The 72,089-nt window shown below is 34.8% G+C and overlaps 2 protein-coding genes across 4 annotated transcripts; both read right to left on the reverse strand.

The window, feature by feature from the left end:
• Window positions 1-18,964: 18,964 nt before the first annotated feature.
• On the reverse strand, window positions 18,965-22,437 carry LOC124914379 (CRS2-associated factor 1, mitochondrial). 2 transcript variants are annotated; one of them, XR_007096812.1, is made up of 6 exons: window positions 21,797-22,437; window positions 21,488-21,615; window positions 20,953-21,178; window positions 20,743-20,870; window positions 19,618-19,816; window positions 18,965-19,105 (listed from the first exon to the last, which is right to left on the reverse strand). XR_007096812.1 is itself a non-coding variant. In XM_047454917.1 (5 exons), the coding sequence occupies exons 1-5, from the start codon at window positions 22,368-22,370 to the stop codon at window positions 19,679-19,681; spliced, it is 1,194 nt and encodes a 397-aa protein (XP_047310873.1). In that variant the 5' UTR covers window positions 22,371-22,437; the 3' UTR covers window positions 19,454-19,678. The 2 variants fall into 2 exon arrangements, 1 of the variants encoding a protein (XP_047310873.1); XM_047454917.1 differs by lacking the exon at window positions 18,965-19,105 and having other exon boundaries at window positions 19,454-19,816.
• Window positions 22,438-32,316: 9,879 nt separating this feature from the next.
• On the reverse strand, window positions 32,317-47,871 carry LOC124915589 (embryogenesis-associated protein EMB8-like). 2 transcript variants are annotated; one of them, XM_047456339.1, is made up of 15 exons: window positions 47,436-47,871; window positions 47,241-47,330; window positions 46,026-46,099; window positions 45,010-45,110; window positions 44,414-44,503; window positions 43,811-43,933; window positions 42,937-43,014; window positions 38,268-38,353; window positions 38,052-38,100; window positions 37,629-37,685; window positions 37,418-37,548; window positions 37,250-37,333; window positions 36,563-36,632; window positions 35,965-36,486; window positions 32,317-32,443 (listed from the first exon to the last, which is right to left on the reverse strand). In XM_047456339.1, the coding sequence occupies exons 1-14, from the start codon at window positions 47,696-47,698 to the stop codon at window positions 36,079-36,081; spliced, it is 1,704 nt and encodes a 567-aa protein (XP_047312295.1). In that variant the 5' UTR covers window positions 47,699-47,871; the 3' UTR covers window positions 32,317-32,443; window positions 35,965-36,078. The 2 variants fall into 2 exon arrangements, with proteins under 2 accessions (XP_047312295.1, XP_047312296.1); XM_047456340.1 differs by having other exon boundaries at window positions 46,038-46,099; window positions 47,436-47,870.
• Between the last annotated feature and the right edge of the window lie 24,218 nt (window positions 47,872-72,089).

The following is a 72,089-nucleotide window of genomic DNA, read 5'->3' on the forward strand; positions in this document are numbered from 1 at the left end:
GATGTACTATTAAGGAAATATATCCGTTGAAGAAGAAGAATATGACCGTTGTCATATTCCTATTCAAGAGAACTCAACTCAACCGGATAAAGAGCTTCTCTTAACCTGTTAACAACTTCCTTGAAACCTTCTAAACTAAGATCTTTGTAAGAACTTTCAAATCATCCTTGCTCACATATTGCTTAAGCGTTCAAGTCAGTGTGTGTTAGAATTTTACGTGTATTACAAGTTCATCTATTTTATGTGAGTAGTGAGTGTTGTAAGTTGACAGAATCTTCTTCTGTTCAATAGAGTGAAAGTATTGAGAGGTCAAAAATGTGCAGTCACTAAGTCTCGGGTTTTTGACATAAGTGTTGTAAACTGTTTGAATATTCTGAGTGAATATCATTCTCAACGTTTGAGAAGAAGGGGTGACGTAAGAGCTTCATCTCCGAACATCCATAAATTGTGTGTTGTGCTTCTCTTTTACTTTGTGTCATATTGTTGCTGCCTAAACCGTGCTTGTGTTGCTTCAAGTTGAAACGAACAGTTCCGCACTTGAACTAGGTTTAAGAGTTTGTGACAACTTGCATAGTATTGAAACCGATATTAACCTCTAACAGGGTTAGTATCAACCGACGTGTGTGTAAGCGTTCATCCTAACGAGAACCCCAGTTTCCTTCGGCGAACCCGATCCTAACAAGTTAGACAAGTGTTAAAACTTGTGATCTGAGTGGGTTTGTGTAGCGTCTATACAAATCAAAGTCTTCTAGTGGAATCCTTCTGGAAACAAAAGAAGGGGTGTTGTTGGAGTTTTTATCTCCGAACATCCATAAAATCTTGTGTTGTCTTTTCATTGCTTTATTCATTCTTATATCTGCCACTTCAAATCCTACAAGTATTTTCCGCACTTGAAACCATTCAATAGCTTTCTACGATTTGTCTAAGAATAGAAACATATTTTCAATCCTTAACATGATTAAAATCGCATTTAAGTAAAAAATATGACAACAATATTCAACCCCCTTCTATTGTTGTCTTCGATCCTAACAAGTGGTATCAGAGCAGGTTTTCTATTCTTAAGTTAATGTAGATATTTGAATTATGTCTTACCTAAACAAGATTCCAATGTTCTCAAAGGAAGATTATGATGACTGGAAGATCAGAATGCAAGCACATCTAGCAGAACAAGATAATGACATGTGGTATGTCATCACAAATGGTCCTATGAATATATTAAAGGTCAACACAGCCACAAATACAACGGAGGGTGCTCCTCAAATGACGGAGAAACCTAGATACAAGTGGACTAATGAAGAAAAAAAGGAAGGCCAACCTCGACAACATGGCCAAAGACATCCTTTACAAAACTTTGGATAAAAACATGTTCAACAAGATCAAATCATATTCCTCCGCGAAAGAGATCTGGGAGAAGTTGACTCAACTTTGTGAAGGCAACAACCAAACAAAAGAAAACAATGCATGTGTTCTATCAAACAATTCATTGTCAAAGGGTGGGTCAATCCCGTGCATTCTAGTTTTTCTTCTCGCAACATCACTCAGTTTGTAACAAGTTGTCATTCCTCATTGACAATCTTTGCACATAAGTGTAGAAGTACCACACAGTCGTGTACTTCTTTACAATTAAGAAGTAGGTGATGTACCCTTTACATATTAATGCTTTAAATATGATACATCACATACGACTTTTAAGGTGTTGTACCTTTTAAGACAAGCCTAGATTTTTCTTTTAGTTCGTAGTTTGGTGATACTCGGGAAAGAGCTTTTGTGATTCATTCTATGCACCCATTTTTAAAACGGTCACTACTTATAAAGTCGGCTTTTGAAAATCGGTTGGATAACGTTTGTGTTTTAACTGATTATTCTTCCGGTCCCAGTCATGCTTCTAGGTTTAGCATTATTAAAAATATTAAAACAACAATATTTAAACAATGGCACCTATTGCGGATGATAACTAGGGACGATTATACCTGAAGAACATCAGTCATTTTAAGGGTGTTAGGGTTTAGAAATACACACCAAATAGTCCTTAGTCAAAATATTTTTTTATAAAAGATCTCAAAATATTTTGAAATCATTTTCTAATTTTCTAGGATTTTAAAAAATAGTTCCAAAAATTAAAAAAAAATATTTTTGTATTCTGAAAAGTGTAACCAAATAGGCCTAGACTAGAGTCCTAAGCCTCAGACTCTTTTTTATAGGTCGGGGTCTAGAGACCCTTGGTCTAGGTGCTAAGGACTCTCGGTCCTTGACTGGGATTTATCGGTCTAAGTATATAAACCAATCGGTTCTAGGTTAACCTGGGACTAAGCTTATCGATTGAGGTGTATAAACCTCTCAGTCCAGGGTTAGCTATAGGGTTATGTTTCTTAGTTTAAGTGTATAACATCTGGGTCACTAGTTAGCTCTGGGATAAGTCTTTCGGTCTTGGGTTTGGGAGCTCTCGGTCCCAACTTTGGGATTCTCGGTCACAAGGTCAGACCTCTTGATCCTAGGGTTTAGAATTCTCGGTCCCAAGGTGAGACCTTTGGGAATCTTGATCCCAAGGTTGGACCTCTTGGTCTAGAGTTTGGCATTCTCGGTCCCAAGGTCGAACCTCTCGGTCCTAAGTGAGAATCCTCTGTCAGATTTCTCGGTCATAGCTCAAGAACATCGGTCAGACCTCTCGGTCCTAGCTCAAGAATATCGGTCGGACCTCTCGGTCTTATTAAAATTCTAGGTCCTAGGTTCGAATTTCTCGGTCATAGGTTTTGGTCTGGACAGAGGATCCTCAGTCCTCAAGAACAAAAAACTACAGGTTTTTAAACTCATTTTTTAGCTCCGATTCTTTGATCTAAGAGCTTAGGTAGCTTTATAAAGCTCCCAAGAACATGTTGATCATTATCTCAAGGTATCAATTGTTCAAAATAGTTTGTGATCTAAATTTGATTTTTAATATTAAAGTTGTTTTGAAGTGTAAGAAGTTATTCAATAGCTTCCTTATACTACATATACTTCATTAGCATCAAAACAAGAATACTAGCTGTTCGTTTTGACCAAATCAAGAACTCAAAATTTTCAATTTATTTTGAAAAAATTGATTATTATCTATCATGATTGGGATGGATCAAACATGATTCAAACAATTTCCCAACATTATTACAATGATGTTGGGAAGTTTTATGGGTTGTGATTCAACAGAATTAACCCAAGAACAGTAAACCCGTATTTTTTTTCGAAAATTGAAATTTGGGTTTTTGTTATTTAGATCGATTGATCTATTATATCCAATTCAGATAGTTTCTAAATGATCCTAGGATCAATATCCAACCATAAAACATCATAAACATAAAGCATTCAAGCTTATGCAAATTGAAATATAAAAATTTTAAATTCAAAATGTAAATATGAATTAGATGGTCATTGAAACCTTACCAAGGGTTGGAGACCATTCCTTGATCCTTAAGGAAAGTTTTGGGATGCTCAGTTCCAAACTATAAGGTTCAAACAAAATTTTGAAAAATCCATTTTGGACAGTGAATGGTCACATTTTAAATAAAGATTTTCCCTCCATTTATTTTGAATTAGATCTCTTAAAATAAATATTTTTTTAAAACGAATAACATGAAGACACGTGTCTTTCATGTGATGTAAAATTTGACCTACACACTTAATGATTCATTCCCACACGCATACTTAGTTAATTATGTCTTTTAATACACGTGTCGGTTCGATTATATAAAGGGGTTATGCACTCCTAAGACGTTTCATTATCCTTATTTGCATTTTTTGAAACCCTAACACTCTGCCTTCTCTCTAGAAAGTCAGTCGTCTTCTTCTTCATCCAAACCTTAACTTCTAAAGATGACTTTGTTTTCTTAAAATATGATGCAGGTGGATTTTGAATCCGTCTACGCTTCAGGGTTTCCGGTGATGATCGAAATATTCAAAACCCTAGAGGTTTCCGATTTAAGGAAGTTCCTTGGAGGTCCGTTCACCGTTCACGAACCAGATGTCCGTGAGTTCTTTACGACTACTAACTTGATCGGAGACACCATTTAGGCAACAACAAAGGGCACGAAAGTTTCCATCTCCGAGGAACTACTTGCCCAGTATTTTGGGCTTCCAATGGAAGGACTTTACGCCTTAGATCAAATTCTTGTTGAGGATGTAATGGAAATACAGACGGTCTTTTCAGACATCTTAGTTCCGGTTGAAACTCACGGGAAGAAAGTTTCTAAAATCGGAGTTTTGTCTCCTAAACAACATCATCTCCAAGTCTCTCCAAGCGAGGGTAGGGTCGTTCGAGGCCTACATCTAGAAAATGTTTGAAATCACGGTGGCCATAACTAAGGGGACGGCCATCAACTGGTCGTCTATTCTTTTCACTACCTTGACGTTGATGGTGACGATGCCAAAGATGCAGCATGTTGGCTTCTCTGTCCAACTAAGCATGTTGTTTGAGCACTTGTAGGTGAATATAGGCAACATTGCTAACATTCATACTAGAATGGTGATGACCAGAAGCACTATGTGCAACTATATTCTGAGGATGAAAGTCATTAAGGAGTCTAAGGCCAAATCATCCGTTCAATAGTCAAGTGGTCAGTTGACCACTATGTCTAGGCTCCCAGCCGCCTCTCATCGTCCAATCCAAGCAAAGAGGAGGAAGTTGAGGGTGGAGGAGTCGGTTGCAAGTTCAAACAGTCAGAAGCGTGCTTCTGTCGAAGAAACTACTGAAATTTTCTCCAAGGCAAATAAGGCAAGAGTGAAGGAAACTCATGTTGCTGAGGTGCCTCCTTTGGAAGCCTCCCAATATGCTCAGGTCGTAGTGCCTACCGAAGTCCCTATTGTGGGACTGGTCGATACACCAGCAACCGCTGTGACTGCTGGTCAAGGTGTTGAAACTCCTACTGTAGAGGAATCTCCCAAGGTTGCCCCTGAAGCTGTCAAGGCCGTAGTGCCTAATGTTGTCTCTACTATGGGACCGATTGAAGCACCAACATCTGTTGAAAGTGTTGGTCAGGGTGTTGATACAGCAGTTGTTTAGACAACGATTACACCTACAGTAGAGCCGTTTGCTACCCCTGATCCAGATCAACTTGATGCTATAATTCCAAAGGCAACAGTCCATACTCCAGTCGTCTCTCCAACGGCTATTATAAAACAGGTTCAAGCTGCAAGATGAATCACATTCAGGGAACATGTCCCTGCTGTTAAGCCTACCGAAGTTGCGGGAAAGGTTAAAGACCCCTCGGTCGATATCTCCGAGCCTCAATCTCTTGTGAAGAAATCAATTGACCTCATCCTGGAAGAGGTTGATGCAACTATTTCAGAGAGGCTCAAACTATTCGATAAATGGAGCAGTATAAGGATCCACAAGCAATTATGTCAGGTCCTCCAAGGTAACAATTTGTATGAACAATACAAGGCGTTGTTCAGCCTGGAGAAATCTATACTGACTTGGGATTGCACCAACGATGTTTACGTGGTTCTCAAGAGGAGAGAGCTAGTTGCGGTAGTAGCCAAAGGGGGTGCTTTGCTACCGATCCTTCGCCAAAGGAAAGAAAACTTTAACCCTCTAGAGAGAACATAATGGTTGGATGACAAGGTAAATATCCATTTGGAGAAGACCCTAGATTCCTTCTACTCATGTTCTTCAACCTTCGTTCATGATACGGAGTCTTCCAGCTTTTCTGAACTACAAAAAGAGATGTCCTTGGTTGGGTTGAACAGCTCAAATGCCGAAGAGCAATTGCTCTTCATAGAAAAGATGCCATGTGCTGCTATTGAGTAACAGCTCCCGTTAGTTAAAGAGCAGTAGCCCTTTCTTGCTGCAAAGTAGACACCTTCTCAAGCTATTGTTGAGCATCAACTCTCCTCTACTAAGAAGGAGTCATCTCAATCTGCCTCCCCTACTCATGAAAAGGAGATTTCCTCTGCTCCTAAGCAGCTCCTCTCCCCTTCTCTTGAGCATAAGTCTTCTACTTTAGAGAAGGAGCCTTATGCAACTATTGAGCTGCTTTCCACCCCTACTTCCAAGAAGGCATCCTCTACAGCTGTTGAACAACTTTTCTCATCTATGTCTGAGAAGCAGCTTTCTCAAATCGCTATGCAAGTTTCTTCAGGCAAGGAGTAGAAGACGTCTGAAGAGAGGCGATCCTCCCTCAAATCCAAACTGCCTACTCCTGCAACATCCAAGCAGCAATCCTCCCGGTTAAATCCATTCACTTTAAAGAAGTGACTCGATTTTTCAAGGTTCTATGTGAAGAGATTCAAGGAGAAGACGGTGAGTCTCGAGTGATGACCAAAGAGCCTATTCCTCGAGCCTCTTCTTCTGAAATAAATCTAAAGACGTCTGCGATTGAGGTAAGTAATTGAGCCTCCCCTCTTCGCACCCTTCAAGCTGGTTCCCATCTAGAATCTTCGACCCCTTCTTCCCTTAAGGAGTCCTCTCAAGGAACGGTAGATCTTTGCAACTTCATCATCGATGCTCTTGCGCATATGCAGTAGAGGATCGCAACAATCTTTAGTGAGTTGTAGCTTATGAAGGTGCAATCTGCTTCCATCTCGAAGGAAATAGATGAAGCCATTAGCCAAATAACGAGGACTTCTGTTGAGGTGTCGAACATCTGAAATTCGATGACCAGGATGAAGTCTATTCTACTCCAAACCGTCTTCGATTAGCATGGAGTTCTCGCCACAAAAATGGATACTTTTGGCTTTCAACTTCTCGAAATATTCAACCACCTCAAGAATGCTGCAGCAGAACGTGTTGAAGATGTTGGTGCAACAATAAAACGTATTGAAGTGGCTGATGCAACAACAAAACGTATTGAAGATGATGATGGTGCTGTTAAAAAGGGGAAAGGAAGTAGACGAGGGGGAAGGGAAGATAGCGGTCGGGGCAGTCGAACTAGAAGAAACCTAGGTCGAGGAGGAAGAAGAGGAGGTATGGAAAGACTCCTCTTCGGTGATAGCTAAAGCCTCAAAGGAAAAAGAAAAGGGGAGGATATTTTTATTTAATTTGAATATTGTATATTTGTGTAAATATCGTATTTACCTTTTAATTTCGTACTCTTAACTTAGTTTTAACATTATCAAAAAAAGGGGAAGTTGTTATATTTAGTTAAATAAGGAAAAATTAATTTAAAGAGAAATGATTAACTATGTTAAAATAAGAAAAATGTTTTAATTGATTAAAATGAACTAAGGTGAATAAAACTAAGTTTAATCAATACGACATAGTTTAATGATGAATTCATAAGTGAATAAAACTAAGTTGTGCAAATGTTTAATGCACAAGTACAACTCAAAAGGCGTTGTCAACAGCAGAGCTGAAGAAGCGCGAGCAGACATCTCACTTCAATAGTAGAGTTGAGGAAGCGCGAGCAAACGTCTAACTTCAACAATAGTGTTGAGGAAGCGTGAGCAGACGTCTCTCTTCAATAGTAGAGCTAAGGAAGCGCGAGCAGACGTCTCACTTTAATAGCAGAGCTGAGGAAGCGTGAGCAAACGTCTCTCTTCAATAGTAGAGCTAAGGAAGCGCGAGTAGACGTCTCACTTCAATATCATAGCTAAGGAAAGGCGAGCAGACGTCTCTCTTCAATAGTAGTCTAAAGAAGCGCGAGCAGACGCCTTGCTTCAAACAACAGTTTGAAGAAGTGCAAGCAGCAGCCTTACTTCAGCAGTCGTTTGAAGAAGCACTCGCTTATCTACATTGCTTATCACATAGCGAGTATCAGCGTTCGTTATTAGCAGACTTCTCAGTCAACTCAATACAACTACCACCAAGTGTTCAACCATTAGAAAATTGACATGTATCTACGTATCAGATTTGACCATTGTTAATCTCAACATCAAAGGACATCAAAGTACAACGTCGAATCCCTAGATTTGTGAACGGCGAATACCTAGATTTCTGGTACGGCATATCCTCTTAATCTATTCACTATCCAAGAATCAGAGTCGACCGTTGCTACTCTTCAATATAAAAGAGCTTCAAAGTACAATGACTAACTTGCTTTCGCTCTTACAATTACACAAGCTCTGAACAGTTAGAACAAGCTTTTGTAATTCTTGATTCTCTTACTCTCTATTTAATTGTAAAATCATACATTGTATAAGCTGAGAGTATTTTCAGTGTTGTAAGTTGAAAAGAAAGTTGTTTGTTCAATAAGGTGATAGCTAGGAGTTCAGAACAGATAGTTGTTAAGTCTTGAGTTCTGACTGGGTTTGTGTATGTGTTATACAAACCATAGCCTTCTAGTGGAATCTCCGATCATTCATAAAAATCTTGTGTTATTTCCTCTCTACATCTTTCCGTCTTACATCTTTCGCTTCAAATCTAGCAAGTATTTCTGCACTTGAAATCGTTCAGGAGTTTGCGACAATTTGTCGAAGAATAAAAAAAGATTTTAATCTCTAACAGGATTAAAATCGAATTGAAAGTAAAGTTTAGCACAACAATATTAATCCCTTCTATTATTGTCATTGATTCTTAAATATATATATATATATATATATATATATATATATAAAATAAACTTTAGTGAAATAATTAATAAAATTTAATTTAAATATATTAAAATTATAAATATTTATTAAATATTTTAAAAATATAAATATAATATATATATATATAAATAATAAAATAAAAAATATTTTTTAATGGTCAGTCTATAATTTATATATACATACATACAAAATTATAAATATAAATTAACAATCTCAAGGGAGATAGTGGTTGAATTTGGTGATTTCGTTTTCCGTATATTTAACTTAATTTAATTTATTTTGTAATATATATATATATATATATATATATATATATATATATATATATATATATATATATATATATTATTTCAAGATAAAATATTGAATAATTTATCAACGGAAGAAATCTAAATCCAAATATAAAAACATCTAATCATCATTGACCAATTTGAATACATTTTCTTATTTTGATATTTGAATTTGTTTCATTTTCAAATATTTAATCATTTAGAAACTGAAATAAGTGATACTCTAAACATTAAAAATTAAAAATATTTATAAGTATATAACTAAAATTGAATAAGGTTTCAGGATAGATTAGGGATAAGAGTTGACTTAAGAGACCTTATAGTCACGAGTTCAATTCCATCTGGAAGCTCTTTAAATTTAAGTGGGATTCATGGTTTTAGGTGTAATTCTAGTTCTTCTATAATTTCCAAAAAATAAATAAATTAAGTCTCATCATTATCATAAACTCGATCATAAGTTAATGGTATATAAATTATACCGAAGTCTTTTATTTAATTAGTATTTATATATTAAAAATTAATGAATGCATAATAAATTATTAAACTTAAAAAATAGTATACCAAAAATCATTTATCTTTTTAACTCTAAAACATATTTAAATAAAGAAAATTTGTTATGTCCACCATATATATAATTTTATTTAAATTAATTATTTTAAAATATATATATATAACAAATTATTTTAATAGTAGAGCTAAGGAAGCGCGAGTAGACGTCTCACTTCAATATCATAGCTAAGGAAAGGCGAGCAGACGTCTCTCTTCAATAGTAGTCTAAAGAAGCGCGAGCAGACGCCTTGTTTCAAACAACAGTTTGAAGAAGTGCAAGCAGCAGCCTTGCTTCAACAGTCGTCTGAAGAAGCACTCGCTTATCTACATTGCTTATCACATAGCGAGTATCAGCGTTCGTTATTAGCAGACTTCTCAGTCAGCTCAATACAACTACCACCAAGTGTTCAACCATTAGAAAATTGACATGTATCTACGTATCAGATTTGACCATTGTTAATCTCAACATCAAAGGACATCAAAGTACAACGTCGAATCCCTAGATTTGTGAACGGCGAATACCTAGATTTCTGGTACGGCGTATCCTCTTAATCTATTCACTATCCAAGAATCAGAGTCGATCGTTGCTACTCTTCAATATAAAAGAGCTTCAAAGTACAATGACTAACTTGCTTTCGCTCTTACAATTACACAAGCTCTGAACAGTTAGAACAAGCTTTTGTAATTCTTGATTCTCTTACTCTCTATTTAATTGTAAAATCATACATTGTATAAGCTGAGAGTATTTTCAGTGTTGTAAGTTGAAAAGAAAGTTGTTTGTTCAATAAGGTGATAGCTAGGAGTTCAGAACAGATAGTTGTTAAGTCTTGAGTTCTGACTGGGTTTGTGTATGTGTTATACAAACCATAGCCTTCTAGTGGAATCTCCGATCATTCATAAAAATCTTGTGTTATTTCCTCTCTACATCTTTCCGTCTTACATCTTTCGCTTCAAATCTAGCAAGTATTTCTGCACTTGAAATCGTTCAGGAGTTTGCGACAATTTGTCGAAGAATAAAAAAAGATTTTAATCTCTAACAGGATTAAAATCGAATTGAAAGTAAAGTTTAGCACAACAATATTAACTAGCATTTAGCCCGTGCATTTGCACGAGTAATAATAATATAAAAAACCGTGAAAAAAATTACGGATAACATTTTTAATTTTATTTTTAACCGTTTTAAATTTATGGGTGGGTCAACACATAATCCGACCCAAGTATCCATTTACTCAACATCATTATATATTAGTTAGTTAAAAAGTTGATCTTATATTAATGTTAAAACGTCTCGCGTTTATCAAATTTGGTGTTGAATTTAAAATATAAAGTCTTTGTAGCCTAGTTGGTTAAAGAGTTGTACTTGTTTTGTTAGGTTGCAAGTTCGAAACATATCTCTAGCATTTTTAATTTTATTTTTAACCGTTTTAAATTTAAAAACGGGTAAACCCACAATCCGACCCAAGTACCAAATTAACCACAGCTCTCGACCCGGCAATCCGGACACTTTAAAAATTAAGCATCATTATATATATATATAGATTAGTTAGTTAAAAAGTTGAACTTATATTAATGTTAAAACGTCTCGCGTTTATCAAATTTGGTGTTGAATTTAAAATAAAAAGTCTTTGTAGCCTAGTTGGTTAAAGAGTTGTACTTGTTTTGTTAAGTTACAAGTTCGAAACATACCTCTAGCATTTTTAATTTTATTTTTAACCGTTTTAAATTTAAAAACAGGTAAACCCACAATCCGACCCAAGTATCCAAATTAACCACAGCTCTCGACCCGGCAATCCGGACACTTTAAAAATTAAGCATCATTATATATATATATAGATTAGTTAGGTAAAAAGTTGAACTTATATTAATGTTAAAACGTCCCGCGTTTATCAAATTTGGTGTTGAATTTAAAATATAAAGTCTTTGTAGCCTAGTTGGTTAAAGAGTTGTACTTGTTTTGTTAGGTTGCAAGTTCGAAACATACCTCTAGCATTTTTAATTTTCTTTTTAACCGTTTTAAATTTAAAAACGGGTAAACCCACAATCCGACCCAAGTATCCAAATTAACCACAGCTCTCGACCTGGCAATCCGGACACTTTAAAAATTAAGCATCATTATATATATATAGATTAGTTAGTTAAAAAGTTGAACTTATATTAATGTTAAAACGTCTCGCGTTTATAAAATTTGGTGTTGAATTTAAAATATAGAGTCTTTGTAGCTTAGTTGGTTAAAGAGTTGTACTTGTTTTGTTAGGTTGCAAGTTCGAAACATACCTCTAGCATTTTTAATTTTATTTTTAACCGTTTTAAATTTAAAAACGGGTAAACCCACAATCCGACCCAAGTATCCAAATTAACCACAGCTCTCGACCCGGCAATCCGGACACTTTAAAAATTAAGCATCATTATATATATATAGATTAGTTAGTTAAAAAGTTGAACTTATATTAATGTTAAAACGTCTCGCGTTTATCAAATTTGGTGTTGAATTTAAAATATAAAGTCTTTGTAGCCTAGTTGGTTAAAGAGTTGTACTTGTTTTGTTAGGTTGCAAGTTCGAAACATACCTCTAACATTTTTAATTTTATTTTTAACCGTTTTAAATTTAAAAACGGGTAAACCCACAATCCGACCCAAGTATCCAAATTAACCACAACTCTCGACCCGGCAATCCGGACACTTTAAAAATCAAGCATCATTATATATATATAGATTAGTTAGGTAAAAAGTTGAACTTATATTAATGTTAAAACGTCCCGCGTTTATCAAATTTGGTGTTGAATTTAAAATATAAAGTCTTTGTAGCATAGTTGGTTAAAGAGTTGTACTTGTTTTGTTAGGTTGCAAGTTCGAAACATACCTCTAGCATTTTTAATTTTTTTTTTAACCGTTTTAAATTTAAAAACGGGTAAACCCACAATCCGACCCAAGTATCCAAATTAACCACAACTCTCGACCCGGCAATCCGGACAATTTAAAAATTAAGCATCATTATATATATATAGATTAGTTAGTTAAAAAGTTGAACTTATATTAATGTTAAGACGTCTCGCGTTTATCAAATTTGGTGTTGAATTTAAAATATAAAGTCTTTGTAGCCTAGTTGGTTAAACAGTTGTACTTATTTTGTTAGGTTGCAAGTTCGAAACATACCTCTAGCATTTTTAATTTTATTTTTAACCGTTTTAAATTTAAAAACGGGTAAACCCACAATCCGACCCAAGTATCCAAATTAACCACAGCTCTCGACATGGCAATCCAGACACTTTAAAAATTAAGCATCATTATATATATATAGATCCCTTCTATTATTGTCATTGATTCTTAAATATATATATATATATATATATATATATATATATATATATATATAAAATAAACATTAGTGAAATAATTAATAAAATTTAATTTAAATATATTAAAATTATAAATATTTATTAAATATTTTAAAAATATAAATATAATATATATATATATAAATAATAAAATAAAAAATATTTTTTAATGGTCAGTCTATAATTTATATATACATACATACAAAATTATAAATATAAATTAACAATCTCAAGGGAGATAGTGGTTGAATTTGGTGATTTCGTTTTCCGTATATTTAACTTAATTTAATTTATTTTGTAATATATATATATATATATATATATATATATATATATATATATTATTTCAAGATAAAATATTGAATAATTTATCAAACGGAAGAAATCTAAATCCAAATATAAAAACATCTAATCATCATTGACCAATTTGAATACATTTTCTTATTTTGATATTTGAATTTGTTTCATTTTCAAATATTTAATCATTTAGAAACTGAAATAAGTGATACTCTAAACATTAAAAATTAAAAATATTTATAAGTATATAACTAAAATTGAATAAGGTTTCAGGATAGATTAGGGATAAGAGTTGACTTAAGAGACCTTATAGTCACGAGTTCAATTCCATCTGGAAGCTCTTTAAATTTAAGTGGGATTCATGGTTTTAGGTGTAATTCTAGTTCTTCTATAATTTCCAAAAATTAAATAAATTAAGTCTCATCATTATCATAAACTCGATCATAAGTTAATGGTATATAAATTATACCGAAGTCTTTTATTTAATTAGTATTTATATATTAAAAATTAATGAATGCATAATAAATTATTAAACTTAAAAAATAGTATACCAAAAATTATTTATCTTTTTAACTCTAAAACATATTTAAATAAAGAAAATTTGTTATGTCCCCCATATATATAATTTTATTTAAATTAATTATTTTAAAATATATATATATATATAACAAATTATTTTAATAAAAAAATTATTAATTGTCACTTTTTGTTTATAATATACATAATAAATAAAATTAATAGTACAACATTTATTTGTAAAAAAATTAATAAAATTTAAAAATATTATATATATATATATATATAATTAATTGTCAATCTATAAATTATATATGCATACATAAAATTTATAAATAAAAATTAATAATATTAAGTGGTATAATAGTTGAATTGGGTGATTTCTTTCTTATTATATTTAATTTATTTGTAATATTATATATATATATATATATATATATATATATTATTTTAAGAAAAATATTTATTAACTTAAATAGAAAGAAATCTAAATCCAAATCTATAGAGAAACATATAATCATCATTGACCAATTTGAAACTATTTTCTTATTTTTATATTTGAATTTGTCTCTCTTTTAAATATTTAAACATTTAGAAACTAAATTCAGTCCTACACAGTCTAAACATTAAAAGTTTATAAGTATATATAAATATAGTATATATAACTAAAACGAAATAATTAGAAAAGAATGACGTGGCGCAATCTGATTGGCCGAAAAAATAACAAAATATATCTCTCTCCTCACCTTTTATCATTTTTCCAATCAGTGATACAATGACACATCAATTCATTCTACATTATCTCTCTTAAATTCCCTCTCCATATAACTCCTTATAACTAAAATTGAGTTGCATTCCAATATTTCTTAGTGGTAAGTGTGGGTTTAAAAGACCAAAAATTCAGAGTTCGATTTAATCTAGAAGCATTTTAAATTTAAACAAGGTCAATAATTATGGAGTGTCATCCTAGTTCTACTTTAATTCCCCAAAAAATATAATACTCATATTTTTATTGTAAACTCGATTATAACTTAATGGTATATAAGTTATACCAAAGTTTTTTATTTAATTATTATTTATATATTAAAAAATTAATGTATGCATAATAAATTACTAAACTTAAAACAGTATACGAAAAATAATTCATCTTTTTAACTCTATTATATATATAATAACCCATTTAAATATATAAAATTTATTATTTGTCACTTTTATTTATATATATATATATATATATATATATATATATATATATATATATATATATATATATAATTCTATCTGTATTGATTATTTTATAATATTATATATAACAAATTATTTAAGTTAAAAAATTATTAGTTATCACTTTTTTTATTTATAATATACATAATAAATAATATTAATAATTCAAAATTTATTTAAAATACTATTAAAAAATTAACATTAATAGTATAATAATAATTTATATATATATATATAAATAATAATAAACCCAAAAATTAATAAATTTTAGAAATAAAAATTTAATTTAATATATATGTATTTATTAAGTATTTTAAAAATAAATTATCATATATATAATAAAAGGTGTTTTTTTTTAATTGTCAGTCTATAATTTAATTTGATGGGTTCATTTTTCGTTTATTTAACTTTATTTAATTTATGTGTAATATTATATTTATATATATTTATGTTATTTAAAGACAAAATATCTAAATGCGTAAGAAATCTAAATCCAAATACAAATTTACTAACATCTAATCACAGCATCCGACCAATTTGATAATATTTTCTTATTTTTATATTTAAATTTGTTTTGTTTTCAAATATTTAAACATTTAGAAACTAAATTTAGTACACATGGTCACATTACAAGTATTTTTTAGAAGTATATAACTTTAGTATATAACTAAAATTTAGTCGCTTTTTAAAATAGCATAATGGTAAAAGTTGGCTTAAAAAACAAAAGGTCACAAGTTGGATTTAATCTGAAAGCGCTTTGAATTTAAGCGTTAAATATGGTTGAGAGTGTCATGTTAATTCTACTTTAATCCAAAAAAAATTGAATCGCATTTTTATCATAAAACCGATAATAAGTTAATAATAGATGAGTGATAGGAGAGAGAATTTGAGGGAGGGAATGAGAGAGAAAATGACTTGGCATCACCTTGTTGAAAAAAAGAGAAAGATGGGAAAAAATGGAGAAGAAGTGAAATTATTTAATTTTTTCAGTTTGCGCCATATCATTCTCTCTCTTATTCCCTCACCCAAATTCTCACTTCTAATCATTTCTCATATGTAATATATATATATATAATTCTATTAGTATTAATTATTTTATAATACATAATTATATATAACAAACTATTTTACTAAAAAAATTATTAGTTGTCACATTTTTTATTTATAATATACTTAATAAAAAAATTAATATTTCAAAATTTTTTTACAACAATATTAAAAAATCAACATTAATAGCATAAAAAAAATTTATTCAAATATATATAAACCTTGGTGAAAAAAATAATAAATTTTATAAATAAAATTTTTATTCAAATATATTAAAATAATAAGTATTTATTAAATATTATAAAAATAAAAATATCACATATATATAATAAAAAGTATTCTTTTAATTGTCAATCTATAAATTATATATTCATTAAAAAAATATAAATATAAAATTTAAATTAGCAATCTTAATTGATATACGGTTGAAGTATTCATACTATGCAATAGAGATCATAACTCAAATGGCATTAGACATAATTTTTAAACTATTATAAAAATATTGATTATGTGAAATAAGAATTTTGGTTTATCAAAGTGAAGATATGGTTAGATGCGAAATGATATTAATAGTTAAAATTTGTGGGTGACTAAATGACATTCACGATATTAGAGATCGATCATGATGGATGGTTGAAATATGCGATGAAATTAGTGGTTTGAAGTTTATTGATTTGACTGAAGTGAAAATGTAAGTTCACGAGATTATAGGTCAATTCAGGTGAATAAAAATATAGAATAAGATGGTTGATTAGCCGAAATGAGAGACCGAGATTGAGATTGGTAAATAAATATGTGGAATGAGATACTTGGTTAGTCAATGTGAGTATGTCACACACAATGAGAGGTCGATTGGAGACTTATGGGCCAAAGTGAGTGTAAAAGAGACTGATAATATACCGAAGTGAAAGTTAAGATTACGGTATGAATGGTCCGATTAGAGTGGATAAATGTGGAATGAGATGGTTTTCTCAAAAAAATGTGGAATGAGATGGTTGGTTAGTTCAAACTGTGATATAAATAAGTCGGGTTGTTATTATAAAATATGTGAGGAGATAGATTTTTTTACCGAAATGTAAGTAAAGTCTCGAGTTGAGAGTTCGATTGAAATTTGTGAGATAAAAATGTGGAATGAAATTGTTGATTAATCGAAGTAAATAAGGTCAGCGATGAGAGGTCAATTGATGATTAATAGATTAAAGTGATGATAAAGAGATTGACAATGTTGGAGATATTTTTGATTTAACTCAACGAAAGTGTGTAAGGTCATAATATGAGTGGTGGATAAATGTGGAATGAAATCCCCTCTTCTAGCATAACGGTAAAATCAGGTGAATACCCTAGGTCCCCAGCCTCTCCGTGGTCTTGGGTTCAAGCACGTAAGACGGCAAGTTATGTTTGTCTGTAGTCTTGAGTAGAATTGCAGGCTATTTACTTAACCCACGAGGATTAGTAGCACTCCGAAGGAAGCGGAACCTAATATGGAATGAGATAGTTAGTTAACCGAAGTGAGGATTAAAAAGTTCGGTTGTATATTATAAAATATGCGAGGAAATGAGTCAAAAAATAAGAGGTCGGTTAGGGATTGGTGACCAAAGTGAGAGTAAAACATATTGGTAAAGTTGGAGATGGTTGATTAGACCAAAATGAAAGTGGTAATGTCACATATGAAAGGTCAATTATTATGGCGAATAAATGTGTAATGAGATGGATAGTTAGTTGAATTGAAGATAAAGAAGGTTGAGATGGATAGTTAGCTGAATTGAGGATAAAGAAGGTTGAGTTGTATATTATAAAATATGTTAGAAGATGGGTTGTTTGACGAAATGAAAATAAGGTCGTGAGATGAGAGATCGATTGTGAATTGGTGAATAAATGTGGAATGAGATGGTTAATTAGTCAAAGTGAAAGTAATGTAACAAGATGAAAAGTCGATTTGGGTGAATAAATGTGAAATGAAATGTATGGTTAGCCGAAGTGAGGATAAAAATGTCGGATTGTATATTATAAAATATGTGAAAATGAGTTGTTTGATGAAATGAAAGTAAGGTCTTCAAGAGATGAGAGGTCGATTATGTGATTAGTGAATAAATGTGAAATGAGATGATTTTTGATTAATCGAATTGAAAGTAAGGTAAAAATATGAGATTTCGATTGGGAAAGAAATTGATATTGGTGGTTAAAATATGCGAGAAGATTAATTTTTTGACAGAAGTGAATGTTAAGGCCACGAGATAAGAAGTCCAATTTGAATTGGTAAATAAATGTGGAATTAGATGGTTTATCAATCGAATTGTTTTAAGGTCAAGAGATGAGAGGTCGATTGAGGATTGAAGAGTTAAAGTAAGGGTAAAAAAGTTTAGTAATGTTTGAGATTTTTAATTTGACCAAAAAAGAAGTGTAAAATCATAAAATGAAAGGTCCATTGAAAAATAATATGTTATTAAATATTTGAAAAGATGAGTTAATTTAGCAAAGTAAATAAAATGTGAAATAAGAATATTTTATTTTTTATTCTAATATATTATTAAGAATTTATTTAGAATTTTAAACATTTAATACATATTATAAAATTATTATATTTTATTTATTAAATTTATTTTGTTTATATTTTTATATGTATACAAGAATCCTTATAGAAATAATCTTAATAAGAGTATCTACAAAACAATTTTAAGAGCTAAAAAGTATTTTTCCAATTGACTCTTCATTTTAACAAATTAATACATTTTTCAGTGACTTAACTAGTAAAAAACTCAATATTAGTTATATTTTTATGAAATATTGAAGAGATAGAGGGACTCAGGATTGAAGAGTCTTTGAGATTTTTAATTTCACCAAAGAAAAAAAGTAAGGTCATAAAATAGAGATCTATTAAGAAATAATATGTTATGAAATATTTGAAAAAATGAGTTAATTTAGCAAAGTAAATAAAATATGAAATAAGAATATTTTATTTTTTATATTAATATATTTTTAAGAATTTATTTAAAATTTTAAACATTAAATACATATTTTAAAATTATTATATTTTTTTATTAAATTTATTTTATTTATATTTTTATATGCACACGAGAATCCTTATAGACTTAATCTAATAAGTATCTACAAAACAATTTTAAGCGCTAAAAATTATTCAAGTATTTTTCCAATTGACTCAATACATTTTTCAGTGACTTAACTAGTAAAAAACTCTATATTCAAGCTAAACCATTTAAAATTATACACCCTAAGCTTCAACCTGAATGACATTGTCCAATCAAATCTGTAATTATTTCCTCTGAACTAACTTTGTGAATGAGTTACTATGTAAACAATGGGGTCCAAAAACTAGAAGCGATGAAGAGATACCTGAAAGAGATTCAAGAATGTGTTATTACAAAAAGTGGAATCTGGAACAAATAATCAACACATCCAAGAATGAGCTACTAATCAATAAATAGGATTGATATTACAAAAATGATGATTGGCTAATTGATATGATGAATAAAGGTTGAAGAAAAAATGCTTAGTTCGTTTCAATTCATGTGTCTTAAACAATTGTTCTTTTGTTATTTCAATAAAAATAAAAAAAGATTTAGGGTTTAGAAGTCTATCACCAACTGCATAACTACATTATAAGTTTAAGTAACTCAAAAGGCTCTCTAAAAATTAGGTCTACTTACTAATCTTCTTTCTAACTATTTCCCCCAGAAAAAGTATTTCAACTAAAACATCAGAGGATAATACTTAATTCACATTTCATGTTATCCTAGAGAATAAAACAGTCATAATGTGACCAGAAACACTAAATTAAAGAAAGCAATTGAACAAGGTAATATCTGTATATACCAAAACAACTATAAAGTTTTAGCATATCTTAACTTTTTCCCTAGACTGGAAATCACTCTTGTGTATACTGTAGCCAACATAAGATCTCAGCAGCTAACCAAGCATTGCTTCATCATTTGATTTTTCATTTTCCATCAAGAAGCAATCAAATTCGTTGGGCTTAGATTCCTTTCCTCTCCATACAACAATTTGCTCTTTATCAAATGTTACCAGTATACAAGGCACCAAATCCTGTATGAATAAATTTGAAACATGCTTAATTTGCAATCCAAGACCCTAAAACAGAATTGAGCCTATTTTACTTGAAGAACTTGTATACATGTCAGTGACATTTATTATGCATGATATAAAACAGTTGGATGCTTTTTGGAGCCATTTACAAACACCAGTTTTGAGAGTCATCAATAACAAATAGGATTTAATTGAAAACCATGGTCAGACTGCATGCATGCCTGAAATGTTTACGTGATCACATTTGAATCAATCTACCCAATGCCTTATTTGTTCAAGTGTTTATGTTTCTGAATCTACATAGTTGGAAAGAGTTTTTCAAAATATTTTGAAGGAAAATTTGTTACGATGAGATCTTTCAATTTGATTTAGGGAGGAAAATGATGTATGAGGATGATATCAGTTCTCAAGAGAACATTATTGAGAAAACTATCTTGAGCGCATAGAAATAAAAACAGTTAAATCCAAGCTCTAAAAAAATATACACAAACTCTATAGCAGCTTGAACTACGATAGGCAAAAGGGAGCTAGGCCCAATCATGCAAGTGAATCATCTGCTAAGAGCTTCAATTTAAAGCATTGTGTTAATACTTTCCCTCTTTTCATGTATGATATTTCTGATGTACTGACAAACTGTAATGGTTTGATTTTTTCCACATAAGATCAATGAAAAGAAATCATTTTTTTTCAAAAAAATAATAATTTGATTTTGTATCTATATACAGATCCATTTACAAAACAGTAGTTAGTTGTTCACTTGTTCTACATTTTATTTTAATATAAGAAGTTGTGTCATTATAACTTGGCAAACAAAATATCAAAAGAGCACAATCAGAATAAATGTCAAAGTCAAGCTTAGGAAGGAACTGCTACACAATAATAAATAGGATAAGAATGGATTAACAAAAACATACAAGTGAACTTACCCTTAGCTTGGATCCTATTTTCTTGTAGTCTTTCCTCTCAAGGCCTTTACAATCTATCCGAACTAGATCACTGACAAGAAAAGCATCACGAACCATTGGTACTAAACTACCATAGTAACCATTCTTAGCTGCAGTCATAAAGTGCGAGTAAGAAAAGCATAGTAATTAATCTTTCAAATCCAATAAGGAGTAAAAAGACAATTTACTCACCCAATTTTATTATTGCAGGAACGGAAAGACCTTTTTTCCTCATTTCATCAGTTTCCGCTATGCTTAAACCCTCAATAGTAGTCTTGATTAGCCTTGGATATACAGGCGCATGAGGTTTCCAGAGCATTAGTGGGATCACGGGCCTCTGTTTTGGAATATAATTCCTACCTCTATACAAGATGAGAAGACCACACTGCCTATGGATTATTTTTCCATTTGTTTTATCCTGATATATAAAAGAGATCACCTCTATAATCCTACAAGAATTTGTTAACAAATTCGATTGAACATGAAAAGCCTGTTTGGAAACTAAGTATTTTTCAAAATCATGATCACATTGGAAAATGTGAAAAGAAAATGAATGTGTTTGTTGTTTGATCGTTTTCAGTTAAAGGTTTATGCCAAATGTAGATTTTATTTTATTTTGATCAAGTTAACAAAACCCTATTCAAAACAGGCCAAATTCTCTATTCTAAGATGAAAAGCTTCTTATTGTGAATTATTCTTACGCATATACAAGGAAGGCCTCAAATACCTCGAGCTGATGGCAAATATTCTTCATGTCAACTGTGGGAACGCCCATACATTTAATCCGGACAGCCTCACCGTTCTTCCAGTTATTATGAATATCATTCAACATATTATGTGTCAAACCATCCCTTCCTGAGAACAAATGAACAATCCGAAGTGAAACACAGAGATAAGATAAGGAGTGAAATAAAGATAACACATTTTATTAATCCAAATTCAGAAATTTTGAATCATCTTCTGAATTCAGCTTGAGATGGGAACTAGTTTTTTTTTTCTTTTAACTAATTCAATTCGATAAGCAAAAGGGTCATACCCAGATTGACCTGTCGTTTTGTTTTCTGCCTCTGATAATGTTCTACCAGCACCCTCCTCTCAGCTTCAGACAATGGCTCGCCTTGAATTTTTTCTCTCATCAACTTCCTCTTCTCCTCCAAATTCGGATCATCCTTTCCGTCTTCTACAGACTCTACTTTCGGGTCCACTGCCGGCGCACAGACACCAGTCCAAGTCCTATCTAACCGGTTGGGTCCAAACGGAGAATATTTAGGTTCCCGCAATCCAATTGGTCTCACCTCCGATTTGCTTTCTGTATAACTGAACTGAAAATCAAACGGAAGATTGGAATGCCAAGGCGCCTTTCCATCACGATCAAGGGACGATGGAGGGCGATAAGGCGGTTTCTTCTTCTTTTGGTTAATTGGTTCAGCAGGGGAAGTGGGATTAGGGTTCTGATGGAGAGAAGGGGGAGACGTGAATGAGTATTTGCTACGAAGGATTGAAATAGATGAAGATGAACACGCATCAGTAGAGAATGAAATATCATACGACTGTCGAAAACATAACTGATGTAATTTCCGGCGATGAGTTCGGAGGAGTGGAAACAACATTTTGCAGCGCAATACTAGAGAGCAAAGAACACAATTAATAAATTTTCAGTGAAAACGGACAGTTAGTTAGGTTTAGGGTTTAGGAGAAGTGGATTAAATTATAGGGGATTCAAATCTGAAAGAAAATGAATGACACAATTTATTTTATTGCCAGAAAAATAAAAAAATATATTTTCAAATTTTCGGTCAATTTCTTATCTACCTATATATATTCAGATGAATAATGTTTAATCAATCTCAGATCATTTTTAGAGTTTAATGAAGCTACCAAGCTCTTATATTAAAGAATCAGAATTAAAAAAATAATTAAGAAACTTGCACTTGTGTTCTTGAGGACCGAGGCTTGTGAGCCTAGGACCGAGAGATCCAACCAAGGATACTTGGTCTGGACCAAGAAAATTGAGCTAGGACCAAGACCTAAGATCGATGTTCTTGAGTTAGGACCGAGACCTATGACCGATGTTCTTGTATTAGGACCGAGACCTAGGACTAATGTTTTTGAGCTAGGACCGAGAGATCCGACCAAGGATTCTCAACTAGGACCGAGAGGTCTAAGTATAGGACCGAGACTCCCGAGACCAGGGACTGAGAGGTCTAACCTTAAGACCGAGAGTACTGAGTCCGGGACCAATACTCCTAAGACCTAAGGCCGAGAGGCTTAACCTTGGGACCGAGCATCCCAAGCTTGGGACCAAGAGCTCCTGAGCCTCTAACCCAGGAACTTAGCCCAGAACCAGCCTTGGACCGAGAGGTTTATACACCTCGACCAAGAAACCTAGTCCCAGGCTAATCTAGGACCGATATGTTTTTCACTTAAACCGATGTTAGGATCGGGGACGCCCTTGGAGGACCGGGGTGTTTTCCGGTTTTCGGTAAGGGTGGCCGCTTACAACACACACACTTTGGTGATAGTCCGGTTAGAGACTATAACCGTTCTTAACACTACACAAACCGTTACAAACTTCTTGAACCGAGTTCAAGTGCGGAAGTAGTTTGTTTCGGCTTGAAGCAACACACAAGACTTTGGATGATATTTGTAAGTGATCGGCTAGAGAAGATAGATGGACCGGTTTGGTTAAGGATTATGTTTAGGTTGGTAATAGTTCGGTTTTTAGAGTGAGTAAGCTGGAAATAAAGAAAATAACACGAGACAAGATTTTTTATGGATGTTCGGAGCAAACCCTCCTACGTCACCCCTTCTTCTCAAATTATGAGAAGGATCTCCACTAACTCTTTAGAGTTACAACAACACTTCCGGTCGAGCCCAACTTCGCTACTCGCCGGTTACACCAAACTCACTCTTTGATGTAATACAACAACTCAACACAACAACACACAAAAAAGCTTCCGGTTTTAGGCAAACCGGTTTTTGGAATATATGACTTTATCTCTCTAACTTAATGATTTTCTTAAAAAGATGTGATTGATATTTTTTGCGTGATCACTGCATTAAATGAAGACGTCTCGTCTTCCTTTTATAGCTGAGAGGACACAACGGTCATATTTTCTCTCTCCTGGTAATGATCAAGAGACTTGCACGCCTTCCCTCTTGGACAGATCAATTTGGACACATGGCAGACATGCGCTTTAGCCGGTTTGCATGTTGGACACATGGCAGCTCTTAGTCGGCCGCCTGACAGCTACCTGCTGCCTGAAGATTGCTTCTGGATTTGGACAAGCATGCCTGACAGCTACCTGCTGCCTGGAGATTGCTTCTGGATTTGGACAAGCATGCCTGACAGCTACCTGCTGCCTGGAGATTGCGCAGACATGCGCTTTAGCCGGTTTGCATGTTGGACACATGGCAGCTCTTAGTCGGCCGCCTGACAGCTACCTGCTGCCTGAAGATTGCTTCTGGATTTGGACAAGCATGCCTGACAGCTACCTGCTGCCTGGAGATTGCTTCTGGATTTGGACAAGCATGCCTGACAGCTACCTGCTGCCTGGAGATTGCTTCTGGATTTGGATTACTCATTTAATAACCGGAGCTTGGCAGCATTTAATCAACCGGAACATTTATGACTGAGCGGCTGCAGTTAATCAACCGGAACATTTATGACTGAGCGGCTGCAGTTAATCAACCAGAACATTTATGACTGAGCGGCTGCAGTTAATCAACTGGAACATTTGAGCGGCTGCAGTTAATCAACCGAAACATTTATGACTGAGCGGCTGCAGTTAATCAACCGGAACATTTATGACTGAGCGGCTGCAGTTAATTGTCGGTTGACCAATCCGGTTTGACTGAACTTTACTGACCGGTTCCGGACTCCTTGACTGAACTCCGGTTGACCAACCGGCTGAGCGGCTGCAGTTAATTGTCGATTGACCAATCCGGTTTGACTGAACTTTACTGACCGGTTCCGGACTCCTTGACTGAACTCCGGTTGACCAACCGGCTGACTGAGCTTCTTGGAAGAACCGGTTGCTTTTACTACAAACCGAAGTCAAACAACCGAACGATATATATACTTCCAACCGAATGGATTTTTCTCAATTTCCCTGAAACAGCAAAACTTTAAATATTATTTGCAGCCAGTGGGATTTGATCCCTGGTCACCTGTTTGACAGGCAAAGGCGTTTACCACTACGCTACAACAGCTTCTTGTTATATTTAAACCAATTAATATACTTGATATGACTTAGCGGTTTAATATATTTATTTAAACTTAATTTATCTATTCATTAACCTTTCATAAGTTCTAACAATTATTTTCTATCAACCGATTAGATCAGTCAAGGACCGAGAGTCCTAAGCACCTCGATCGAGGAACTCCGGTATTTAGACCGAGAACTCTCGAGCCAAAACTGAGGGTCTCCGGACCCCGACCAACAAAAACGAACCCCGACCTTAGGACTTCGGTCCTAATGCCTGTTTGGTTCCACTTATAAAAATTCAAAAATATTTTTGAAATTTTGGGAATCCAAATTATTTTCTAAAATCCCAAAAAATTAAGAAATATATTTTAAATATTTTTGAGATATTTCTACAAAAATATTTCAATAAAAGCTCATTTTAATGTTTATTATTAAATCTTAATATCTTTAAAAATGACTGATATTCTTCAGGTGTTTCCACCCTAGTTATCATCTGCAACAGGTACCAGCATTTAAAAATTATTGTTTCAATATTTTAAATAACGCTAAACCTAAAAGCATGACTAGGACCGAAAGAATAATTGGTTAAAAACTCAAACGTTATACAACCGATTTTAAAAATTCAACTTTATAAGTAGAGATCATTTTAAAACGAGTACGAAAGACATAGCGCGAAAGTCTTTTCCCAAGTATCACCAAACTTCGAACCCAACAAAACTCTAGTACAAAGTATGTTTGTACACGTACACCTTTTTATTAATTTTTTTAAAATCAATTGGCGACTCTGTTTTCAAATAAACAATCTTTTCTTAAATTAATTATGTTTAATTAGTTTAAATCAAATTTTATAAAAAAAAATTAAATCGTCATTGGATTACAGCAAATCCCCGAATTATTAAAATTTGAATAAATTAATTATTTTTACATAATTAATTTTAAAGTTGATAGGTATTATCAAAATCTTTTAAAAATAATGTTTTATTTTAAAAAGATATTTAACACGTAAACCAATGTTGAAACCATCGAACCTCGAGCCACTTTGAGCCTACATGCCACGTGTCGACCAACACGCGCTGCTGCGGGATTCCCGGGGGTTACACATACAAAGTGATAAGAAATTTATTATGTAAAAATAATTAATATTTTGTTCAAATTTTAAATAATCTGAGAGGCTAAATAACAATTTAACCTAAACCCGGTTTGAATTAATTAAACAGAACTAATTTAAAAGATTATTTATTTAAAAATTAGAGCCGCCAAGAGATTTTATGAAAATCAATAAAATGATACGTGTATAAACGTATTTAGACCAAAGTTCCTGAAAAAGGGTGGTTCGTTGTCAGTTTATGCTTGGGAAAGGGCTTTCGCTCTACGTCCTCCATACCCGCCTAAGGACGGTTTTCAAAAATTCTTCTAAAATAAACAAAGTATAGCTTTTATAAATCCAATTATAACATTTTTTACTTTTAATCAATAGTCCATGGGTCCTAAGTAAGGATGAGTTTTAAATAATTGTACAAAATTATTTAAAGGGGATGTGTACCTTTTGCGTTGGTATTTAAATTTAACAAAACCTGAAAATATCAGAGGAGAATATTAGAATTTAAAAATAAATCCAAAACGAGACCTCATCAAAAATATTGGTTAATGAAATATCCCAAAATATAAAAAATTATCATTTTCTAACCTCTCGGGATTATTTGAAAATGGGTTCGAGTTCCAAAATTACAAAAATAATTTTGGATTTTGAAAAGTGGAACCAATCAGGTCTTAGGACTAGAGTCCTATGGTCTGGGTTCGGTTTGACCGATCTAGGCTCGGTCAAGACCAAAGTGGTCCGGACTAAGGCTCATTCGCATGAGTCAAGGGATCAAAGAGTTCGGTCCTAAATTCAGGCGACTTGGTCGTAGACTTAGGTGGCTCAGTCCTAGGTCAAGTTTACCGGTCTAGGGGCTCGATCCTAGGGTTAGGAAATTATTGGTCTTAGGTCTAGGGTTAAGGTTAGTTTTACCGATCATAGGTCTTAGAGGCTCGGTCATAATCATCGGTCCTTGGCTAGAGGTTCTTAGTCCTAGTCCACGGTTCTATGTTAAAGGCTCTCGGTCCTAGGTTAGAAATATCAGTCCTAGACTAAGGGGAGGACTCGGTCCTAAGTTAAAAATTTTAGTCGGGCTCCATGGTCCTAGGCTAAAACCATTGGTCGTAGGGCTTAGTTCTTCCTCAAGAACACCGGTCATAGTCCTCGGTCGGAGATGAAGAACACCGGTCTTGGGTTAGAAAATTCGGTCTTGGGATCCTCTATCCCAGGTCAATTTTCTCGTCCAGGCTCCTCGGTCACTAACTAGGTTCCTTGGTCGGACACCTCGAGCACCAACTAAGATCCTCGTCGGATGCATGATCGATGTGTTCTTGATTTGGTAAACTTTTAAAAGCTATTATCTTTTGATTGGGATCATGAAATCATTATCTGTAAACTACAATTAGTTCATATGATAATGAAGAACAAAAGCCCTAACATAAATCACGATTTCAAAATCTTTACAAAGATCAATTTCAAAACACCATTTCTAGGTCATATTTTGGGATTTTTCAAATTATGTCATTTCAAGGTCTGATTTTTATTCCATTAACTTTGAAATGATGAATATAGTTGAACTTAACCAAAACAATAACATCATTCAAACATTAAAATAGTATTTGAAGATTCAATCTTAATCCAATAATTTTCAAAAACACAATTTAATCATACATGATCAAATCGATGAAACGACTACTTAGAATTCATCCTAACATGTTAACAAGCATGAATAACATCTAATTGGATCAACAAATCAAGTTTAAAACCAAGAACACAACATTTTTAAAAAACCTGTTTTAGACTTAATTGTTAAAAATTTCAGTTTGATCAAACATGATCAAAACGTGATTACAGTTTCTTATGATTCATTCTAACATGTTAACAAACATGTATATAAACTAACTGGATCAAAAATTCAGATTAAAACCAAGAACACAAAGATTTTAAAATTTTAGTTTCAAACTCAAAATATTGAAATTCTTGATTTAGGTTGATTTGATTTGATCTTTTTCAACAAAAAGTTCATACATAATATAATATATATATATATAATGATTATAAACATAGAAATCACATAATAAAAGCTTAAATCAGATCAAACAAGAAAATTTGAAAATATCAAAATTTTCAATTAGAAACTGTAATTTAAGGCTTCTGGATTCATACCAACAATTGAAGAATACTCCTTGGATGTGTTGGAGGCTATCCAAAAGCCTGGATCAAAGTTGGGATCACTGGAGGAGGTTTTGACAAAAACCAGATTTGGCCAGAATCATCAAATCTTTCAGGGGATGCTGTTGTGTGATTGTTTGATATTCTTCGATGATTTGGTCTACAGACCATGGGAAAAAGTATTTATACTAGGGAAATGTCAGTTGAGGTGGAGAAAACCAGGTCGAAATTACCCTCCAACGAACTTATCCCTTAAGTTTTATTCAGCAGTTGGTCGCCCTATCCATCGCAGGATAAGGCTTTTGGATATGGGCATCTTATAGGCATCGATGATAGGAGTACGTGGCCGAAAAAATTAACGGATTTGATCGCCTGCGGAGGAATCTAGAGCTTCTGGAAGATCGCACGCCGACGAGTCGCGATTCCGACGAGGTCGCGAGATTAGCGAAGACGAAGAAGGAAACAACGTCGTTTCGAGTGACATAATGTTGGGTTCCATCAACGGTCAACTCGGTTGACTAACGGGGTTAGTCTATGTCGTTAGTTGGTCGGATGTGGCCGGTTACACGCTTGATCCATTATAGCGGGGGTCTAGCGCGTTGTGAGTTGTTTGATGAGATCTTGACACTCATCTGATGGTCCGGAATCCTGCTCCAAGGTTTTAACAAAAATCAAGCCACACAAGATTATCCAATTTTATTTTTATTTAAAAGATTTATTAAAATAAATTTTTAATTCTTTTTAAATTTATTTTTTCATCAAATATTTCACAAAAAATATTTATGGATTCTTAATAAAAATTATGATCATAATTTATTTATTTTTATATTTTTGAGAATTTTGGGGTATTTTATTTAATTGTTTCATGTCATAAAATAAACATAATTCATGATTAAATCACAATTAAATATTTTTAACCTCTTTTTAGTCTAGTTTGGGTAAAATAAATACAATATTTTATCGTCAGATTATTTTTAGAATTTTTTAACAATTTTCGTAATTGGGATTTAATTATCACAATAATTAACTCTTAATTAGAATTTAATTCCTTCCTTAAGTTATTTTTAATATAAAAATTCAAAATATTATTTTAATATTATTAAAAAGAATAATATTATTTAAAAATAGAGTAAATTAAATTTTTATTTTTAAGATAATCGTTCATAAACTTCTCACTATAACATTTGCAGTAGTTTTATAAATTTATACTTAGAATATTTTTCAAAATTTTCCATGTCATCAGTGCAAAAGTAGTTTCTAGGCTAATAAAAAATTTAATTGCATTAATATTTGCACTAATAAATAGTATGTATATTACGTGAACTAGTGCAGATAGAATGATATATATTTTAATTATTTTTCAACTCTCAAGTACAAACCTCATATATTAGTGTGCATTAATTTTTGTAAAAATCCATTTTGAAAATTATACTGCATTAGCGTTTGCACTAACCAATAGAATGTGTAGTAGTGTAGATCGAATGACATATATTATAATTATTTTTCTACTCTCGGGTACAAATCCTCTATATTAGTGTGCACTAACTTTTATAATAATCCATTTATAAAATTATATTACATTAGCATTTGCACTAACCAATAAGATGTGTATTGCGAGAATTAGTGCAGATAGAACGATATATATTGTAATTATTTTTCAACTCTCGGGTATAAATCTAATGTATTAGTGTGCACTATATTTTGCTCTAACCCAATTAGAAAATTATACTACATTAGTGTTTGTACTAACAAATAGGATTTGAATTGCGAAACTAGTGCAAATCGAATGACATATATTGCGAAAACTAATTTTTGCAATAACTCATTTAGAAAATTATATTGCATTAGCATTTGCACTAAGAAATAGGATGTGTATTACGAGAACTGCATATCTTCTTTTTCATTTTATATCATTCATCTATCACTTTCTTTTCCAAAACTTCATCTTTCATCAACACCTTTGAGAGGATCTTCATACATTGGTCACCAAAATTAAGAACATCAATACATTAGTTTTGCATTTCAAGTTAATGACCATTTCAAGGTAATTATGTCTACATTTATACTTTATATCTATAAACTCCATCACTTACTTTATTTATTCTTATCTTTCATTATATATATATATATATATATATATATATTCATTGACTTATGTTTATATTACTATTGCGTTTAAGAGACTATTACCTAAATTCGTATGGGAATACTGACGGATTTAAGTAATTTCATGAATGATCTAAGTGGTACAACTTTGAGCTCATACCAAGTGAATAATTTGCACTCTCAAATTCTGGTAATTTTATGCAACTTGGAGATGGTTTTTTCACCCTCATTTTTTGATTCAATTGAGCATCTTTTGATACATTATTATATGAAGAAAATAGAAGGTCATGTACAATACAGATGGATGTATCATTTCGATTACTATATTTTTCCCACAATATTTATAGAGTTGTAATATAATTTTCCAAATTTCTATTTAGGTTTCCAAAGAGTGTGAAGCAAAAAGTGATAAACAAAGTCAGAATAGAAGCGTCCATATGCAATTCCTATATTCTAGAATAAATATCCACGTTTGCTTCATATTATATTGAATTAAAGGTAAGTTGCAAACAAAGACAACCGCAAAAGAATAATGAAGGGCCAATAAACATAACAGAACCACACAATCGATGACACGATCAATACGGTTGACACAACACAATCGACGACACGATCGTCACGAACGACACGATCGTCAGAAAAGCTCTAGAGATACGATAGGCACGATCGGCACGATCGACATGGTTGGCATATCACAATCGACGGCACGATCAACACGGTTGACACAACACAATCGACGACACGATCGTCACGAACGATACGATCGTCACGAACGACACAATTCGCAAAAATGGCACGATTGACATAGGCACAATATCCCCTGTTTCGCAAGCGCTACTAGGGTTTCAATCGTACAAATCGCGCTTCGTTGTATTCGTCACAGCACGAGCGACACAGTCAATACCGTACAATCGAAGTCAAGATCGGCACAAACGACATGAACGGCACGATCGGTAGTGTCGCAGAAACCCTGGTTGGATCATTCACAAGCGCCGCTAGAGTTTCAACCGTTCTAATCGCGCATCGCGATAAACGCCGTTGTTTGAATCCGTCTGCTTTTGTCATTTCGAATCAGGAAACATGAAAGCTTCTGCAATAGAGAATCTTTCTTCTTTATCAACCTTTGGCTCAAGTCTGACCAATTCTCTTAAACAGGCACCTGAGGTATCAAATTCCTGCTCCACTCACCCAAAGAAAGTTCAGGATGCAGATAACCAACAGAAAGGAAATAGGGGCATATACCCCATTACGTCTCATAAAAACAAAGACACTCTGGCTAAAGAAGGAAAAGATGACACCCATGAATTCGTGAGCAAAAGCATAAATGTCAACTCTAGAAAAGCTCCAGGTATGCCTTCTTCCACTATAGCATTCGATAATTCTGTTAAGATAAATGTCAACGGAGATAAGAGCAAAAATGAATATTTATGAAAATCATGTCACTTTTTCCTATCTCTATTCATTAACATTATATAAGTGTAATATATAAAAACTTATATTAATTTATATTAAAAAAAAGTCAATTTACAACTCATTTATAAATACACGGTTAATCTTTCTAAATTAAATTATATATATTAAGGGACGAAATTTGGGAAAGGAATAACGTGTCACCATATTATTGGGCTGAAAAAAATTAAAGGGCGAGAATAGACGAGAGAAAAAATTTGTTAATTTTTTAGCGAATTATATTGCATCACATAATTCTATTCAAAATTCTCTTCAAAATTCTCTTCCTAATCATTTATCTATATATATTTTGATTGTGGTATCCGTTCAAAATGTTCTAGTAAAAATTAATTTTTTTATAATCTTTTAGTCTCATAACTCTTTCTATCGAACAACACGGGTTGGTAGGTATATTTTTAATATATATATATATATATATATATATATTACATTCAAAGAGACTAAGGGTTTTTGAAGTGAATTATTTGAATAAAATCAAGTAATTTAATATCCTATTAACTCAACAATTCTTTACAAGTCATTTCAATAATCAATTAAAATACTAAGTATTCAATATATTACTAAGAGTATTTAAACATTAGCCCAAATACTCTCATTTTAATTCATAAAACCTTTCTTCATTCAAACAAATAATTTACAATTATATTGCTTCTTGATGCAGCGTGCGTGGCTAGGATGAATCTTTATCAAGATTCGTTGATTCTTACGAATACCGAAAGTTGATAGATATTGAGGAAACCTCGTTTTCTGATTAATAATCTTCCCCTAACAAAGTGTTTTAAGATCCTTTAAATACTCAAACCCTAGCTTGCAAAAGAAATAAACAACTTTTAATAAATTGCAAAAAACACCCGAAACTAATAAAAAATGCGATTTTGAGCCCCTAAACGTTTCCGTCCGAAAAACACTAGGCAATCGTCGAAATCTGACACTTGCGAGATATTTTCGGATGCTGCAACTTTCGCATAAACGCCTCTTCGACTCGCACCGCATCATTCCCCCCAGGGTAGAAAAGATTCGTCCTCGAATCTGGAACCGCATCATCCTCATCAGAAGAAGACTCACCCACAAAAGGAACAAGATGCTTCACATTGAACACATCAGAGGTACGCACATGGCTGGGAAGGCGTAAACGATAAGCATTGGGGTTGATCTTCTCCACAATCTCAACAGGACCAATCTTCTTAGCAGCAAGCTTGCTATATTCATGAGCTGGAAAACGATCCTTAGTCAGAATAGCCCACACAAAGTCACCAACTTCAAAATCAACAGCACGCCTTCTCGAATCAGCCTTCTCCTTGTACTTGGCAGTAGCAGCAACCAAGCGGTCATGAGTGGTCTGATGAACCTGAGCCAACTGACCAACAAAATCCGCAGCAGTGGAATGAGGACGCACCTTGCTGGGCAGCGCTAACAAATCAAGAGGAGCACGCGGAGACAGCCCGTAAATCACATGGAAAGGACTGAAACCAGTGGAGCGATTAACAGCATGATTGTGAGCAAACTCGGCCTGAGGCAGCTTCAGATCCCAAGCCTTAGGATGATCCCCAATTAAACTGCGCAGAAGGTTCCCCAAAGACCTATTAACAACTTCAGTTTGACCATCAGTTTGCGGGTGATAGGCACTGCTAAAATTCAGCTGAGTATTAACCAAACGCCAAAGACTCCTCCAAAAGTGACTCACAAAGCGAGTGTCCCGATCAGAAACTATGGAGGCAGGAAGTCCATGAAGGCGATACACATCCCTGAAATAAAGCTGTGCAACAGCCACAGCATCAGAGGTTTTCTTGCAGGGAATGAAATGAACCATCTTCGAGAATCGGTCAACCACCACAAAAATCGAATCAGAACCACGCTGGGTACGTGGCAGCCCAAAGACAAAATCCATACTGACATCAGACCATGGTTGAGTGGGAATAGGCAGAGGCAAGTATAACCCGGCATTAGTCGAAGCGCCCTTAGCCAACTGACAAACACGACAACGAGCAACAAAACGCCCCACCTCTTTGCGCATCGAAGGCCAGAAATAAGAAGCTGCAAGAAGCTGGAAGGTACGATCACGCCCAACATGGCCCTCTTTGTGGAGTTCCTGAATCATCCTCAAACGCAGGCTGCAATCTGGAATAGGCACCTCAGAACTAGCACCACAGGTAATCAGCGAACAAAATAGAGCAAACACCATGCCCGATTCGACCATGGCGGTCTGAAAAGGACCCCGAGACAACAAGGTGGTAGGGGGGGACGCATGATGAGTGGGGGCAGCACCCTTCTTGGGCTGATTTGGCATCAACACAATCTTGGTACCATGAAATAAGAACGTGTAGGTATTAGCACGCCCATCATGTATAACAGAATGATCAAACTGCCAAGGGCGACCAAGTAAAAGGTGACAAGCATCCATAGGAACCACATCACAATATACAGCATCACGATAATGGGAACCAATGGAAAAATTAACAAGTACGCGCTTGGAAACTGTAACATCCGTACCTTGACTCAGCCAGGACAAGCGATAAGGCTTGGGGTGAGGTTCAGTGGACAGACCCAGCTTCGAAACTGCAACCTCAGAAATCACATTCTCACAACTCCCAGCATCAATGATGAAGGTGCAAACTTTGCCACCGATGGTACAAGTGGAATGGAACAGATTATTGCGTAACCACTCGTTGTCAGGAGCACGAGGGGTTAAACATGATCGACGAATCACCAAAAGGGGGCCAACATCACCAGAAACATACTCCTCCGCTGCCTCATCATCATAAACATCATACACTGGCGCTGAATCTGAAGGAAGAGCAGAGTCAGGATCATCCACCTCAGTAAAAAGACCACGATTGGTGGACTTTGGGTTGCGACACTCTGCTTGGCGATGGCCAACTTCACCACAATTGAAACAACGCAAGCCACCGGGACGTCCCTGCGGGGGGGCTGTAGTGCCGCGAGGGGGGGCTGGGGTGGGATGGGCCGGCTGGGAAGAAGAACCAATGCCACTAGTGGGGACAACCTGTTTTCCAAAGCTACCCGAACCGCGCCTGGCTAGCTGTTTCTCAGCCTGTGAAGCACGCTGATGTGCCTCAGAAACAGTCAAGGGATCAAACATATTCAAAATATCCTGCAACTGGAGGCGAAGGCCACCAATATAACGAGAAACCAACTGGAGAGGGGACTCAGACAGGTCAACACGAGCCACAAAGGTGTAAAACTCAGTGGAATAGTCATCCACGGAACGAGAACCCTGACGAAGATTCTGGAACCGCTGGTACAGGTTACGTTCGTAATTATATGGTAGAAACGCAGCCCTAATATGCTTCCTGAATTTGTCCCAATTCGTGAGCTTTGCCTTACCATGACGAACACGTGTCTGTTTCAACTGCTGCCACCATGCTTGTGCACGACCATGTAAGCGGATCGTAACAAGGGGTACACGACGATCTGCAGGAACTTCCTTGAAATCCAGAATCTCTTCAACCTGAGAAAGCCAATCAATAAACTCTTCCGGTGGTAGACTACCATCGAACTTAGGGATGTCCACCCTGAAAGTCTGCTCCCAGCGATGATTGGGGCGTTCAGGGGATCGATTCCGAAGACCACCGAGAGGGTTTTCATCTGTCATCGTAACATCATCTTTAGGGTGGTGCATGTGCATAGATGCATCCATCCGTTGCGTCAACCATTCAACCTGCCGCCTCAAATCGTCGTTATCACGGCGAAACTCAGCGTTTTCACGTCGCAACTCAGCAAGGTCACCATCATCAGCACCAGGGGTAGGGTTGCGCGGCTGTCTTCGGGGCGGCATACCTCAGGGTCGACTGGAAACTGATACCAACTGATGCAGCGTGCGTGGCTAGGATGAATCTTTATCAAGATTCGTTGATTCTTACGAATACCGAAAGTTGATAGATATTGAGGAAACCTCGTTTTCTGATTAATAATCTTCCCCTAACAAAGTGTTTTAAGATCCTTTAAATACTCAAACCCTAGCTTGCAAAAGAAATAAACAACTTTTAATAAATTGCAAAAAACACCCGAAACTAATAAAAAATGCGATTTTGAGCCCCTAAACGTTTCCGCCCGAAAAACACTAGGCAATCGTCGAAATCTGACACTTGCGAGATATTTTCGGATGCTGCAACTTTCGCATAAACGCCTCTTCGACTCGCACCGCATCACTTCTTAGTCTAGATCTTGCCAGATTATCCCAAGAACGTCACTTTACACAAAATATCCCAAGAGCATCAATCATGTTAAAAGAAGGAACTCTAATGGTCAACGAACTGGTAGCCATCATCCCACCAGTTTCCTAACCATTGCATTCTTGAATTTCCTTTTGAAGATGAAGTGAAGAGCTACACCCAACAAAGGAGTGGATAATACAGCAATATAAGAAAGAATCCAAAACGAAGCATTACTTTGTTGAACAATACGATCCAATTGTTGCCTCATTGTAGTGAATATTTTCGAAGACTTCAAGTCCACCAATGGTGGGCTGCTGGTGGTCTTGGCTTCTTTATTTGAGCAATCAGAAACTACTTTTGTACTTGAATCCAAATCAACAGTCAAAGTGTTTTGCAATTGCTTGAATTCTTGAACATGTGTTATCAGTTCATTCCCAACCGCAGCTACCATTCCATCAGTTACATTCAGATATGGCCCTTGATCAATAGAACATTCAAGTGGAACGCATGACATCGTCTTCCATTTGAATAAGAATGAAGAAATATAAGAAGTTAGAAACTATATTAGCAGAATGTGAATGACAAGATGGTACCTTCTTTTGTATATGCATGTGGGAACTAGAAAGCAGAACGCTGAGATATTCACAAGTTGCCCTAACCCACCTGGAAATATTAAAAGAAAAGTTTATTCCTTCGATAAAGTTGAACTTGACTCTCACCGTTATGACCTTATAAATAAGGGCGTTTTTAATGGGAATCAAACCTAATAAAGAATTCTAAAATGATCAAAAGTAATTTTGATTGTGTCTTTCAAGTGTGGAGCTGTGTTTTCGAACAAATTTTTGTCATTTGGATCGTGATCCTGATGTAGGTTAAAAAGCACAATGATCTAGAAGAAAAAAAAAAGTATAAATTAAGCCAAATTTCACAATGGATCATCATTTAGAAAATAATCAAAAATCTATAATCCAGACATCCAAAAAAAAATATTACGAAAAAAAATAAATTAGGATATTATTTGCCAATTTTTAATGAAATCCTAATTGTGAAAAAAGATAAATACTATACAATATTAACCCATTATTCTTAACAAATAGGTTTCGTATAAATCTATCTAATTATTTTTTCATATCCAGATAAATACACTGACTAATATTATATATCCCACTAATATTATATATCCTTGTGTCTTACAATTTCTCTTACTGAAATGCACCCATTACCGGATGAACAAGCAAGAAACTAAATCACAAAATAAGTTAGAGAAAAGTAAATAATACCAGAGGCCAGAAGCTGTTGGTCCTTCAAAAAATGCAAGATGGCCACCATGTTTTGTTGTAGCTAAGACAATATTTTTGTTCAATCTATTCATGAATCAAAAGATTGAAATAAATGAAATGTCAGTAATAAAACAACTAAGGAAAAATAAAGATGTTAAGCACCTCTACCTGCATTCATCCCAAGGAATAGCCTCTTTTGTACAGACGGGATCATCAAGAGAGCTAATACAGAGAAGTGGCACTGCCACCTTTGCGACAAAACTAGAGCTGCTACAATGTCGATAGTATGTATCCACAGTCTTGATTAAATAAGATGGAATATTAGTTTTTAATGAAATAAGACAAATACTCTTAATATAGATAGAGAAATGTTTAGTACCTCAAATTTCCCAACGTGGCAAGTAGCATAATTGTCGAAATCCCTAATGGAGCGTGACTTGAATAAGAAAACCAAAATAGCAATGTTAATATCTTGAAACTTGAAACTGCTAGCTATGGACAAAAACATCTTCATGTAATATATGTATTTCCAAGATCAATTTTGTTTTGTGAAAAAATTATATTATACTCTTCATTTTCACAAAGACATATTTTTCTGACTACAAAAAGATGCAAAAATTGCCAGTGAAGAAATGTATGAATTCTAAGCAGACTATTGATGACCAATTTAAAAGATGCAAAAATTATATTATACTCTTCATGTATGAATTATATCAGATTTTCCAACTTTTGTTCTATGTTTGAAATGCTGAGAGAACCCATAACTTTCCAAAAGAAATTAAATCCAAGAGGAGAAGATTACCTTTTCAATGCCTTCCCAATTTGCAAGACGGGTATATTGAGGTTCATGCCTGAAATCAAATTTCAGCCGCTATAATAGTCAAGGCATGAGAATAAATAATGAACTGTCTCAACATAAAAATAAATTTTTAAAAAAAAGTGTAGGATGAAACACTATCTTCTTTCATGTATCATTGGCAAGAGGCATCGCCAAAACTATATAACATTTAGGACATACATTTTGGCATAACCTTGGAGACCAATTGCAAGGGCTCTGTCATATAGCTTCTGCACAAGCCTGCGAGATATGAACCTGTCACCAATCTGAAAGAGGAAAAGGGAAGTGGAAGTAAAATATTTACACTATGCATTCTAACTTGAGAAGAGATAATTTTAAAGTTAGAAGTTGTTAACAAATATATATAAAGCAAAGGAACCTGAGGATTAGATTCAACATGAAATCAATCAGTGATAGAGAAGATCATTTTCAGTTAGAATGCGCCAAATAAGCTCGGAATAAAATATCAACAGATTTAGTGGTTTAACGTGTCTTGATTGTTGAGTTGTTCAATCAACTACGTCCCTGTCACATGTGAAGCTCTTGGTATGGGCACTGTTGATTTGTCATGAATATTGTTGGTATTACTTTTTCTTTGTTTAGACCTGAGTTTTTTTTTTTTTCTGGAGGAGGCTAGCTCAGTGTTCCATTGCATAACCTCCCACTCTAATTAAGGTGCTTTCATTGAAATCGAATTTGAAACTGAACCTCTTAAGTTGAAAACTCTTATCACTTTAGCTACCCTAGTGATATTTGTATTATTAGAAGATGTTAAAATGCATTCAGTTCTTTTCAAAGAAGAAAACTCAAGGAAAACTAAGTGTAAAAAGAACTAAATAAAAAGACTTTGTAGAAAAATAAAGAAAGAAATTTTATTGATTTGTTTATTGGTTGTTGTTCTTACATAATACTGTCTAGTGCTTAAATAGTAAGATTACATTTGCAGAAAAGAAAAAAATTAAATAGTAAAATCATGTAATTGATAATCAACGGCTAATTAGCAAATCAAGCAAATCAATTAGTCTAATTGATTGATTTACAAATCAATTAATCTGATTGCTTGATTTGCTGCTGACTTTCTCAACATTCTATTCTTGGAATTATTTTTTCTTCCAGAATAATTCTACACTCCCCCTCAAGTTGGGTAGTAGATGTTGAGACTGCCCAACTTGCCACATACTTCCTCGAGTCGGCTTGGTGAGTATGTCAGCCACCTGATTGCGGGATGTAACGTAGAGGAGTGTAATAGAGCCTTGTCAAAGATTGAAGAGGGTGTTGCCGATGAACTGTTGATGACATTCTTTCAATTTGACTGATTCAAAAATCATGATTCACTTAGTTAGAGGAGTGGCTCTTGGCTCTTGGCTCTTGGCACTTGGCACTTGGCTCTTGGCTCTTGGCTTAACTCTTGAAGTGAAAAATGATAATTTTTTAACAGATAAAATGTTGAAAGAAATTTGTCGAGACATGAAGACGACGTTGCCAAAAAAGGAGATAAAATAACTCGATACAGATTCAACTGAACTATGGAAAAAAATGAACTGAGATTTGTGATAATAATTTTAGAGAAATATGAGATTATAGAATCATTTGAGTTCTCCTCCAATGGCTATTTCCACCATTGGAGGAGGCAGCGGAAAATTGTGAGTCGGTTTCTTCAAGATGAAAAAACCCGCTCTGATACCATGTAGAAAAATAAAGAAAGAAATTTTATTGATTTGTTTATTGGTTGTTGTTCTTACATAAGACTGTCTAGTGCTTAAATAGTAAGATTACATTTGCAGAAAAGGAAAAAATTAAATAGTAAAATCATGTAATTGATAATCAACGGTTAATTAGCAAATCAAGCAAATCAATTAGTCTAATTGATTGATTTACAAATCAATTAATCTGATTGCTTGATTTGCTGCTGACTTTCTCAACATTCTATTCTTGGAATTATTTTTTCTTCCAGAATAATTCTACAGACTTGAATGAAAAAGGTGTCCAAAACAAATGGCACCGTGCCAACAATAGCTACATGGAAAGACACTTTTGATTGATGCAAGATTATAATATACCTTGAACTATAATTATGTTTATCTTATACCTTGAAGTAGAATTAGGTATAAATCTTGAACATAAAAGATAAAAGAATTATAATGAGATGAGTACTGAAATTAATGGAAGGAGATAGAACCCTAACGATTTGGAAGATATTTGAGTGTTAACCTTAACTGTTTTTCCCGCCTGAATCAAACCCTGTCAGGCCCAACTACTTCAGTAACTAATAACCGTTGCCGTACTTTGTCTTTATTCAATTAACTACTACTAGTAACTGTAACCTCCACCTTAGTGGATTAACCTTAATATCTTTTCCCCGTGTATCATTACCCTCTCCTTCAATTCGTTCATCCGCAAACGACAATAGTCAAAGATTGAGTTGAAACTCCAAAACATCTGGTGGCTCTTCAAACCATATGAATAGCCGGAAGGGGGTTCCTCAAATCATAGGAAGTATCTGCAACTCATCAAAGAGTTATGACCAAAACTTCTTCAAATATAACTTTTATTATCCGGTGGTTCTTCAAACCACAAAAAGTGTTGCATTTTTTGCCTTGAATCAAGACATGATTGAAACATAGGGTTCGTTGGCCAAGATTTGGTCATCGAGACTTTCAAATGCATCACCTGTCAAAGCAAATTGAGCTATTCCTCGGTCAACTTGATCACAATCGTATGTATCAACGCATGTCGATTGCACTTCTTGTTCGTTAATCACCGTTAGTGACATCTCGTTTCCCAAGACTAATTTTGGGATTTGTAAGGAAATAAACGACAATTTTGCAGTACTGCATATCTTTTCTCCAAACCCAAAATTGTCACATTTTGTCTCGTATACCTCTTGAGTCTCCACTTTTACTTCATCAACACTGGTTTGTTAGGTCACTTGAAGAACCGGACATGAGTTCTTCAATTCGTCAAAATAGTTCCGATGTTTTTTTCTCTAAAACATTCGTTGATTGTTGAAGTGTTTCGCTCTTAACATTTTCCTTTAACATTTTCCTCTAATAGTGTAATCACCTTCTGCATTGTGGTCAAAATTTCTTCCATTCGGTTGAGTTGTATATCATTTCGATCTAATCTTTATGATTTTCTTTGAACTTCAAACACCTCTCTTTTAGCTCGTTTTTCGTTTCGAGTTCCGTCATTTCCGACTAATTGAGTTCTTGGGCAGCTTGCACTTAAAAAAAAAACCTCTCTTTCCTTAAGAAAATATTTAGTTAGACCAAAAGTATATCCAAACAGTGAGCAACCAAATGTATATCCAAACAGTGAGCAACCAAAACTGATGGGGAAATACAGTTTCAACTATATGCTATCCACCTTCCCTGTCCTCAGACGAGCGCCGACTCTCTGGTGTCTGTAATTGAGACAAAATCGAAAAACAGAAATGATGTTGGCAGTTGCTAAGTTTAACATAGGCTGATTACAATCACATAAGTGATCGCAATCGTGTGAATATCGCGAACCCAGATTCGCGATCGCACCAAAAGAATATACAGTTCTGCGACGATCTTCATCCTCTGCAGCACTTCTTCTTCTTGAGTGATTCGATTAGGATTCTTGTGAATTGTTTCTAAGCGGCGGCACTTCTTCTTCTTCTTGAATGATTCAATTAGGATTCATGTGAACTGTTTCTAAGCAGCGACTGCGGAGGAGGTAATTTCAGACAGATGATTCAAATACAAATCTGGTTCAGCTATAAACCTCAATTTGTACACACTATTTTGCCAAGAACGAGCTCTGATACCACTGTTATACCTTGAAGTAGAATTAGATATAAATCTTGAATAAAAGAATTATATTGAGATGAGTAGTGAAGAATTAATGGAGGAAGATAGAACCCTAACTGTTAGGTGAATACAATGGGGATGAGAGAACAGGAATTAACCGAAGAGTTTAACAAATTAATCAATAGTTTTCCTTCCTGTTTGGCTGTTATTTGAGTGCATAACCTGTTTTTCCCGCCTGAATCAGTTCCTTACAGGCCCAACTGTTTCTGTTACTGATAATTGTTGCCATACTTTCAATCTTTATTCAACTACTACTAGTTACTGTAACCTCCACCTTAGTGCATTAGCCTTAATATCCTTTCCCGTGTATCAGTTTAATATTTAAAATCGAAGAGTATAATTGATGAAATGATACATTGAATCAACGAGAATTTTATTGAGATTGAGAAGAATTAATGGGAAAGATAGAACCCTAAATGATAGGGAGAATACAATTGGGATGAGAGAGATAAACTCTAACAAAAGTATTCAACTAATTCATTTCTTAACTAAAGAAACCGTTACTAATCTATTTATACTAATCTATTTATACAGTAATCACTAACCACTATTCAACCCTAGGACATTACCTTAACCCTTTCCCCTCGTAATAGATTATATATGAAAACAGGTGCATGCTCGACAAATAACAAATTGATTGATTAATAAGGAAATATGCCCCTGAACTTTATGACAATTTTGACTATGCCCCTAACCCCTACCACTTTAGATATATTCCCTCTGACGTGTAAGAACCAAGTAAATCGCCCCTAATTTGATGTCATCTTGACACAAAAAATTGTCGTTAAATACCAAAATATGGGTCATTCATTTTTCTTTGATCTATTATACTAAAACTGTAACGAAATTAGCAAAATTCCACTGTAGATAATATGCGACAGGCACAAGTTGCTTTGTTTTTGCAAGTTGAAGGGTATATCAAATTGAGTAGACATTAGAGGCATGTTTCAAAATTGTCACAAAGTTTAGGGGCAAAAATGTCATGTAAATAACGAAGTGAAACTTGTGCTCACCAGAAGGTCCCATGGTGAGCAGATAGCAACAGCACCACCAATAGGAATATTCTCACCATCCTCTCCAAGAAATTTTACCTGAGGAAGAAGTTGCAACAATGTTTATTGTTATTGGAAAGTAGTAGTTGGTTAGTGTTTGACAGACATTATACACATAAAAACAATTGTTCAAGCAATTGGAGGTAAGTTGTTTCTCCACCAGTATAAGCTACCATTATGATTCCTTGTTGTATGCTAATTGATCGATTACATGTTAAAAAAACACATTGCTTATAGATTTTTATCATTCAGAATTCTCATAGGCAAACAAAGCATTACAAAAGAAGCTTTAAGGAACAAAACTAGCCTGATGACTATCACTAAAATGACTTGTACAAGAGGATTTTGCTTCTATTCGTAAAAGGGGATTTTGTACGGGTTGAGAATTTTTTGATCTTATTGCATTTAGTGTTTTTCTTATCCTTCTGTTCTTTTGTTTTTGTTTCTCTTCTCCCTCCAATCTGTAATTCACTAAACGCATCTTGCGTTTTATTTCAATGAAAAGTTGACCTTTTTAAAAAAAACTAAAATGACTTGTACACTTTTTTTTAGACCAGGGTTTATTTTCCTGTAAATGGCTAGCACAACATCCCACTTCAATCAAGATTCTTCTTACGGGAATCAAACTTGATACCTCATTCTCTTAGTTCACTACACTTACCACTTGAGCTACATTGGGGTGAGTGTGCCTTATACAAATATTAAATGGGAAAAAAAATAAAAGATAACATTTTGGGTTCTCATAAATGATCCAAGCCCAGTTTCTTCCCCTGAAATTCACTTATACGAAAAAACAATAACTAATAGAAAACTTGTAATTGACAGGTAAACATACCAGAATATTGGCACCAATACTGGTTCCAATAATGAGGAGTGGAGCCCTTGGATGTTCTCGATGGAGATAATGAATAACCTCCCTGATATCTTCCGTCCATCCAGCATTATAAAAGCAATCAGACTGCACCAAGTTCAGGGACTTACACATCAAAGACAAAAAAAAGCAGCACCATAACTAATGTAACTGATGATCATGTCGACGGAAGTCCAAGATAAGACAGGCCTTTTCATGTAAGACATCCAAATATAACTAGTAAAGGAAGTGACCAGTGAACAAAACCTCATTCTATGACAAATAGTAATATAATCCCACAACATTGCATTTCAAACTGATAACCAGATTCAATTTTCATGCAAGACATTGAAAATATAATGATACAATTTATATCCCCAAGAGGACTAAGGTATGTCCATCAAGATAAGAGAATAATTGAAATAAGACATGTAATTGAAATAAGACATATCTTGAGTATACTTGCAAACTTCTACTTCCCTCAGGTATATCAATAATGTTATACCCATCCGATATATGTCTCTCAAAGACCAATATCGTCTTCAAAGTTTGTTAAATAATACTTAAAATTATTGAAGTGTGACTTACAGTAACAGAAATGCCTCCCAGGCCCCTGTGATTACTGACAACGACATTCCATCCACATTTTGCGGTTCCCCAAGCTAGATGCTTTAAGTACTGCATAGTTCCTCGCATATAACGAATAGCTTCAAATTTAGAAGAAGAAAAAGAAGGATGTTGTATAAATCAGTGTACAGAAGGATGTAACTAACTTGAATCCAATATTCTAAGGTAACTTTCTTTTGGGAAAAAAACCATTGGGGTGTTCTAGTTTTTTCAAAAGTTTGGGTCATGTTCTTTCAAAAATCTCTATCAATGAGAAAAAAGCTAAAGATAGGTCACTAAGGACCATAGACAACTTCATTAATGCTAAAAAAAAGTAAATCATCTCCCGTTTAAAGAACCTCCAGATTTCAAATACCAAATGAATACAACAAGTTATTACGAAACTTGGGTGCCATATCTACCAGGTCTTACATTTTCACAATTGCAACTGAAAATATGTAGTAAAAATTAACAAAATTTGAGATTGTAGAAGAGTAGACTGTAGAGACGAATCGGAATAATAGTATAAACCATTTTGCATATTTTCTTATATAGACAACAATAACTTCAAAACTTACAGGAGCTGTTGAGTCGCTGGTTAATCCTGGTATGATGATCACAATGGGAGTCGTATCATCTTTGGATATAGAACTATCTTTCAACCTTCCATCTCCCAAAACTGTGTAACAAGTAGATGTCAAATGTCAAAAAGAATATAGAACTTAATGTTTTTCCCCGTATTGCTGAGATTGCAGCCAAGGTATGAAGTGCATCTTGAATTTCCTTAAAAGACATATATATAGAGGAGAAAGTAAGGCTGCCACAAAATATTGATAAGTAATTATTTTTGAAAGATGGTCAATTTTATATTAAAAACGTTTGTGAACGTGAAGTGCATTCATTTTTCAGTCAAAGGAAAGACAAAAGGCAGAAAAACATGAACAGTGAGGAATAATTAGATTCTGATCAAACAAAAATAAAATCACATGTTGTAAATTCCTCCTTTTTTTTGATTGAAATGAATGTGTGGAGAAAGAATCCCTTGATCCTCTCTTTCCCAACCTGTGCATTCATTTTTTTGTAAGTAACCCCTTTTTTTTTATTTCAAAATCTACAAAAATGATACATTGATTTTGTTCTACAATTCTTAAGTCAATTCCCACCACTTCAATTCTCATTTTTCAGTTAAAAGCTCTTTTAGAGGGTTTTATTTTTCCATTGCGAACTCAAAAGACCAAAAGTTATATGGATACTGGCATCCTACAATTAGTTGAAGGGAGGGATGATTTCACATCAGTCTGAATTAAAGAGATTACATGTTAAGAATGTAAAGAAGCCTATTATAAGCATCCAACTACTATTTTAGCAACAAAAGGAACACAAATTATACAAAAGAAAACTTGAGAAGGGAGCAAGAAAATAGAGAAAGTCATTCACTAAGTAAAATGAATACTCGACATGATGAAAGAGAAGGAGAAACAGCAGAAAGGAAAACAGAAGATGAGCGTAATTCTCTCTGTAAACAAACATATGTCCTGCTCATGTATTATGTTCTTTGAGTATAGGAAATATTTGATCCAAGTTAGGGTCTAACATTTTTCATTACCATCAGAATACAGCAGCCAATCCAAAGCAATAGTACCACCATCAGTCGCACGGTATAATTGTCTGAGAACAGATAACATATTGTCAGATAACAGCCATAGCGACATTATAACTCATAAAACTCTTTAGACCGAAAGATATACAGAATTCAATTAACATTAGTACCCAAAATATGTCAAAGCCAGTAAGCAAGCAAGATGAGCATGATTTTTCAATATTTAAGGGATGAAAATTGCAAATCAGGAACTCCTTGGAAAACCAAGATATTTAGAATCCAAGGAACACTATGAGCATGATTTTCCATACTGATAAGAAGAAATTGCAATTTAAGGATTATGTTTTTGATAGAGCTGTTTATTACGTATATTCATTCATTGTTAACAAAGTGATGCAATACAGAGAAACTGTCTTTTTGCAAAAAGCTTGGTTGAAAATTGCAAGGTGTATATCTGCTCTTTCTTCGCTTATACTTTGCAAGTCAATGTGCTACACTTTCTTTTTCATCTTCTCCCATTATGAGAAATACACAATTACTATGCAAGCAATTACACTGTACATTCTCAATGGAAAAAAAAAAATAGATAGAGCATTATACAGAAAAATCTACATTTGTTATATTTGTAAAAAAAATCACAATAATCTAGAAAATCATTTGTATAATGAACTAGAAATTAATTTGTATACCAAATGAATCCAAATATCACACTTTAATTTGGATCATGATTCATAAAATTATCTTGATGCTAAATGTATCTAAAAATCACAATATATCATGATCCATATACTAATTGTGATACCAAATGTATCTAAAAATCACAATATATCATGATCCATAAACAATCTCATTCCAAAAAATAAAAAAATAATTTCATTTTGTAGTTTGGTGATTTCCCAATGACATCGTGATGTGAAAAAATACAAGTTTTCAAATAATCCTCCTTTTAGGCCCTAGGTAGCATTTCTCCTCCTGGACTAACAATTTAATTGCTCATTGTTAATGCCAAAAGAACTATTTGGAGTAAGAGGAAGAATCTAGCAAAAACTAAGTAGTCACACCCATCAACTCTACTTCATTGGTCAATTCTCCTTTGAATTGAGCATAATATAGATTATCTAAGTATAAGCATTGCGAGTAGACAGTGATAACTCAAAGAGATTAGTGACGATTCAAACTATTGAGCTGAAAATCAAATCAAATCCATACCGTGTATAGGTAACAGCAGGAGGCCTCCCAAAGAAATTCAAAAGTGTAGTCTGAATATGAGGACTCGACATCCATGGCGTGGCTAAATACCTAGACATTTCAAAAAGAAATAAACATATCCAGTAAGAGAGTTAGAAATGGTTAAATAGAAATCAATCGAAATCCAAAATTTGAGAGAGATGAAGCTTCAGACACCTGCCGTGTAAGATCCGGCACTTGGAGACGACGTCCTGGTAAATCTCGGATGCGGGGTTATAAGTAAGCGAAATCGGCGAGCCACGAAAAGCAGTAAAGGCATCCTCCAGAAAATGGAACTCCAGGAAATTGTAAAGGAAATAAAGAAAAAAGAAGATAAGAAAGCACGCAAAGTGCGATTTGGGTATCATAGAGATGGCCTTGAAGAGGAGCTTGTAAGCACACTCCGGCGATTCCGAGAGCTGCTCCGACGAGCAATCCATTGGCCTATAGATAAATTCCCCACAATGAGAGACAAAAACAGTCTTCCTGAGTTTTGGCGATGGTAGTTGTAGTTGAGGAGAAAGAGAGACGGGTGGGAGGGACTGCTATAAATTTCTCTGCCTGCCCGAGAGGGGACTACAATTAGTACAAGAATTTGGGGATGCAGTTGACAAGTTTGGCGGAGCTAAACAAAGAACATGCACAAGTGCATTGAATGGTTTCCTTTTATTTATTTATTTATTTATTTATTTATTTATATATATATATATTTTATTCAAAATAACCATAAAAAAATGGAAATTTTGTATCATTAATTGTCACCAAACCCTATACCCTATATCATTACTCAATTATTTATTAGACAAGAATAGCACATGACCCTACAGAATTAGGTTTGCATATGTTTTCACAAATGAAAATGGTTAAACATAATAATAAAAGTACCCTATCAAAATCTCCAATTCAATTTAATATGATTATGTTACGCTTTAAACTATAACCGAGCCTTTCGAGTTCTTTGATTCAAGAAACGAGTTCTTGATTGATGGGACCAAGGATGAAATTCAATACTCAAACGCAGCGGACATAGAGTGAGGAAAGAATTCGAGGTTAAAGAGAGAAGAAACTGGGGTGAGAAGAGAATACCACTAGAATACACCTAGTAGTCCAAGAAAGAGGATGAGTGCCGAGAGATAACTTAGAGCACCAAATTCCAAAAGATTCAATTCATCGCCCCAAAAAGTAGGGTGGGCATCAGCATTTAAAGAGGCTGAGTTACCCAAGAGTATTCGGTTACAACTATTTCCAAAATAACAGAATTCGGTTTCAGGAGAAATAAGAGAGAAAGAAACAAAATAGAATTATTCAATAAAAAACATAAACTGGCCCATATGCACACTAGGGCCGAGAGACGGGTAGTGCAAATATTTTAGGACCGAGGTTTTGGTGAGCAGACCGTAACAGATTATGATTTAAATTTTATGTTATAACATTCTATTCCATTATTTTTAATATGAATCTATTTCATTATTTTTTTGACACAATTTTTATTACTTAAATTATACTATACTAACTCATTTTAAACTTAAAAAATGAATGATTAACTAAGATAAACCCAATAAAGATTATTTAGAGTTATTAGATTTTTTTCACCACCTAATTGTGTTCCTTTTTGGTTGAAATGGAGAATTTTTTGTTACACATGCTTTTAACCTTGTGGAGTTAGAAGTAAAACATTATGAGATTGTCGCATCTTATTGAAGTTGATCTCAAGAATTGATTGATTATTGTCCTTATTGAATTATGCACAACCATATGTCACATATTGACATCGGATTGGATTAAGTAGGTAGACCCTGACGGGCTCAAACTCATGAACTTAGGATTAGTATGTACCTCTTTTTGCCGCTACACTAGAAGAGGGGATCATATGTCACATATTAAACTTAAGTTAAGGTGATGATAAGGATTGAGTTTCGTTGTATCTTTTCTTGTTTGAAATGCTTTTATCTTCCAATGTTTGGTCGACTTATGCAACAAACCGGATCTTCTGCTCCCGATTTCAGTGTTCCCCTATTGCGGACCAATGAAATTGTTGAAGCATTATGTTAAGCTTGATACAATAACTTAGCTTTCCGAGTTCTTGATACCAAGAATCGGGTTCTTGATAGTTGGGACTGAGGGTTTTTAATATTCAAGCGCAGCGGATATAGAGTGAGAAGAGAATTCGAGGTTAAGGAGAGAAGAACCGAATGTGAGAAGAGAAATACTACTAGAATACACCTAGTAGTCCAAGATAGGGGTCCAAGACCGAGAGAATAACTTAGAGTAACAACTTTCACAAGCTTCAATTCATAGCCCAAAAAATGGGGTGGGCATCAGCATTTAAACGGCTGAATTACCCAAGAGTATTCGGTTACAAACTTGTTACAACAACTTTTAAAATAACAGAATTCGATTTGAGAGAAATATAAGAGAAGGGAAACAAAACAGAATTATTAAACAAAAAACATAAAGATGGCCCAAGTGTTCCATAGGACCGAGGAGGGTGCACTTTCTTATTCGTGGATCGTAACATCATCTCCCCCATCAGAAGTCCGTCGCCCTCGACGAAAAGAACGTGGACTGGCCAGCCTCTAATGCGCATCTTCAAATTCAAAAAAGACAATTGCTTCGGTCTGGCTTCAGCAAATTCAGCAAGGGTCGCAGCATAGGACTGGACTTCTTAAAAAACTTTTGGCAGAATCGTTTCAATAGTGGAGTTAGTCGGGTCCTTGTAGTCTTTTGCACTGCCGGGTCACTTGTCACTCCGCCCATGTAAGGAATTTCTGTGCACCCAAGGTCGAGTTTTTCATTGTTTAGAGCTGACCTTTGTTGTTGCAATGTCTCCAGCGCCTGGTGCAAAAATAATTTCTTTCATCTTTGATTATACTTTATAGTGTCTTCAAAAATCCAGGCCAAGTCTTTTTCCCGAACCAGCATAACAAGGGTAGCGAAAGAGCCATAGCTTCTAATTACTCTCCTAACTTGTGGTTGGTCTTCGGGTTCCTGGAATAGAGCATTGAACACTTCAAATAGTTGATGGAGGTCTTCAGGAATATCTTCTAAGGTCATTGCCACAAGGGAAACAGTTTGGCCTTCAGGCTTACTTTTTATTTTCACTTTGGCAGCAACACTACATTCTCCCGAAGTATTTTCCAGTTGGTTTCCATGCATCAAGGTGACCCGCGACCGAGGAATCCCCTTTAGGACCGTGGTTATGTTTTGCTTCTCATAAGATAGGGTCAGCTTTTCGAAGTTCCAAGATGAGGGACCTAAAGTAATCAACCATTCAATGACCAACACAATATCATATCCGTCCATGGAAATTATCTTCATTTCTGTTTGATAGTCATTGCCTTCCATCGACCATTTCAAGTCTTTGCAAACACTAGAGCATAAAACATTGGACCCATCGACCACTCTAACCGATTGGACCCGGGTTACTATGCTTTTGTGGTCTATTTTCTCCAAAATCCTACTATTGATAAAATTGTGGGAGCTACCTGTATCGATCAAGATAACTACCAGCAGGTTCCCAACTTTGCCAAGAATCTGGAGCATTTGAAAAGCTTTAGAACCGGTCAATGCATGTAAAGATATGGTTAGTTCTTCCCTTGTCCCAAGCAATGAAGGCATCAAAAACAGATTCTTGAACGGGTTCTTGGTCTTCTTGATGATTGGCCGAGACCATGAATAACCTGGATTTACATCTATGGTTTGGTTGCCATTTTTCATTGCAAGAGTAACATAGGCCCTTCTTTCTCTTTTCATCCATTGAGACCGGATCTAGTTGCTTAATGTGGCCTTGGTTTGCACTTGAAGAGGACTCATATGATGAATTCTTGATGTCGGTATTGGTGCTCGGCCAGGCTGTATTAATATTGGATGGCGTGGGCAACAACGGTGCTTCAGCGTTGTACAAGTTCCCATTGTTCATTAAGGACTAATACGTTGCTTTTTGGACTTTATCCATGGCCATGGCTTCGTTTAGAGAATCCGGGAATCGCAACCTGATGTAGTTTGCAATCTCCTCCCTTAGACCGGACAAGTAGCAATCTATGACGTATTCCCTTGGCATGCTGTAGAGTTTTTGAGAGATCGACATGTATCGCAGATTATATTCTTGAACCGACCCAACCTGTTTCAAATTCATCAACTATCTCATTGGTATGTCGTGTATAGACGGCCCGAATTGAGTCATGAGGTCTCTCTTGAACACGTCCCAAGATAAGGCCTCCATATGGTTGCGATTTTGGAGATAAGATCCATACCACATTCTTGCTTCGCCAGAAAAGTGAATGGGTGCAATTTCTAATTTCGTGGCATCCCTAGTTTTGTCCACCATGAAGAATTGCTCGGTGGATATTAGCTAGCCCTCGACATCCGACCCATCAAACCGAGGAAAATCGACCTTGGCTAGCCGAGTGGGAGGAACATAGTGTTGGTCGCGGTTCTGGCCAGGGTACTGGGGCCTAAACGGGGAATGACCGTGGCAAGAATTATCAGCATAGGGTCTATGGCGGGGTTCTTGCACATTTCCAGATGCCCCGCTCTCAATGGCTGCCATTCGTTCTTCAGCCGCATCCAATCTTCGGTCTAGAGCAACTTGCATCGCAGTTGTTTGTTGGGAGATATTTTCAATAAGGGCCTTGAGCGCATCCATTTCTGATTGCTGGCGAGTTTCTACCATGTTGAGAATCGACCAGCTCTGATACCAATATGTTAAGCTTGATACAATAACTTAGCTTTCCGAGTTCTTGATACCAAGAATTAGGTTCTTGATAGTTGGGACCGAGGGTGAAATTCAATACTCAAGCGCATCATATATAGAGTGAGAAGAGAATTCGAGGTTAAGGAGAGAAAAACCGAAGGTGAGAAGAGAAATACTACTAGAATACACATAGTAGTCCAAGATAGGGGTCCAAGACCGACAAAAGAACTTAGAGTAACAACTTTCACGAGCTTCAATTTATAGCCCAAAAAGTGGGGTGGGCATCAGCATTTAAAGCGGCTGAATTACCCAAGAGTATCCGGTTACAAACTTGTTACAACAACTTTCAAAATAACAGAATTCGGTTTGAGAGAAATATAAGAGAAGGGAAACAAAACAGAATTATTAAAAAAAACATAAAGCTGACCCAAGTGTTCCATAGGACCGAGGAGGGTGCACTTTCTTATTCGTGGATCGTAACACATTATTTTAATAATAAATCAAATCTGGGTTGAAGGGAGGGAGAGAGTATCCGGAACCCGGATTTCTATCCAGAACCCGGATTTCTATCCGGGTTTACCCAAAACACCGTTAACGGAATGTCTAGTTAACGTATGGAGTGAAGCTCCCTTCCCCCAGGCTCCATTTCAAAAGGAATGCATATATAAGTTTAGAGCGAAGCTCATTTATCTCCATGCGCCATGTAATAACAATGTATATACATATGAGATACAGAGAGAACTGTACTTCACTAGTAGCCATGTAAAACAGAATGAAGAGATCTGCCTATTAGGGCGAACCATACATAGCCTTAAGTATTTTCTTACCCTGACGCTCATGTAAAACCCACAACACATCCATGAAAAGACAGTTTACCTTTCATGTAAAATTATTTACTCATATATGTAAATACATAAATTGACCAAAATTATTTATTTTTAAATTAGAAAAAAATTAAAAAATTATACTAATCTAAGGATGGGATCAAAACATACTTTGCTTTAATTACTTTATATTTTTATAGAATCGGGTGAAAATTCCTTCGCTCAGGAGCCATATAAAACGGAATGAAGAGATCCGCGTATCAAGGCGAAACATAATAATAAAAGTACCCTATCAAAATCTCCAATTCAATTTAATATGATTATGATTTAAATTTTATGTTATAACATTCTATTTCATTATTTTTAATATGAATCTATTTCATTATTTTTTAGACACAATTTTTTTTATTTAAATTATACTATACTAACTCATTTTAAACTTAAAAAATGAATGATTAACTAAGATAAACCCTTATTTAGAGTTATAAGATTTTTTTTCACCACCTAATTGTGTGCCTTTTTGGTTGAAATGGAGAATTTTTTGATGCACATGCTTTTAACCTTGTGGAGTTAGAAGTAAAGCATTATGAGATTGTCGCATCTTATTGAAGTTGTTCTTTAGAATTGATTGATTTATTGTCCATATTGAATTATGCACCACCATATGTCACATATTGACATCGAATAAGTATGTAGACCCTGACGGGCTCGAACACATGAACTTAGGGTTAGTATTCACTTCTTTTTGCGGCTAGGTTAGAAGAGGGGATCATATGTAACATATTAAACTTAACTTGTTAAGGTGATGATAAGGGTTGATTGTACTTTTAGTGCTTTACTAACAATTCATGTCTCTCAATTTTTTTTCTATATTATTATTTTTGTGTTTCGTTGTATTTTTTCTTTTCTTGTTTGAAATTCTTTTATCTTCCAATGTTTGGCCAACTTATGCAAGGTTGTTTGCTAGTTGTTTTGTCACTTAATAGATTGTCCCTCACTCCAAAATCTTATTTATACAAATCGAGATCTTCTTGGCCGAATATTTAATAAAATGTTTTGTGTTTTCATAATAAAAATTGGGTCACATTCTTTCTTCATTATTTTTCCATAGCTTATCAATGGAAGTTAATTGATCTAGAAAGCATGGGCCTATACATCTCTCCTTACAATTTGAAGACTGAGATGTCTGATCGTGAGCACGTGAACAAATACCTTTAGAAAAAGTCCAATCTTAATTAACTTAGAACTTTGTTACTTACTGCTCTGATTAATTTACAAATATAAGATACAAGATTCAATATAATGTTGTATGAGTGGTCCTAGTTAGGTCTGTCATTCAACATAGATCTAAGTACTAAAAATCAATTTCAAACAAATCCATAAGGATTTACAATAAAAATAAATTTTTAATGGGTATAGTTAAAAATAGACAACCATGATGATTTTGAGTTTTTGGAATTGAGCCATTGGTCCACCAAATGAGCTGATTCAAAGGTCATAATGATCACCCTACGATGTTGATCATTCTCCCCTACGAAAGTAGGGATGAATCACCCTATTTCGTTGACTGATAGCCAAGAATAGTTGATTCAGGTCACTAGGCTCCTCCAACCAACCTAGGATAAGTATAAATACTCCCCTCAACTTATTCCGAAGGTAACCTAACAACATAAAAGCCAAAATCGGAAAAAAATCGAACTCCACCATTAAAGCTTCAAAGCTTCGGCTTTTTCAAACTTTTTGTTTAAGGCCTTCAAGCTTAGATATGTGCATCCAGAAAGTTTTCTTAAGGATTAAGGAGTGTTCTTCAATCCTTGGTAAAGTTCAAATAAACCTCTAATTAATATTTACAGTTTGAATTTGAAATTTTTTTACATTTAAATTGCATAAGTTTGTATGTTTGCTGTTTATGATGTTTTATGATTGAGAATTCATCATTAGATGATTTATAAACTATGTGGATAGGATAGAACTAATCAATCGATCTAAATAACAAAAACCCAAATTTGAATTTCAAAAATAAAAAAAATGAGTTTGTTGTTCTTGGGTTAATTCGGTCGAATCACAACCTAAAAAGATTCCCAACATGATTCTAATGACGTTGGACAACTATTTGGATAATATTTGATCCATCCCGATCATGTTTGATCAAAATCAAAAATTTCAAAATAAAATGAAAATTTTGATTTCTTGAATTGGTCAAAACGAACTGTCAGTGTTATTGTTTTGGTACCAATCAAATATATGTGTTATAAGGAACCTATTGGATAACTCATCTCACTTAAAATAGTTTTTAAATTAAAAAACCAAATTTGGATCATAAACTGTTTTGAACAATTGATCATCATCCAGGTCGATCCATACCTTAAGATGGTGATCAACATGTTCTTAGGAGTTTTGTGAAGCTACCCAAGCTCTTGGATCAAAGAATAAGAGCTAAAAATGAATTTTAAAAATTGAATCCTTGTATTATTGAGGACCGAGTCCTATGATTCTAGGACTGAGTGATCCAACCGAGAATCCTTGATCTGGACCGAGACCAAGGACCGATAAAAATAAACTAGGGCTGAGACCAATGACCGATGTTCTTAAGTTAGGACCGAGACATATGACTGATGTTCTTGAACTAAGACCGAGAAACCCAGTCGAGGATTCTCACCTAAGATCGAAAGGTCCGACAGACCTATGACCGAGAGGTCTAACCTAGGACCGAGACTCCTATGACCCACGACTGAGAAATCCAAACATGGGACTAAGACTCCCAAGACCTAGGACCGAGTGGTCCAAACTTGGAACCGATAATCCCAAACCTAGGACCGAGACTCCCGAGAGCAAAGACCGAGGAACTTAGCCCAGATCTAGCCTCGGACCGAGAGGTATACACCTTGACCAAGAAACCTAGCCCTATGCTAGTCTAGACCGATAAGTTTTTACACCTAGACCGGTAAGATCAGCTAAGGACCGAGAGTCCTTAGTACCTCGACCGAGAGACTTCGGTACTCATTCCGAGAGCTCCGATCCCAGACCGAGGGTCTTTAGACCCCGATCAATAAAATTGGACCCCAAGCCTGATGACTCCGGTCCTAAAGCCCGTTTGGTTCCACTTTTCAAAATCCATAATTTTATAATTTTAGGACTCCAAATCATTTTCTAAAAAACCTGAAAAATTAGAAAATGCATTTTAAATATTTTGGGATATTTCCACAAAAATATTTCAACAAGAATTTATTTGGTGTTTATTTCTAAACCCTAATGCCTTTAAAAATGACTGATATTCTTCAGGTATTTCCACCATAGTTATCATCCGTAATAGGTACCAGTTTTTAAATATTGGTGTTTCAATACTATAAATAACGCTAAACCTAGAAGTATGATTAGGACTAAAAGAATAATTGGTTAAAACTCAAATGTTATATAACCAATTTTCAAAAGTCAACTTTATAGGTAGAGACCATTTCCGGACGGGTACGGAGGATGAAACGTTGTAAGCATGAAATTTTAACTTACCCTATTTTTAAATAATAATATTATTTTTAATAATATTAAAATAATATTTTGGAATTTTATATTCAAAATAACTTAAAGAAGGAATTATAACCTAATTAAGGGTTAATTAATCTGATAATTAAACCATAATTAAGGAAATTATTCAAAATTTTAAAAATAATTTAAGTATAAATTATTGTATTTATTTTACCCAAATTAGACCAACGAAGAGATTAAAAATATTTAATTGTGATTTAATCATACATTATGTTTAATTCATGACTTAAAGCAATTAAATAAAATACCCCCAAATTCCCAAAAATATCCAAAAAATAAAATATGATCATAATTATTATTATGATTCTAGAAATATTTTTTGTGAGATATTTGGTAAAGAATTGAATTTAAAAGGGATTAAACATCGATTTTTAATAACATTTTAAATAAAAATAAAATTTGATAATCATGTGTAGCTGAAATTATTTGTAATCTTTGCAGCAGGATTCTGGCCCATCAGATGAACGCTCAGATCTCATCCAACATCCTAGAGCGTGCCAAACACCCCTTTACAAAGGAGCCACGCCCGCCCGCCCGCTTTTGATCAACTAACGGGACTAACTAACCCCGTTAGTCAAGCCATTGACCACCCAACAGAACGTAAGACGCCGTTAGCCGAAATGACGCCATTTCTAGCATCTTCTTCGTTGTAATGTTGCACTCACCGGAATCTGCGTCCATTCTTCTAGAAGCTATAACTTCCTCCACAAGTGATCAAATCATTTGATTTTTTTCGGCCACGTGCTCCTCTCGTCAACGCCGACGATATCCCTCTATCTAGAAGCCTTAACATACCCTAAATAAGGCTACCAGCTGCCAGAGATAAGATTAGGGATAAGTTTGTTCGAGGTTAAAATCGTCTCAAATTACCCCACCTAAACCGACATTCCCTTACTATAAATACTCCCCCATGGTCTATAGACCAAATCATCAAACAATAATCCATCAATCACCGGATTTCATCCCCTTAATCCAAGCTTTGAAGATTTCGGCGAACTGTTTTTTGTCAAAACCTGTTCCGACGATCCAAGCTTCGATCCATGCTTTTGAATAGCTGCTAACACACCTTAGGAGTGTTCTCCCAATGTTGGTATGCATCCATGTCATTTGTATCACGATTTATGATTGACAAATTCGATTTTTTTTCAAATTTCCTTGTTTGGTATGCATCCTTGTTTTGTGTGATTTCTTTGTTGAGAATTTGATAAGATTGGTGTAACCAATAGAGACAGGGGTCTGACTATTGTTAGCAACTTCTGATAAATGGATTGATATAAATCCTATGAGGGATTAATATCACTTTATATTCTTCGCAAACCTTCACAAACTCTTGAAACGATTCAAGTGCGGAACTGTTTGTTTAGGTTTGAAGCTATAAACCAATGAGAGATGAAAGATAGAAGGTAAAGAACACAACAAGTTGTTTATGGATGTTCGGAGCAAACTCTCCTACGTCACCCCTTCTTCCAACAATCGGAAGGATTTCACTATATACTTCTTTGAATCAAATACGGTCTACTAATCTAGTTAATACTCTGTTGAACAAAACAACCTCTGTTCAACTTATAATATTAAGAACAATATTCACTCAGTTAGACAATTTTTTGATTCTTTCTCTCTTGAACTTGGAAGATAATAGATATCAGTAAGTGCAAGAGTAAGCTTGTAAGATTGTAGAAATGAGCAAAGTAACCGGTGATTCGGCCGTTGTCCTTGAGCATCTATTTGTATTAGAAGGACACCAACGGTCGAATCTTTTTCATGGACACATGGCAAGCATCCATTGGAAAGCCCCCTTAGTACAAGAGTACAACAGACTCTGTGCTCATTGATCATGGCCGTACTAAACGGTAGTGCACCAGATATCCTTCTAGAACTGTCCTATACTAAACAAGTAGTGGGAAGAATATTCACGTACGTGGCGTTCATTCATTTAATGCAAATAGTTGGTGTATTGGACTGCAAGAAAGAGTGGAGCAGGAGTAGCGTACAACTAGTTTATCATTGGTAAACGTATGCTAACTTCAAACGGCTGCTGAAGCGAGGCATTAGACGTACTCCATTAAACTACCAAGTCTAAGGGAGTTAGACGTCAGCGTTTAACAACGAGTTCCATTAGACCACCAAGTCTAATGGAGCTAGACAACGTCTAACTAGGCATCCCATTAGACTACCACGTCTAATGGAGTTAGACTGCAACGTCTGATGGAGTTAGACTGTAACGTCTAACTATGTATCACTTCAGACTTATCTGAAGGAGTTAGACGCCAACGTCAAATACGTTTTCCATTAAACTACCACGTATAATGGAGTTAGACTAGCACGTCTAACTACGTATCTGTTAGACTAGCACGTCTAACTACTTATCTGTTAGACTAGCACGTCTAACTACGTATCTATTAGACTTGCACGTCTTAATACATATCTGTTAGATTTGCACGTCTTAATACATATCTGTTAGACTTGCACGTCTAACTACGTTTCTGTTAGAGTAGCACGTCTAACTACGTATCTATTAGACTTGCACGTCTAACTACGTATCTATTAAACTAGCACGTCTAACTACGTATCTATTAGACTAGCATGTCTAACTACGTTTCTGTTATACTTGCACGTCTAACTACGTATCTGTTAGACTTGCACGTCTAATTACGTATCTGTTAGACTTGCACGTCTAACTACGTATCTGTTAGACTTGTACGTCTAACTACGTATCTGTTATACTTGCATGTCTAACTACATATTTGTTAGATTTGCACGTCTAACTATGTTTCACGTCTAATTAGCCTACTTTGACCACGTCTAAGTTAGCCAATTTTGATGCACCTACACTGAAACAATTAGACGACTTCGATTCTTTTATTTTATCATAATTACATTTAATCATAATTACATTTAATCATAATTATGTTTTAATCACATATCATCAAAATAAAGTTGGCATATAATAGACTTATTCTCTTAATTATTTTAATCAAAATAATTTGACCCAATAATTTCCCCCTTTTTGATGATGTTAAAACTTAAATAAAAAATTAAAATGGGGGCAAAATCGATAAACAACAATGCAGAAATGAACAAAAAATCATATATTCATTCAAAATATCTGGGGAAATAAACAACATAATTGAAAATTTCCCAAAAACAAAAGATTTGGATATTTTCTTTTCCCTTTCTATCCTTAGTTCCCCCTGGGCCTAATGCCACTTCTTTTACTTTCCCCATTTTTAAATAATCCCGAAAGGTTAGAAAATTATATATTTTTTTTATATTTTCGGGATATTACCCAACCCAATATTTGATTAAGGACCTGTTTGGAATTTATTTTTAAATTCCGACACTCTTTTATGATATTTTCAAGTTTTATAAAATTTGAATATCGATACAACATGTACACACCCTTCCTTTAAATAATTTTGTACAATTATTTAAAGCCCGTCCTTACTTAGGACCCTTGGACTACTAATTATAGATAATGAATGTTATAATTAGATTTATAAAAGCCATACATTGTTTATTTTAGAAGAATTTTTAAAAATTGTCCTTAGGCGGGCACAGAGGACATACCGAGAAAGACCTTTCCCGAGCGTAAACAAATAACGAATCACCTTTTTCAGAAACTCTAGTATAAATACGTTTGTACACGTATCATTTTATTGATTTTCATAAAATCTCTTGAAGACTCTGATTTTAAAATAAATAATGTTTAAATTGATTATGTTTAATTAATTTAAATCGGGTTCAGTTTAAATTGTTATTTAGATTCCCAAATTATTTAAAGTTTGAACAAAGAATTAATTATTTTTACAAAATTAATTTCTTACCGCTCTAGGTATTTTCAAAATCTTTTAAAACTAAATGTTTCATTTTAAAAGATGCCTAACACGCAAACTAAGGTTGTAAGGTATCGAACCTCGAGCTTCCTAGTGGTAGTCCCTCCATATTGTCACGTGTCTCTTGACACATGCTAAGCTATAGAACGAGACATAGACCGGGGGTACCTTTACATCTTTCTTGGGGACACTACTGGGGATAGACTTTTGTTATTTCAAAATGAATAAAATAAACAAAGCTCTGGCTTTATAATTATTATTTATAACATTCCACTCTCACAATAGTCCACCTCATGGGGTTCGTCACCCCCAACAGGTACTTAGGTTTTACCCTATACCTAGGTTCTATCATAATACTTTCCTTGGATGGTTATATCACCTTGACTTACGTGAAGGAGTATCAGATTAGAATTTTGTACTCCTATAAATAAGTGAAGACCGATTATACCGGTTTGTGACCAAGAGATGTTGCGTGAAGAAAAACTAGGAACCTTGAGTGGATCCCTCATATCGGCTTTGGTACATCCTCCGGGATGCGATCTTAGCAATGGTGGGGAGAGATTCCCACCCAAATCTCGACAGAAACCTTAGCACACAAAACCTAGTTACTTTATCCAACCATTGTTTGGTCGTGCCCAAACAACAAGGCCTCATCAAGTCAACTAGTACATGCTTATTGATTATATATGCATACATTTATACTAAATATCTCTAAGCATGTTTGCTTTCATAAAAAAATCACACAACATGTTTGTCAAAGTTGATTATACTCACGGAATTGCCTTGTAAGACAACGATGATCTATTCATGTGGGCTCACCACTTCAATGAGTCAACATGGTATTATGACTCCTTTGGACTCAACCCCACTCTCAACTACACTAATTACCGCCTCCATCATGGCTTCATGATGGAGATGCAACGCAAATGGGATCCGGTGATCCGTGCCTTTATGCTAGGGAATCGCCAGATTTGCCCAACTATTAAAGAGTTCAAAGCCATAATGATGGTCTAGAGAAAAAATATCTTGAGTCTCAAACCCTTCACCGAATCCATGTCTCTCATACAACTCCTCTAATATGAGCTTGGTTACATGAGAATTGTGTCGGAAAAGATCCTCGCCAGAACTCACTTGGACCTTCCTCGCTGGGTTAAGGTGGTAACCCAAGACGGAGAAATCCCTCTGTTGAGCTTAGATGCTTCTTTGCTCACCATGACCATTAAGGTAGTTCATTTCCTTCTCATTCCCTCGAGAAATTGCTCTCCATCCTCAAGAATATTATAGGTAGTTTATCATCTTAAAGGTGGAAATAATGATCCTACTGGGATCATCCTGGTAGAGACACTGATGGGTCTCAACGAGTCATACTTTTCCTAGTCTCTCAATGAAAGACGAGTTCCTATCATCCTCTACGTTTGACTTTAGAGAAGATGGAGCACATTCCTTATCTACTTCCTAACAACGTAATGGGTACCACCCTCTAGAATCGACGCTTCAGGCATATCAAGTCGGAGTTCTCTATTCTTGACGACAATATCATTTGAGAGCTTCTGCCATGGTACGATATCAAGAAGATGGTCCATCTGATGAGCGACCAACCCATAATTATACTCATGGGTCTCGAATGGATTACTACATACTACACTAATGAACTATTCAAGATGGCTATAAATAGTTCAACCCAACACAATGACTTTTCTGACTATCTAGAGCTCTATAATGATTGCGTCAAGATGGGAATCCCCAAGGATCGCAAGGACTACATCGACCAAATTATGGATGAATTTCACCTCAATAATAAGAAGAAGAAAGTGTAGGCTCTATCACCTCCACTTTTTGTAGTCGACTTGCTCCCTCTGAAGAGGAGCCTTAAGTCTCACCCTTTTTGTACAATGCGACAAAAGCTTAGAAGCCTAGTATAGTCAATTAAGAGAACTCTAAAGAAATCCAAAATTTTGAAATGTAACATCGAAAGTTCTTTTTTTTAAAGAAAATATGTATAAAACCTTATGAGATATTTATCTATAGGTCATGTTATTTGTATACACATTTGTTTTTGTTGTTACAATTGCAATACATTCTCCCTTCCACTGTCACAGTCATCCACGATGACCATGTTAACGGATGTCGAGCTGCTCCCTTGGACAAAGAAATTTCGTGAAAATTGGTGGTACTTCGAAGACTATGGCCTTAACCCCAACCTGTAGTTTTTGAAATACAAAGTCAACCTTAACTTCATAACGGAAATGCAATAAAGGTGGAATCTTGATCAAAGAGTCTACGTCCTCGGTAGCAGGATCATGTGCCCCACCATAGAAAATTACGGCTATTCTAATAATAGATAACAAGAATGTTGTACATCTAAAGCCGTTCATAGACTCAATATCTATCGGAAGACTTCTACAAAAGGAGTACCACTATTATGAAGCAACCTATGATACCATCATCTCCGGCATGAGCATCAACTTTCCGGCTTGGGCCAAACTGGAGATCAAGGATGGAGAAGTCCCAATAAAAGCAGGGCCATCTATGATCACGATGTCCGTCCTACTCGCTCAGTACTTCATCAAGCCAACAAATGACAATCCTTCTTCAAGGATCATCGAGGTAGCACATCAATTGCGGAAAGACAACAAAGATCCTTCTGGCATTGTATTGACAGAAACACTCATGGGTCTAAACAATTTCTATCGATCTCCTACCATGAGTAAGAGGGTCTCTCCCATAATCCTTTACTTTTGGCTGCTCGACAAGCTCAAGCATCTATTACCGGTTCTACATGTTAACACCCTATTCCCCTTTATTCAATACCAAAGGAAGAGGGAAGCTCTACATGAAATCCCAATACTGGATGATAATGAAACTTGGGACATTTTGTCCTGGTACCCCATGAAGAAGATGAGCTTCATGGCGCACAACAAGGCACTTGTTCTACTTTTGGGTTTAGAGTGGATCACCTACTACTATACCCATGAACTATTCAAGTAGTTTGACCATAGCCATGTCGAACTTGTTGTTTCAACCGATAGGCCTATAACTCGAAGGCTCCACGCAGAATACATCGACCAATAACATGATGCCTTTCAACTAAATATCATGATAAGACGAAGGAAATACCATGATTATGTCTAATATCATTTCACGCAAAATCACGGCTTTAATCTAGCCTTAACATGATTATCATAGTTCTAATCTAGCCTTAGCAGGATTATCACAGATCTAATCTTTCCTTAGTAGGATTATCACGGCTCTCATCTAGCCTTAGTAGGATTATAACGACTCTAATATAGCCTTAGAAGGATTATCACACCTCGAATCTAGCCTTAATAGGATTATCACGACTCTACTCTAGCCTTAGCAAGATTATCACAGCTCTAATCTAGACTTAGTAGGATTATCACGACTCTAATCTAGCCTTAGTAGGATTACAACGGCTCTAATCTAGCCTTAGCATGATTATAACGACTCTAATCTATCCTTAAAAGGATTACAATGGCTCCGATCTAGCCTTAACATGATTATCATGGCTCCAATCAAGCCTTAGCAGGCTTACAACGGATCCACTCCAGTCTTAGCAAGATTACGAAAGCTCTCAATCTAGCCTTACTAGGATTAAGATAGGTTTAGTCCTCACTAACTAGTCAGCCTCCAATGGTATATGTCTAGGCCATAATTCCCAACAGTTAGCCTCCAGGAGTGGGCTAATTGACCCATAGTCTTGTACGACTATCTCAACATTCTAAAGGATTAGTCCTCAATCCTTAAAGGACTAATCGAACCACTAGTCTTGTAGGACCATATTACAATTCCCCAGAGCTAGTCCCCATTCAGGAGTGGACTAATCAAAGTTCTAGTCTTGTAAGACTATGTTCAAATTCCCAATAGTTAATCCCCAGCTAAGAGTGGACTAATCAAACCCTAATATTGTATTACTACGTTGGAAAATCCCAGTTAGTCATCAACTTCAAGTAGACTAGTCGACCTATAGTTTTGTATAACCACGTCATCATAAAATAAGGGAGAACTACATGAGACCTAATTCTTTTAAAGAAAATAAAAGCATATATCAAGGACAAATGGAAGATACGTAGGCAACCTTTATATAGGTCCGGTCTCGATAAGCTTAAGAAGCTAAACCACCTCAAGCATAAAATAAATTAACTATTTCTGGTTCTATCCCCACAGGATCTTAGGACAGTTGGAAAATTTATTCTTTCCACCAACCGGTGATAATGGTTTTAGGAAACAAGTAAGGGAGAAAGTCAAGAGCATCTATTGCAATCAAACTACAATTGATCTCCTGAATCAGAACCCCGAGTTTCAGGAAAACTCCTATCGATGGATATCCTTAATAAGCTCATTTTCGTGCTATGTGATTATCCATAAAATTAATCATCAAGGGAAGGATTTTGAAAAAGAACTAGAATAAAACCCCAAAAGCCAAGCCAAAGCCGCAATTTGAGAAAGGACGTCTCATTTCACAATATACAAGATAATAGAGAGAACTAGACTCAAGGCTTCAAAAAAGAAGATAAACGAAAATCCCCTACATGTTAAGGTTAAGTCATCGTTTATACTCACTCGGGCGACTACCCCAATGACTATCACAAGAGTAGAACATATTGATTCCTCTCGATACGTCTAGGGGACCCAAAAGATAGAAAACACTCCCGTGTAGGTTGAGGTGTTGAAATCACCGTTTATACTCACTCGGGCGGCTACCTTGATGACTATCACAAGAGTAAAATGTATCAATTCCTCCAAATATACCCCGAAAGTAAAAAAAAAGGAGAAAATTTCCGAGCCAGAAAGTTGAAACTTTCTTTGTGATTATACTCGGAATGGTCAAACTTTGAAGAATTGTGGCCCATGAAAAAGCAACCAAAAATTTAGTTGAACATGATCTTATGGTCACCTTCCCCACGAGTTAATATCTTGGATAATTATCTGCACGAGATGGAATTTATCATCCACATCTTAACATAGGAGAATAAGGAGCTCATGATCTTTCAAAAATGAGACAATCCCTATCAACACAGGAATGCTTGTGTCCTAGCCCTGAACACGTTTCGAATCCAAGTCACCCTATACATGGGTAAGACTAGAGTTTTTTCTGCTCTCAAACCTTGAGACAGAATTGGGAATAGTCCATTTCCCAAGTAGCTTTTTTTAAAGCTCCACACCTTACAAAGTAATAAAACAACTAGTTGATGTGTCAACCAAGTTGTGAAGAGCACTTTCTAAAGCCGAAGGGGCATTTTGTAAGCACTTTCCCACGTTTTCCAAAAAATAAGTTTGTGTTATTCAAACTCGGTTCGAGAGGGGAATTTTGTAAGCATGAAAATTTGACTTACCCTATTTTCAAACAATATTATTATTTTTAATAATATTAAAATAATATTTTGGATTTTTATATTCAAAATAACTTAAAGAATGAATTAAAACCTAACTAATGGTTAATTATTATGATAATTAAACCCTAATTAAAGAAATTATTCAAAATTCCAAAAATAATTTGAGGACAAAATATTGTATTTATTTTATCCAAACTAGACAAAAAAAAAGACGATAAAAATATTTAATTATAATTTAATCATAAATTATATTTAATTTATGACTTAAAACAATTCAATAAAATACCCCAAAATTCCCAAAAACGCCAAAAAAAATAAAATATGATCATAATTATTATTATGATTCCATAAATACTTTTTGTAAAATATTTGATGAAGAAATAAATTTAAAAAAGTTAAAAATAGGTTTTTAATAACCTTTTAAATAAAAATAAAATCTGATAATCTTGTGTAGCTGAAAATATTTTTAATCTTTGCCGCAGGATTCTAGAGTATCAGATGAGCGCCCAGATCTCATCCAACAGCCTAGAGCGTGCCAAACACTACAACAGAGCCATGCGCGCGCGCCTGCACTAGATCAACTAACGAGACTAACTAGCCATGTTAGTCAAGTCCTTGACCGCCCAACGTAATGCAGGACACCATTAGCTTAAACGACGCAATTTCAAGCGTCTTCTTTGTTGGAACGCTGCACTCGTCGGAATTGCGTTCTTGTCGACGCCTGTTCTTCTAGAAGCTCTATCTTCCTACACAAACGATCAAATTCCTTATTTTTTCGGTCACATGCTCCTCTCATCAGCGTCTATGATATCCCTCTATCTAGAAGCCTTATCATGGGTAGTTGCCGGAGATAAGATTAGAGATAAATTAATCGAAGGATAAAATCATCTCAAATTACCACTCCTCAACCGAGTTTGCCCAACTAAAAATACTCCCTAATGGTTTATTGACCAAATCATCAAACAAAAACCCACCAATCACCATATTTTATCCCCTGAATCCAAACTTTGAAGATTCCGGCAAATTAGTTTTTGTCAAAACTTGTTCTAACGATCCAAGCTTCAATCTAGGCTCTTGAATAGCTACTAACACACCCCATTAGTGTTCTCTCACTGTTGGTATGCATCCATGTCGTTTGTATCACGATTTATTATTGACAAATTTAAATTTTTTCAAATTTCCTTGTTTGATCTGTTTGATCGGGTTTTTATGCTTGATTATGTGATTTCTTTGTTAAGAATCATTATATATATCATGTATCAACTTTCTGTTGAAAGAGAATAGATCAAATCAACCTAAATCAATTTTTTTGAAAATCAAAGCTTGAAAATTGATTTATTTTTGCATTCTTAGTTTTAATATGGATTTTTTCGTTCCAATTAGTTGTTATACATATTTTAACATGTTAGAATGAATTCCAAGCAATTGTTGCATCACTTTGATCAAATTAAATTTTTGAAAATTTTCGGATTTTGATTCAATCTTCAAAAATTATTTTAATGATGCTATGATGTTCTTGTATTGGTTTAGATCAACTATATTCATCATTTTAAAGTTAATGGGGGAAAATAAGACCTTAAAATGGCCTAATTAAAAAGATTCTAAAATTTGACCTAGAAATGGTGTTTTAGAATTGATCCTTGTAAGGTCTTCAAAATTGTGACTTATGTTAGAGTTTTTGTTCTTCATGATCATATGAACTTACTGTAGCTTACGGATCATGATTTTATAAACCTGATAAAAAGTTATGGACTTCTGAAAATTTTGACCAAACTGTGGGTTAGGATCGGTGTTCTTCAGCCAAGACCAAGGACCGCGACCGATATTCTTTAGCCAAGACCGAGGACCACGACCAGTGTTCTTGAGGAAGGACCGAGCCCCATGAATGATGGTTTTAGCCTAGGACTGTGGAGCCCGAACGAGTTTTTTAACTTAGGACTGAGTCCTCCCCCTAGCCTAGGACCAATATGTCTAACCTAGGACCGATGATTAAGACCCAGCCCTCACTTGACCTAGGACCGGTAAACCTAACATTAACCTTAGACCTAGGACCGATAACTATCTAACCCTAGGACCGAACACCTAGACCGATAGACTTGACCCAGGATCGAGCCTCCCAAGTCTTTGACCGATCCACTCGAGTTTGGGACCGAGCCTCCCGAGCCCATGACCGAGCTCTCTAGTCCCTTGACCTATGCGACTGAGCCATGGTCCGAACCACACTAGTCTTGACCGAGCCCGATCAAGCCTAGATCGACCAAAATAAACCCAGACCCTAGGACTCCATTCTTAAGGCTTATTTGGTTATTCTTTTCAAAATCCAAAATTATTTTTGTAATTTTGGAACCCGAACCCAGTTTCAAATAATCCCGAAAGGTTAGAAAATGATATTTTTTTTAATATTTTCAGGATATTTTCTAAACCAATATTTTTATAAGGACCCATTTGGAATTTATTTGTAAATTTTGTCACTCTTATGATATTTTCAGGTTTCGTTAAATCTAAACATTGACGCAACAAGTACACACCCCTCTTTAAATAATTTTGTACAATTATTTAAATCTTATCTTTACTTAGGATCCCTGGACTACTAAGATAAGGAATGTTATAATTAGATTTATAAAAGCCAGACTTTGCTTATTTTAGAAGAATTTTCAAAAACCGTCCTTAGGCGGGCGCGAAAGACATAGCGTGAAAACCCTCTACCGAGCATTATCAGACAACGAACCACCCTTTTTCAGAAACCTTGGCATAAATACGTTTGTACACATATCATTTTATTAATTTTCATAAAATCTCTTGGTTCTGATTTTCGATTAAATAATATTTAAATTTATTATGTTAAATTAATTTAAATTGGGTTCAAGTTAAATTGTTATTTAGCCTCCCAGATTATTTAAATTTTGAACAAAGAATTAATTATTTTTACATAATCAATTTCTCACCGCTCTAGGTATTTCCAAAATGTTTTAAAAATAAATGTTTATGTTAAATTAAATTAAAGAAAGAAAAAGGAAAAATTAATTAATAGGGAAATAACTAATTATGTTAAATTAAGAAAAACGTTTCAATTGATTAAAATGAACTTAAGACAATAAAACTAACTTTAATATGTACGACATTATTTTAATGATGCGTTATTAAATGAACAAAACTAAGTTATGCAATTGTTTAATGCACATGTACAACTCATGAGGTGTTGGCAGCTGAGCTGACGTTAGCAGAGCTAAAGACGCGTTGGCAGCAGGGTTGCCTTTTGAAAAATAAACTTCAGCATGCTGGCAACATCCTTGTTTCAGAAGTAGTCTGAAGAAGCGCGAATAAAAGCCTTGCTTCAGCAGCAACCTAAAAAAGTGCTAACAGCAGCCTTGCTTCAGCAGCAGTCTGAAGAAGCACTAACAACAGTCTTGCTTCAGCAGCAGCCCAAAGAAGCGCTAACAACATCCTTGCTTCAACAATAGTTTGAAGAAGCGCTAACAACAATCTTCTTTCAGCAGCAGTCTGAAGAAGCGCAGGTAACAACCTTACTTCAGCAACAGCCTGAAGAAGCGCTGACAGTAGCCTGAAGAAATGTTGGTAGTAGCCTTGCTTCAACAATAGTCTGAAGAAAGCGCTAGCAGTAGCCTAGTACTAACAACCGTCCGAAGAAGCGCTTTCTTATCATCATAGCTTATTAGCAGCGCTCACTTTCAGCAAACCGACTCATCCGCTAAACACGCCAAAGTGTACAACTTCCACGTACAACCATTAGAAAGATGACACGTATCAGATTCGACCGTTGCTACATTTCAATATAAAAAAGCAATGTACAATGGTGAATCCACTCGGTCAATTCACGATCCCTAAATATTTGGACTCTCTATACGGTGAATCCTCATGGGCAATTCATGATCCCTGAATATCTGGACTCTCGGTACGGTGAATCCTCCTGATCAATTCACGTATCCAAGAATTAGATTCGATCGTTGCTACGCTTCAATATAAAAGAGTAGCAGAGTACAACGGTGAAGCAGTTCGCACCGGCTTCTGCAATTCTAAATCTTGGGACTCGCGATCTTGATTCTCTTTCTTACTCTCTCTCTAGTTGTTAAGCATACATTGTATAAGTAAAGAAATAACTTACTGTATTACTTTAGAGTATTATCAGTGTTGTAAGTTGAACAGAACATTGTCTGTTCAACAGTGAGTGATAGCTAAGAGTTCGGAACAGGGTTTGTGTAGACGCTATACAAACCAAAGTCTTCTAGTGGAATCTTTTTGGAAACAAAAGAGGGGTGACGTAGGAGTTTTATCTCCGAACTTTAATAAAACTCTTATGTTATTTCCTTACTACATCTGTAAGTCCGTAATTTGTCGTTTCAAATCTAGCAAGTATTTCCGCACTTGAAACCGTTTAAGAGCTTGCTACGATTTGTCGAAGAATATAAATAGATTTTAATCCATAACAGGATTAAAATCGCATTCAAAGTGAAAATTAGCTCAACAATATTCAATCCCCCTTCTATTGTTGAAGTCGATCCTAACAAGTAGTATCAGAGCAGGTTTTCTATTCTCAAGCAAAGAAGAAATCTTAATCATGTCTATCCTAAACAAAATCCATATGCTCACAAAGGAGGACTATAACGACTGGAAGATCATGATACAAGCTCATTTGGCCGCTCAACATGATGATATGTGGTATGTCATCATTGATGGTCCAATAAAGATTCTGAAGGTCAGCACAACCACAACCTCAATTGATGGTGCTCTTGAGATGAGGGAGGAACCAAGATATGAGTGGACTGTTGAAGACAAGACGAAGGCCAACCTCGACAATGTGGCCAAAGACATTCTTTATAAGGCGTTGGACAAGAACATATAATGAAATTTGGGAGAGTATGACTCAACTCTGTGAAGGCAACAATCAAACCAAAGAAAACAAAATAATGGTTTCCACACAGAAGTTTGACAGCATTAAGATGCGTCCTGGAGAGACAATGACCGAATTCAACGAACGATTCTGCAACATAGTCATTGAGCTCTCGACTCTAACGAAGACTTACATCAATATAGAGGTTGATATCAAAGTGATGATAGCCTTACCCAGTGAATGGGACATCAAGACAATGACGATGAGGGAATCCAAAGATCTCAACAAGCTTGAGCTGCACGACTTGTTCGCTGATCTAAAAGCCTATGAGTTTGAAATAAACTCAGATGTGAAGTCTGCTGAGCAAATCAACAAAGATGCAATGTCACTCTTCGTCAAGAAGTTTGGCAAATTCATGAGGAAGAATCATTCTAATTTTAACTCTAATAGATATAATAATAAAGATGAATCAAAAGCTAACTTGAAATACTTTAATTGTGATAAACCAGGTCATTTTAAGGCTGACTATAGAAAGCCCAAGAGGGACTACAAGAAGCCGTCTGATAGAAGAAACAAAAAAGAACAAAAAGCTCTACTATTTGAGGTAAACAAGAGCAAGTGGGCTGACAGTGACTCAGATGACAGCTCATCAAGAGAAAGTGAAGATAAATGCGTCAAATGCTTCATGGCTGACTACACTGAGGTATTTGATTTCTCTTCTAACGAATTCACGAGAGATGATCTAACTACTGCACTCAATGCCATGGTCATTGAGTATAAGAAATAAATTTGAAAAACAAATCTGACAGTACAAACTTTCCATCTCAAAACCCTGAACCAAAAGTTTTGAATAATGAAATAAATGAGCTCTCATATGAGAATGAGAAGCTCAAAGAAACAATTAAAACTCTTTTTGCTGAAAACCAAAGTTTAATCTATGTGATTAGATCTTGGACGAAATCTGGAAAAGCTGTCAAAAAACTAATTATTCAGCAAAGGCCTACCGGATGTAAATCCGGTCTAGGATTTGATAATAACTCTCCAGATGAGTCCAGGAAAAAGTTGAACCCTGTAAAAGGCAAGCTTAAACCCATAAGCTTTGTCAAGGGTAATTTAACTAACACTGGAACTAATCACAACTATGATGACTCAAATTTAAAAGATGATATTAATATATATTAAGCCAACTTCAAGGTAGCTTAAGCCCAAGAAAATGGAATCCAACTGGTCTGGCAAACAAAAACATGATAGAAAGTCAAGAAGTTTTCATCAAAAATCATCTTCTAAAGTTAAGGGATCATCAACTTGTATGAAGACGTCTACCGAGTCTAAATCATACGCAGTTTTAACAACTCAAAGTGGGAGATCCATAAAAATAACCCAAATATGGATCCTCAAGGGACGAATAACAATGGACTCAAGTGAAGATGGGTACCAAAGCTGTAAATATGTATATTTGTTAGTAAATGAGGATAGCTGCGTTGAAGACTTTGTCTGGTATATGGACATCGGCTGCTCTAGACACATGATAGGCAATAGTCTGTTGTTGATTGACATAACAAAGTGCACATAACCAAATATCACAATTGGTGATAACAGCAAAGGTAAAACTGTGGGTAAGTGTAAGATTGTCCACGATAACCTTATTATTAATAACGTGCTATTAGTAGAAAATCTATGCTATAACTTGATTAGTATTAGTCAAATTTGTGATAATGGGTACACATTAGATTTT

This window comes from Impatiens glandulifera, chromosome 9 (genome assembly GCF_907164915.1).
Source record: "Impatiens glandulifera chromosome 9, dImpGla2.1, whole genome shotgun sequence".
Classification (NCBI taxonomy): domain Eukaryota; kingdom Viridiplantae; phylum Streptophyta; class Magnoliopsida; order Ericales; family Balsaminaceae; genus Impatiens; species Impatiens glandulifera.

Bases quoted from the DNA above. Each gene is read 5' to 3' on its own strand.
- LOC124914379 (XM_047454917.1), bottom strand. From the start codon at position 22,370: ATGTTGTTTCCACTCCTCCGAACTCATCGCCGGAAATTACATCAGTTA. The intron at 21,616-21,796 runs GTATGACCCTTT...ATTTGTTCTCAG, and splicing joins AAAACGACAGGTCAATCTGG to GAAGGGATGGTTTGACACAT. The intron at 21,179-21,487 runs GTATTTGAGGCC...TTTATATATCAG, and splicing joins ATATTTGCCATCAGCTCGAG to GATAAAACAAATGGAAAAAT.
- LOC124915589 (XM_047456339.1), bottom strand. From the start codon at position 47,698: ATGGATTGCTCGTCGGAGCAGCTCTCGGAATCGCCGGAGTGTGCTTAC. The intron at 45,111-46,025 runs GTTAGACCCTAA...CTTGTTACACAG, and splicing joins TTCTGATGGTAATGAAAAAT to TTTTGGGAGATGGAAGGTTG. The intron at 38,354-42,936 runs GTGAGCACAAGT...TTCCTCTTTCAG, and splicing joins GCTCACCATGGGACCTTCTG to ATTGGTGACAGGTTCATATC.